Raw genomic sequence first — 72089 nt, 5'->3', positions numbered from 1 at the left:
GCTCGTGCTCCTGACTCAGAGGCCGTTTCTATGGAAACGTCCTCTCCATCGCCAGCCCCATCTATCAATCTGCCGTCACCCCCCACACAGCAGCAGCGCTTGAGGTGCCCTGCTACAAGGCGGCTTGGAGTTGGTACAAGGGGAAGGGGAAGAGGTGGGGTTCAGATGAGGGAGGGGGGGGGGTAAAGGGCGAGGCGTGGCCGCAGGTAGAGGGGGTGGGCATTCTTATAATTGTTGTTAAAAAATTTGCTGACTGTTGGGTAGGTGGGTGTTATATTATAATTGTTTTTTAAACTATGTTGCTGTTTTTATTGTTATTTGTCATTTAAAACATTTTCACTGTTGGGGTGGGGGTGGGGGGGGTACATGGGTATTAACTGTTAATAACATTTGTTGTTATGGTGGGTTTTTAAAAAATTGTTTAAAGCTTTTCTAAACATTAAAATGTTTTTATTTAACTTAACATTGTTGTGCAGTGTCTTCAAATAGCAGAAACGTTAAGCATATACAAAGTTTGCAAACACTGGTGAGGCCAGGCCAGGAAAGGCAAAGATGAAATGTAATGTAACGCAACTGTAACTGTAACTGTCACCAAATTAACGCAAAGCGTTTATTTATGAACTGCGGACACAACAGTGTTACAGCTGCGTAACTACCACCAATGTTAGTTCAAGCAAAGTGTTATTCATGAGCTGCTGACGCAACAGTTTTGTAGCTACCACAAGGTTTTTCCTGTGGCGTAGGGTGGGGTGGGGGCATGGTTTCAACGCCAGCCTGATTGTCCTCCCCGAGGTCCTCGTCCTCCTCTTCCGCCTCTCCTCTCTCCTGAGGTGGACCGGTGGTCCCATCTGGCAATTCACGTCCCCTCCTGATAGCTAGTTTATGCAACATGCAGCACACCACAATGAATTCAGCAACCTGCTCAGAGTGATATTGTAAGTCGCCTCCTAAGTGGTCCAGGCATCTGAAGCGCTGCTTAAGCATTCCAATTGTCTTTTCGGCGATATTGCATGTGGCTATGTGGCTTTCATTGTAGTGCTTCTCGGCTTCTGTCTGGGGCTTATGCAGGGGGGTCAGCAGTCATCTGGCAAGGCCATATCCTTCATCCCCCAGCATCCAACCGTGACCTTGTGGCTGACTCCTTGTGGAGACAGTGCTCTCGCGCAAGATGTGTGCACCGTGGATGCTCCCCGGAAAATTTGCATTTACTGTCATGATTATTTGCCTGTGGTTGACAATGAGCTGCACATTCAGGGAGTGGAATCCCTTTCGGTTCCGAAACACCTCTGCATCCTGTAAAGGTGCTCGCAGGGCAATGTGCATACAGTCTATTGCTCCCTGCACCTTGGGGAAGTTTGCTATTCTCGAGAACCCCAAAGCCCTCTCATTCTGTGCCTCCCTGGTCATAGGGAAGTTTATAAAGTCCCTCCTGCGTGCGTAAAGGGCTTCAGTCACTTGTCGAATGCAGCAATGTGTGGCGTGCTGAGAGATACCGCAAATGTCGCCAGCTGAGGCCTGAAGGGAGCCCGATGCATAGAATGAAAGTGCCTCAACGGTCCTGATGGTGCTGTCAGGCTGCAGACCTCCCTTAATGAGTTGGCATATCTCACTGATGACCTTCTTTCGGAAGTGCAGCCCCCTAAGGCATGTGTTATCGGACAAGTCCAGGTATGATCGCTTATCCCTGTAAGTGCATTGGGTGCAAGGTCTCCTCCTCCTCAGTCTGCCATCTCTTTGATTGGGCACATAATGCTCTTCAATATACCTTCTCCTATCTCTAGTTTGCAGCATGTGGATAGTCAGCAATACTGGTTGAGAAATGACAGGCCCCATTACTATTACCAAATGCCCTATTTATATGTATTCAAAATTATGAAATTGTCCTCTAAAAACTCAGTAAAAAAATCAAAATTCACCACAATATGATTAGTTGGTTGTCAAGAGATTTTAAAACCATCTTAAAAGCACTCACGAATTACTTCAATGCTCCCATTGAAGCAGCCTTTTAATAAAAGTCCTCCGAATTACAAAATGGCGTCCATACCGCTGGGTTAAGGTCAGGTGAGTGCAGCTTTTTTTGAGTGTTTTTTTGGCCGAGTGATCATTTGGCCGGTATGTGGGCGAGATGCCGAAAGTAACACTCGGCAATATTCTGGGCGGTATTTGGGCGTTCGTTTCCATTATAAACAGTCTTCTGGGCGGTGCACGTGTGATGACATCATAATTCAAAAAAATATATGGGCAGGCGGTTCAGCTAATTCTCGACGTTAATGTTATGCCGGAACTTACGCCGGCGATAATTGGGCGTTAGTTTCCATTTTTAATCAAATATGGGCGCTAGACTAAATATTAGCGGTTAAATGAGCAGTAACTGGGCGGAGCAAACCCGATGGAAAGTCTAGCCCATAGTTTCACAGTCCAACGTACGGGAACATGTCTTCCAGAGTGTATGTGTATCTGGGATCACATGGGCCTGGACCACCAATCACTATGTAGTAGTCTCATTCATAGTAATGGAAGCGCTGAGCTCCGAGCTCCCATTACTATGCATAAGAATACCCCTAACATCAAATTAAACACAGCCATAAATATAAATTTAAAAAACACTTAATTTAAAAAAAAATTATATAAATTGCATTAAATTAAATGTTTTAGAGAATTTTTTTTTCTATGTTTTAAAACTCTTACGCTGTTAAAAGTAGGCTATACGCTTGCTTTTACCAGGCGTAAGAGTTTGAAGAACATTCGTTGGGCAAGAGTTGAGCAAATAGCCAAATCTCCGCCCGTGAATGTCCTTCTCCCGGGGATCCGTGCGATCTGTCAAAAGACATTTAGACAGATCGCAAAAGCTGGTTCTTGGTACATGCGCATTGCGTGCTGAGAACTGGCATTTGCGAGGCACCTTCGGGTGTTGTACACACCTGGAGAGGCCGCAATTTTGGGGCCAATATCTCCTTATATGGCTCGGTGTCAAATTTTGTTTGATAATTGGGCCTGAAATTCCGATCGAGGTCTTCCCGCGGGCAATTGACTGAAAAAGCTAAAAAAGGTGCTCGCCTACTTAGTCCTGCTGCGTCCGTTCGAACTTCCGAACCTGAGGCCTTCACTCCTATGCATCGGAGCGCGTGCACGTTAGGGCGTAGTCAAATGGCTCTGGGCAGCTAATCAAAGTACTGTATTTTCTCATTCATAATAATGGGAACTCCGTAAGCTGGAATTCCCATTATTATAAATGAGAACCCCCCCCCCTAAACACACAAAACATTAATAAAAAATAGAAAAATACACTACATATTTAAGAATCATTTAAATTAAAGTTCTTCTAAAAAAATTTCCCCGACTTTTTTTAAAGATGCCTTAAAATAAACTTACCATAGTGGGGAGGGTTTTTAACATTGAAATGTGTTTTTATAATTTTATTTTAAAATGTTTCTGTGTATTTTTAAACACTTGCATCTGTAAAAGAAGGCTATATGCCTGCTTTTTCAGACGTAAGATTTTTGAGGACATTTGTTGGGCATTATATGTGTAAATATCGGAAATCTTGCCCTGCAAGTGTCCTCGCTCCCGATATGCACGAGATCTGTCAAGCCAGAAACTTGACAGATCGGAAAAGCTGCTTTTCAGCGCATTGCGCGCTGAAACCCGGCTTTTCCGATGCCTTCCCGGGTCCGTAGAAACTTCGTATGGACCCGGGACATCGGAATTTCAGGGCCAATGTTCCTGTGGAGTGCCTCAAGTCATTTTACTACGTTAAAGGCGCTATATAAATGCAAGTTGTTATTGTTTCTGCTGGCGCCCCGTGGAAGGGCTGGACCAGTTCTTGTTCCCCTAACTGCCTTTAGGGATTATGGAATCTGCGAACCACACACACGGATTTTACCCTCTGTGCGTTTGATCATATGGAAGCAAGTCATCCTCGTTCGAGGGACCGTTTATGATGATGATTTACTATTTAAATCTGCAAAAAAAGACAACGCCCGATTCTATATGGATACAAACCATAGATTTAAATTGACGTTTTCTCATACAATGCAGCAACTGGAAGTGAATGCATGTAAAATCGAAGCGGTTGTGTCACATTTCTTTAATAATTATAACAGGATTGGAAACAGATTTCTAGGAGCAGCGAATAAGTGGATTTGAACAGAATTTCAATTTGCTGATCAGTTTATTATTCCATTTAGTGAAAGGTTATTTTCCAATTAGACTCCGGTATTGCAGTGTCGTAGATGTCTAAATTCAATTAGATATTGCTTTAATAGGTCAGCTTATTACGGGGCTCGGTTGACGCCTCTTGCACAAGAAAAAGACAATCTGTGGCTTGGCTATTGCGGGTATTTCAATTGCAATAAGCGTCAGATACTGTGATTTCTGGGTGGCAATGCGTGTGGTTCTCGGCTGTCAATCCGTGGCTTGGACAGTCATGTAATACCAGATTGTGGCCGGAAACTAACCTCACTAAGTCTCCATCATTGATCGGCCGGCGGGTATCCCATCACAGACTGGGGAACTGATTTTTTGTTGTTCAGTCAGATCAGTGTATTTTTTGCACCATATAATTGCTATAAAAGTTATAAATTGTAAGTAATATAATAATTGCTCGAACAGTTATACATTGGAAGTAATATGCTTATATATTCACTTTTCACGATTAGTGTATGGATTGTACTGTTGGTGATGAATAAAGCAAATAGGCTCACAGTAAATTCGCTAGAACAGAGATACAAGCGGGAAGGAGAAGGAAAGTATAAAAGGGACATGAGGCAAACCCCAGCTCCATCCATTGTCTACAATGCACATAACTACAACAACTTGTATTTATATAGCGCCTTTAACGTAGTGAAATGTCCCAAAGCGCTTCACAGGAGTGTTATGAGACAAACATAAAATTGACACTGAGCCACATAAGGAGCAATTAGGACAGGTGACCAAAAGCTTGGTCAAAGAGGTAGGGTTTAAGGAGTGTCTTGAAGGAGGAAAGAGAGTTAGAGGGACGGGGAGGTTTAGGAAGGGAGTTCCAGAGCTTGGGGCCCAGGCAACAGGAGGCATAGCCATCAATTATTATAATCAGGGATGCTCAAGAGGGCAGAATTATAGGAGCGCAGATATCTCGGGGGGGTTGTGGGGCTGGAGGAGATTAGAGAGATGGGGAGCGGTGAGGCCATGGAGGGATTTGAAAACAAGGATAAGAATTTTGAAGTCGAGGTGATGCTTAACCGGGAGCCAATGTAGGTCAGCGAGCACAGGGGTGACGGATGAACGGGACTTGGTGCGAGTTAGGACACGGGCAGCCGGGCTTTGGATCATCTCTAGTTTACGTAGGGTAGAATGTGGGAGGGCAGCAAGTGTGCATTGAAATAGTGTCAATAGCCTTCATTCTAAGCTATTCTGTTCTTGTGAGCACTTTCTTGTTATTCTTTGTAACACAAACAGTGATTTAAGATACAATAGTCTTTTTTTTGGTAAATTGGATAACTATTCTCCAAGTCATAAAGATGGAACATGACGAGGAACTGTCGAACAGGATTCGGATCTGTAGGAGGGTGAGAAAAATACCGACAGATTGTATGTAAAACTTGCTTATAAATGATAAGAAATGGCCGTATAACATAAAATGAAACTTTAGATATTCAAGATTTTGAGGGAACACAAAGATCTTTTAAAGAATGCAGAACAAGCTGAAAAGGCCAGGGCAAGGTTAAACCTGTAGATACAAACATATTCCAAGAGGCTGAGAGTGGTTCCATATGCTATGGAGGGTGAAGAGATCACAGGCCACTACTCAGCAGGCAGTCTGATAAGGGTTAACAAATGCTTTGACTGAATCCCCTCTTTGTATCTATTGTCCCATTTGTGTTATCAGTGGCAGTTAGATAACTTTTCTTAGCGTTTCAATATCACTGGCAGTGTTTTCCATCACTGTCACTTCAATGATTAATTGTAGGCCAGCCTACTCAAAATCTGTATAATAATGTGCGAACCATTTGGGTTTTTTGAAGATTTTGACTTAGGCTGCTAAGATAGAGCTTCCCCTGCATATGCCGGAATAAAGATCATTTCGAACCTATCTCTGGAGTCTGTCATCAATCGGGCGTTGATCCTCTATTTCAGCGGGTCCGTTCTGGATAAAGGAAGATTTCTCCACAACAATTGGCATAGTCTTGGCAGGATCCTGTGGCATCTGACTGTGGCCAGCAAAGGCGAGCCAAAAGGGGTGAGAATTTTAAGTTACCACCCAATAGTTAGGGTTCAACCCAATGCTAGTCGCCTGGTAAGACAGAGGTATCAAACAAATTTGAGACAAACCCAGGAGAAGGTGCAATCGGGTCGGAACGTACTTGTAAAGCTGCATAACTATAGAGTGAACCACAGAGTCAGATCTATTACAGAGCAGAAAAGCAAGTCGCGCAAGAACCACCCGAAAGCAGTGGTAGGGAGAAACCTGCTTACGATTTTAAAGGGATGGCCTAAACAACCAGGGATTGGGGACCCGGGGGGGGGGGGGGGGGTCGATTACTAAGTTCTTAGCCGAGAGAGATAAGAAAAAAGAGAAAAATATGAAAGTGTGTGTTTGCGTGGAAGTTTTCCTGACTGTGGAATGTTTGGGGTGGGAGTTAATGAATTTTTCCATTTGTTTTAGTCCCCCCACTTTTCGGATATGGAGCTGAAAGCCTTTTTAACCCTTTGTAATGTTGTACTGGATCTGGGAAAATTGTGTAGCTAGAATTGAACTAGATTTTAAGTTAGAAACGTAGGTGTGGATTTATTTTGATTATGATTTACGGAGCCATGAAACGCACAAAAGACGGGTTGTTTAACAAAAGATAAAAACTTCAGCCTTGAAGTTACAGTTGCTAAAAGAAAAACAAATTGAACATTTTAATTGAATTACCAAAAAAAAATTGTGTGGTCTTGTTTTAAATCAATTTGAATTGTAACAAAGCACTGTCTTTTCAATTTAGTTGTTGCAAGCAAATCAATTTGTACGTTTAAAAAGCACCGTCTTCTTTAGTGTTCCTTTTTTAAAAAAAAACTTGCATAAATTTCTCAGAGCTACTAGCTAAGGGTAGCTCTGCCCCCTTTTCCCTTTTGCTAAATACAAAAACTGATTCAGTATTTTTACAGTTCATTGGAAAGGCATCCGAAGAAAGAAGAATACGGAAACTGAAGTCAAATTTTAGCTGCTCTGTATTGTGTTTAGCTAATAACATATTGGCTACAGGAAAAAAAACATATTGGTCTGAATTTAATTAAGGTTAATTAACCAATGTAAACCGAACTTTCATTGTGGTCACGGTAAAATTCTGGTGATTTCAAAGTGTTCCAGATATGACATTTTCACCACATTGGAAAAAGAGATAAAATACACTCTATGTTGATAAAAGTTGCCTCTTGGTTGTTTGGGAAATTTTATTCTAAATTATGGGAAAGTTTCTAGTTCAGTAAAAGAAATTTAAATTTCGGATTTGGAAACCTTTTTAAAATGGATGATACTGGACAGTTTGGAAATAATACTAGAAAGTTTAGAGGCAATCTAAAATGCCGTATTCTCTGATGAGAGACCGGCGTGCTCGAGGTGGGGAGATCGAGATGAATTGCGAATACTTGTCTCTCAGATCAGGGAAGGTTTTTAAAAAAAAGAATTACACAAAGTCACATAATGACATCAGGCCTTACAAACCTGCAAAGAAGTTAATCCTTTCCGCTGACAGCTGTTTTATTTAGTTCACCAAACAACTTTAGCATCGCTGCATGAAAATTTTAAAATATTGGATATTATTAATTTAAGTTTCTTAATTGGAAGTGAATGTTTTCCCACGTGCCAGAGGAAAATAAATAGTAACAGTTATAAAGAATTTAAAAAAAAATTGTAATGACTAGGACCAAGTTAGAAGGTTTGATCTATGTCTTCTATTTTTAATGGGATGTGTAAAATGGAGAGAGGAAGTAAACATGCTTAAGGTACAGGGAAAAGCCACTCCATGGGGAATTATAGACCGGTCAGCCTGACATCGGTAGTGGGTAAAATGATGGAATCAATTATTAAGGATTTCATAGCAGCGCATTTGGAAAGAGGTGACATGATAGGTCCAAGTCAGCATGGATTTGTGAAAGGGAAATCATGCTTGACAAATCTTCTGGAGTTTTTTGAGGATGTTTCCAGTAGAGTGGACAAGGGAGAACCAGTTGATGTGGTATATTTGGACTTTCAGAAGGCTTTCGACAAGGTCCCACACAAGAGATTAATGTGAAAAGTTAAAGCACATGGGATTGGGGGCAGTGTGCTGACATGGATTGAGAACTGGTTGTCAGACAGGAAGCAAAGAGCAGCAGTAAATGGGTACTTTTCAGAATGGCAGGCAGTGACTAGTGGGGTACCGCAAGGTTTTGTGCTGGGGCCCCAGCTGTTTACATTGTACATTAATGATTTGGACGAGGGAATTAAATGTAGTATCTCCAAATTTGCGGATGACACTAAGTTGGGTGGCAGTGTGAGCTGCGAGGTGGATGCTATGAGGCTGCAGAGTGACTTGGATAGGTTAGGTGAGTGGGCAAATGCATGGCAGATGAAGTATAATGTGGATAAATGTGAGGTTATCCACTTTGGTGGTAAAAACAGAGAGACAGACTATTATCTGAATGGTGACAGATTAGGGAAAGGGGAGGTGCAACGAGACCTGGGTGTCATGGTACATCAGTCATTGAAGGTTGGCATGCAAGTACAGTAGGCGGTTAAGAAAGCAAATGGCATGTTGGCCTTCATAGCGAGGGGATTTGAGTACAGGGGCAGGGAGGTGTTGCTACAGTTGTACAGGGCCTTGGTGAGGCCACACCTGGAGTATTGTGTACAGTTTTCATCTCCTAACTTGAGGAAGGACATTCTTGCTATTGAGGGAGTGCAGCGAAGGTTCACCAGACTGATTCCCGGGATGGCGGGACTGACATATCAAGAAAGACTGGATCAACTGGGCTTGTATTCATTTGCGTTCAGAAGAATGAGAGGGGATCTCTTAGAAACGTTTAAAATTCTGACGGGTTTAGACAGGTTAGATGCAGGAAGAATGTTCCCAATGTTGGGGAAGTCCAGAACCAGGGGACATAGTCTAAGGATAAGGGGTAAGCCATTTAGGACCGAGATGAGGAGAAACTTCTTCACCTAGAGAGAGTGGTGAACCTGTGGAATTCTCTACCACAGAAAGTTGTTGAGGCCAATTCACTAAATATATTCAAAAAGGAGTTAGATGTGGTCCTTACTACTAGGGGGATCAAGGGGTATGGCGAGAAAGCAGGAATGGGGTACTGAAGTTGCATGTTCAGCCATGAACTCATTGAATGGTGGTGCAGGCTCGAAGGGCCGAATGGCCTACTCCTGCATCTATTTTCTATATTTCTATGTTTCTATGAAAGGAGGGGTGGAAGCAAAAGGGATTGGTAGAGGCCGCAGGGCTCCCCACAGAGGCCGCAGTAATTGGCAGCTGAATCAGAGGGGTTAGAAGGAACAGTTCCCATAGCCAGTTGTGCCATTGGGCCGGAGGAAGTAAATATAATAGAATTACACAAAGGAACACCCAGGGAAGAAGTAAAGGAATGGGAATATAAAGGTGCAACAAAGGGAACAGACAATCTCTGGTGATGGGGAGACCGGGTGGCTTCCCCGAAATGTATATAAACTGCCTGCTAGGAATACATCACAGCCAAGCACATACTGGCTGATCCAACATGATAGAGAATATGGGAAGATGCTGGTGGCGGCCAGGAATAGGGAAAGATGTAGCCAAGCATTGCCAGAGATGTGTTATATGCGCCCAGCATAATGCCGGAAGCCCATAAAGGTACGAATGGGACATCAGTTAAGGCCCACAGGACTGTGGGAAAACCTACAGATAGATTTTACCGGATTCCTCCTGAATTCTAAGGGAAAAACATATTGTCTAGTGGTAATTGATGAATTTACACGATGGGTGGAAGCCTTTGCCACAAGGGATCACACCGCTACCACCATAGCAAGAATATTTGCAGAAGAAATAATCCCTCGCTGGGGTATTCCCCTCCAGTTAGACTCAGATCAGGGGACACACTTCACCGGGAAGGTTATCCAACGTACATGCGCCTTGCTAGGGATTAAGCAACGATTCCAAATCCCATATCACCTGCAAAGCTCAGGGATGATGGAAAGAATGAACCGAACTCTTAAATTGTCCTTAGCTAAAGCTATAGAGGAGACCAGGAAGGGATGGGCAGATTTGCTCCCCGGTATTCTAATGAGACTTAGGTCCACCCTGAATAGAACGACAGGACTGACCCCCTTCGAATTGATGATGGGTAGAGCTATGAGACTACCGGAAGGAATAATGACAGGAGGGGAGGATGTAGGACCGCCAAGGGATAGAGTCAGGAGGTTAAAGCAAGAAGCGCAGGATCAACAAATAATTAAGGATATCACACAGGTTGCAGATAAGCAACAGGGAAACACCCCTGGGGTGGGGGAGAAGGTGATGATTAAGATAACCCCCGATAAACCAGGATTTGCACCAAAGTGGCAGGGCCCATATGAGGTGCTAATGACCAGTGACACCTGCAGACATGAGAGGAAAGGGAAGCTAAAACTGTACAAATAATTAACCGGTGACGACTGGATTATCTTTTCTTACAGATAAGTGGCGATCCTGCTATCATTCCATATGATGAAACTGAGGAGTACTATATAAGACACCGGGACTGGGAAAATGAACTCATTGAAGGAACTATATGGTCAATAGTAGGGACCATAGCGGTAGCTGTAACAATTGTGCTGTTTTGGAACGTCTGGATAGAAAGACGATAGAGGCGGGTCATCAACCAGCGACAGGAGTTAGAGCTGGTGCGAGTATAAAATGCAGTTACTAAGTCAAGTCAATTTCTCTTGCTTGGGATCACAGGATATTATCAGTGTTTTGGGGATTATATTCCACGAATCATCCATTTCTCCATAGAAATTGCAAATCAGTGACTTTGTCATGTTACTTTCCACAGATTGACTTAGTAACTAAATCAGTGAGCCTGAAAGTGACAGTTGAATTGAGTTAGGTTACAGATTGTTAGTGTTGTGTTCAGAATAACTCCACAAGACTGTGTACTGTAAGCTCAAACTGTTGTGACCTTGGTCTCTTTATTGTAACACCAGAGTGTGGAAGCAGCATGGTAGACTGCCTTTTATACCTACTTGCCCGGGTTGTGCAGGTGACCCTTGGGTCTCCCACAGGTGCGCCCTCTGGTGGCAAGTCTTACGCACCAGTAAAGTTTACATACATAACATCACTCCCCTCCAAAGTCTTAGATACAAGTTATTTACAAGTTGAGGCAATCCGGGGCTCTACGTTCCCGGGTTGATCGCCTGAGTTGAAGTCCTGGTATGGGTGAGTCGGTCGGATCATAGCTGCACTGCAGTGTGGCTGGTCTGATCGGACTGTCGGGCATGGTGGGTTCATCCTTGTGGTTGACGGCGAGGTCGATTGCTGGTTGGGTGTGTGTTGGTGAATCAGTGATGGTAATGTCCTCTTCAAACTGTTCTTGATTGTCAGTGAATCGCAGTTTGGTCTGATCCAAGTGCTTTCTGCACGTTTATCCATTCAAAAGTTTGACAACAAACACTCTATTACCCTCCTTGGCTAAGACAGTGCCAGCAGCCATTTGGGACCATGACCATAATTAAGAACAAACACAGGGTCACTAACCTCAATGTCACGCGATACAGCCGCGCGATCGTGGTACATGTTTTGCCGGTGACGCCGGGTTTCTACATGATCATTGAGATCCGGGTGGACTAAGGAGAGCCTGGTTTTGAGTGCTCTCTTCATTAACAATTCTGCAGGGGGAACCCCGGTAAGTGAGTGGGGTCGCGTCCGGTAGCTGAGCAGAACCCGAGATAACCGGGTCTGCAGGGAACCGTCTGTCACGCGTTTCAAGCTCTGCTTGATATTTTGGACTGCCCTTTCCGCTTGACCATTGGATGCGGGCTTAAACAGGGCAGATCTGACATGCTTGATGTCATGAACTCGTTGAATTCTGAGCTGGTGAAACATGGTCCACTGTCACTAACAAGGATGTCGGGCAAACCATGGATGGCAAACATGGCCCTGAGACTTTCAATGGTGGCAGTGGATGTACATGATGACATTATTATACATTCAATCCATTTAGAGTAAGCGTCCACTGCCACTAGGAACATCTTTCCTAGAAAGGGGCCAGCGAAATCTACGTGGACCCTGGTCCACAGTTTGGAGGGCCATGACCACAGACTCAGTGGAGCCTCCCTTGGTGCATTGCTCAATTGTGAACAAGTGTTACAGTGGTGTACGCATGACTCCAATTCCAAGTCAATGCCGGGCCACCAAACGTGTGACCTGGCGATAGCTTTCATCATGACTATGCCTGGATGGATACTGTGTAGGTCGTGTATAAATGTTTCCCTGCCTTCTTTTGACAACACTACGCGATTCCCCCATAGGAGACATCCTTGCGTCGGTAAAACGGCTCAATTTCATCTTGCATTTCCACGGGAACCGTCGACCAGCTCCCATTAAGGACGCAGCTTTTTACTAGTGATAGCACAAGATCCTGGCTAGTCCAGGTCCTGATCAGGCGAGCCATGACGGGTGACCCCTCGCTCTCAAAAACATCCATTACAAGAAGCAAGTCTGCGGGTTGTGCTATTTCCACCCCGGTGGTGGGCAATGGTAGCCGACTGAGGGCATCAGCACAGTTCTCAGTGCCTGGTCTGTGGCGGATTACATAGTCATATGCAGATAACGTTAGTGCCCATCTTTGGATGCGGGACGAAGCATTGGTGTTAATACCTTTGCTTTCTGAGAACAGCGAAATGAGCGGTTTATGGTCGGTTTCGAGTTCGAACCGGAGTCCAAATAGGTATTGGTGCATTTTCTTAACGCATGCCAATGCTTCTTTTTCAACCATACTGTAGGCTCTTTCAGCCTTAGATAAACTTCTGGACACATAAGCAACCGGTTGCAGTTTGCCTGACACATTGGCTTGCTGTAACGCACAACCGACCCCGTACGAAGATGCATCACAAGCTAGTACTAAACATTTAGATGGGTCATACAATACAAGTAACTTGTTAGAACATAGCAGGTTTCTGGCCTTATTAAAGGCTGTCTCTTGAGATTTACCCCAAACCCAGTCGTCACCCTTGCGTAGCAATAAATGCAAGGGTTCCAGCAAAGTGCTCAACCCCGGTAGAAAGTTACCAAAATAGTTGAGGAGTCCCAGGAATGAACGCAGCTCCATCACATTCTGTGGTCTGGGTGCATTCTTGATGGCCTCTGTCTTGGAGTTCGTGGGTCTGATGCTGTCCGCCGCAATCTTTCTCCCCAAAAATTCGACCTCTGGCGCCAGGAAAACACACTTGGGGCGTTTCAGCCTGAGCCCCACTCTGTCCAGTCGCTTTAGAACCTCTTCCAAGTTGTGCAAGTGTTCGGTGGTATTGTGACCAGTGATCAGGATGTCGTCTTGAAACACCATGGTGCGCGGAACTGATTTCAGCAGACTCTCCATGTTCCTCTGGAAAATGGCCACAGCCGAGCGAATCCCAAAAGGGCATCTGTGGTATATCAACAGTCCTTTGTGCGTGTTGATGCACGTCAATTTTTTTGAAGGTTCAGCCAGCTCCTGTGTCATGTAAGCAGAGGTTAGATCCAGCTTGGTGAACGATTTCCCCCTGCTAGCGTTGCAAACAGGTCATGCGCTTTGGGTACTGGGTATTGGTCCTGTGACGAAACTCGGTTGATCATTACCTTGTAGTTATGGTATATTCTGACCGTCCCTTCGCTTTTCAACACCGGAACAATTGGACTGGCCCACTCGTTGAACTCGACCGGCAATATAATCCCCTCTTGCTGAAGTCTGTCCAGCTCGATCTCGACCCGTTTCTATCGCATCTTATATGGAACTGTTTCGGCTTTGTGATGAACGGGTCATGCATCAGGGACTAGATGGATCTGCACTTTGGCGCCTGTGAAGTTGCCGATGCTTGGTGTTGTGTATCTGTAAAGCATGCACTCCCATGTTCCGCCACCAGGGAGCTCATCCCCTGAAGTCCCAAGGGATACCAGCATCCCTTGGGAGCACTGGCCCCTAAGTCCTGTTCCTCACTCTGGAGTGTCTTATTAAAGACTGAGGTCACTGTTACTTTAACCTCCCTGTGTGCAGCCTCATCTGTGTTAGGAACACAATAACTGGCGACGAGAATATGAATCCAACGCAAAGATGCAGAAAACTGTGGGCATCCTGGAGAAGTTCTCTGAGGGTGAGGACTGGGAAGCCTATGTTGAACGGCTAGACCAGTACTTTGTAGCCAACGAGCTGGATGGAGAAGGAAGCGCTGCAAAAAGGAGAGCGGTCCTCCTCATGGTCTGCGGTGCACTGACCTACAGCCTCATGAAGAATCTTCTGGCTCCGGTGAAACTCACAGATAAGTCATATGAGGAGCTGTGTACACTGGTTCGGGAGCATCTTAACCTGAAGGAGAGCGTGCTGATGGCGAGGTATCGGTTCTACACGTGCCAACAATCTGAAGGTCAGGAAGTGGCGAGCTACGTCGCCGAGCTAAGGCGACTTGCAGGACAATGTGAGTTTGATGGCTACCTGGAGCAGATGCTCAGAGACTTTTTTTGTACTGGGCATTGGCCACGAGACCATCCTACGAAAACTTTTGACTATAGAGACACCGACCCTCAGTAAGGCCATTGCAATAGCACAGGTGTTTATGTCCACCAGTGATAACACCAAACAAATCTCTCAGCACACAAGTGCTAGCAATGTTCATAAATTAACTGGAACTGTGTTTGCAAGCAGAAACGTACAGGGCAGAACCCACGAGTCTGCAACTGCCAGCAGGCCTCAGGTGATCCAGATGACTCACAGTCCCCAACAAAGGATGAATGCAAGGCAATTCACACCTTGTCGGCATTGTGGAGGCTTCCATTCAGCCTATTCATGCCGCTTCAAAGGAGATGTTTGCAAGAGCTGTGGAACAATGGGGCACCTCCAATGAGCTTGCAAACAAGCTGCAAGCTCTGCAAAACCTGCTAACCACCACGTGGCAGAGGAAGATCGGTCCATGGTGGATCAAAGCAATTTCGAGCCTCAGAGAGAGGAGGCAGATGCTGAAGTACACGGGGTGCACACATCTTCGACGAAATGTCCACCTATAATGTTAAACGTAAAATTGAATGGCTTACCCATAGCCATGGAACTGGACACTGGCGCTAGCCAATCCACCATGAGTAAAAAGATGTTTGAGAGATTGTGGTGCAACAAGGCATTCAGACCAGCCCTGAGCCCCATCCACACAAAACTGAGAACATACAGCAAAGAGCTTATCACTGTCCTGGCTAGCGCCATGGTCAAGGTCACCTACAAGGGCACGGTGCACGAACTGCCACTCTGGATTGTCCCAGGCGATGGCCCCACACTGCTTGGAAGGAGCTGGCTGAGCAAAATCCGCTGGAACTGGGATGACATCCGAGCGCTATCACATGTCGATGAGGCCTCATGTACCCAGGTTCTTAACAAATTTCCTTCCCTTTTTGAGCCAGGTATTGGAAACTTTTCCAGGGCGAAGGTGCGGATCCACTTGATCCCAGAGGCACGACCCATTCACCACAAGGCGCGAGCGGTACCTCACATGATGAGGGAGAGAACAGAAATTGAGCTGGACAGGCTGCAACGCGAGGGCATCATCTCCCCAGTGGAATTCAGCGAGTGGGCCAGCCCGATTGTTCCAGTACTCAAAAGTGATGGCACGGTCAGGATTTGCGGCGATTATAAAGTAACTATTAATCGTTTCTTGCTACAACCTACTTGCAACGCAGGCAGGAGACAAGACATTCACCAAGCTCGACCTGACTTTGGCCTACATGACGCAGGAGCTGGAGGAGTCTTTGAAGGGCCTCACCTGCATCAACATGCACAAGGGACTGTTCATCTACAACAGATGCCCGTTTGGAATTCGGTCGGCTGCAGCGATCTTCCAGAGAAACATGGAGAGCCTACTCAAGCTGGTACCACACATGGTGGTCTTTCAGGACGACATATTGGTCACGGGTCGGGACACCGCCGAGCACCTACAAAACCTGGAGGAGGTCCTCCAGTGACTGGATCGCGTAGGGCTGCGGCTGAAGTGGTCGAAATGCATCTTCATTGCAACAGAAGTGGAGTTTTTGGGGAGAAAGTTTTCAGCGGACCGCATTTGGCCCACAGATGCCGAGACAGAGGCTATCAGGAACACGCCCAGGCCACAGAATGTCACGGAGCTGCGGTCGTTCCTGGGACTCCTCAACTATTTTGGTAACTCCCTACCGGGGTTAAGCACCCTTTTAGAGCCCCTACATGTGTTATTGTGCAAAGGTGAGAACTGGGTATGGGGAAAAATTGACGTGCATCAACACGCACAAAGGACTGTTCATATCCCACAGATGCCCTTTTGGGATTCGCTCGGCTGTGGCCATTTTCCAGAGGAACATGGAGTGTCTGCTGAGATCGGTTCCGCGCACCGTGGTGTTTCAAGACGACATCCTGATCACTGGTCGCAACACCAGGCCTGCAGCATGATTGAGAAAGAGGCATTAGCATGTGTGTTCGGGGTAAAGAAAATGCATCAGTACCTGTTTGGCTTCAAATTTGAGCTGGAAATCGATCACAAGCCCCTCATATCCCTTTTCTTTGAAAACAAGGAGATAAATACTAATGCCTCAGCCCGCATACAAAGGTGGGCACTCGCGCTATCAGCGTATAACTAGACCATCCGCCACAGGCCAGGCACCGAGAACTGTGCGGATGCTCTCAGTCAACTACCATTGCCCACCACGGGGGTGGAAATGGCGCAGCCTGTCAACTTGTTGATGGTGGCGCAGCCCGCAGACTTGTTGATGGTCATGGAAGCGTTTGAAAATGATAAATCACCTGTCATAGCCCGCCAGATTAGGACTTGGACCAGCCAAGATCCTCTGCTGTCCCTAGTAAAAAAACTGTGTACTGCATGGGAGCTGAGCCAGCATCCCAGTTGAAATGCAAGAGCCAATCAAGCCGTTCCAGCGGCGAAAGGACGAGCTGTCCATTCAGGCAGACTGCCTGTTGTGGGGTAACTGCGTAGTGCTATCTTAGCCTTGAATATACTCAATTATTCAGCATCCACAGCATTTTGTAGAGAATTTCAAATATTCACAACCCTCTGAGTGAAGAAATTCCTCCTCATCTCTGTCTTAAATGGCCGACACTTTATCGTGAGACTTTGCCCTCTAGTTCTGGACTCTCCAGCCATGGGAAACAACCTCTCAGCATCTACCCAGTCAATCCTCTTCAGGATCTTGTATATTTTAATGAGAATGGGCTGTGCTCCATGCCCACTCTGCCAACCCCCCCCCCCCCACCTTGCTCAGTGAAGAATGGGAGGAGCCATCCAACAAAGTTAAATATAATTCATTCCAGTGAAATTATTTTGCTACTCGTGACTTGGCACGAACAGGGCAGGGAGTACCCAAGGCCTCAGGAATGTAGGCAAGGATTATGCTGTGCTTTAACAGAAACACACTAAGTTGTACTTATTCCTAAAACATAATTAGAAAGCATCCTCAACAACTGATCATAGAAGGATACAGCACAGAACTTATAGCTCTTTCTCACAAATGAATCACAGCCTGCCACATTAATGGGGAAATTCTGATAAAAGTGTTACAAAACAGCTTTCACCAGATGTGGACACAATTCACATCGGAAAACGCCCTATAGAGCTCGACTTTCGCCTTCATTTTCGGTGGTTTTCTCGGTGGTACAGCTGTTTTTTGATGAGAAACCGCCCGGCGAAAGTTTACCCCTAGTTTTTTTAAAGACTTCCGTCCACATTTCGAAAAGACCGCCGGGGAGCAAACCGCCCACGTGTACCGCCGAGAAAACTGCCGGGATCTAAGTTTGGCCTCAACGGGGGCCCGTACACACCGCCGAGGAACCCACCCACGAAAAGCTGCCTGAAACAGGGCAGTAGATACCCTGCAAAGAAAGGCAATTTAGAGGGTTTTTATTATTTTATAAAATTCTAAAACGCCGATGACCGTAAAAACTGTCTTGAGAATGTTTTACAACTTTTTTTTTTTAAGTGAAAAATCATTTTTTAAGTTTTCCCCCTTCCCTAGGCCCAACCGCAGCCTCGGACTAAATTTTAAATACTTACTGTCCATTCCGGTACGAACCGCCCGTTTTCCCTGGTTTCAGCTTTAACCGCCGAGAAACTGCCGAGAATCCTGGTGCAAGATCCATTTTCTCGCCGGGCGATACTTCTTACCTTTATTATGGAAATTTTCACCAGCGTTAGTTGTAGAACCTTTGCGGTGTTTCTGGGTGGCAATTGGGCGGTGAGGGGCTTCGGGAAAAGTCTAGCCCAGTAGGGCTTTTGAATGTATTGATGTCATGACATAATACAGATGCATAATAATGCACTCAGGAATATTGCAATAACACTTCCTGGCATTGAGATGATGTTTTGAAACGTCTTCTGCTGTTACAGTTGATTCCAAATATTCACAATCCTCTGAGTGAAGAAATTGCTCACTATTCCAGAATCATTCTGCAATGCAAAGATAAACGCCGGCTTGTATTCTGCACTGTTAACTGTTTTCTTAAACGCCTCTCCACAGTCTTCACCCTCACCTCCAACAATAATTGTGAGGAGCTCATGGACTTATCCGTTCAGCCGCCTCTGCCACTTCCTTCCCCGAGCACACTGGGCCAAACTTCCTCTCAGCATCCCCCCTGCTCTAGCCCTGAACTCACATCTTTCTCCAGTTTCTCTCCGATCTCCTCTCATGACCTCTCCGAGCTCATCCTGTCCATGAGATCCACGTCCTGCTCCCTTGACCCTATTCCCACCAAACTGCTGACCACCCAACTCCCTTTTCTGGCTCCCATGTTAGCCGACATTGTTAACGGTTCTCTCTCCCCAGGTACTGTCCCCCTCTCCCTCAAATCTGCCGTCATCGCCCCTCTCCTCAAAAACCCAACCCTTGAGCCCTTCATCCTTGCAAACTCCCGCCCCATCTCCAACCTCCTTTTCCTCTCCAAAGTCCTTGAACGTGTTGTCGCCTCCCAAAGCTGCGCCCACCTTTCCCGCAACTCCATGTTTGAATCCCTTCAATCTGGTTTCCACGCCTGCCACAGGACCGAAACGATTCTTATCAAAGTCGCAAATTACATCCTTTGTGACTGTGACGGAGGCAAACTATCCCGCCTCATTCTTCTTGACTCGTCTGCAGCCTTTGACACGGTTGACCACTCTATCCTTCTCCAACGCCTCTCCGCTGTCGTCCAGCTGGGAAGGACTGCACTCGCCTGGTTCCATTCTTATCTATGTAATCGTAGCCAGAGAATCACCTGCAACGGCTTCTCTTCCCGCTCCCGCATCGTTACCTCTGGTGTCCCCCAAGGATCTATCCTTGGCCCCCTCCGATTTCTCATCTGTCATGTATCTCACATTACTGTATATAACTGTATCTTACCATGCTATACATGACTGTAACTGGATATGACTGATAACAATAAGCATACCTTACTACCAGGGGTGCACTTGCAGGAGACACTCCATACCTGTCCCACTGAGGTATATAAAGGGAGGTCTCAGGCAAGTGCAGCACTGGAGAGCTGTGAATTAAAGGTACAGGTCCTGAGTGACCTTGACTTCAGCATGTGTCTCGTGTAAATCAGTACATTAGAGTCAGGACTTAACATCATCTACATGTTGCCGCTTGGCGATATCATCCGAAAACACAGTGTCAGTTTCCACATATATGCTGAAGACACCCAACTCTACCTCACCACCACTTTTCACAGCCCCTCCACGCTCTCTAAATTGTCAGATAGCTCGATCGACATTTAGCTTTGGATGAGCAGAAATGTTCTTAAATTAAATATTGGGAAGACCGAAGCCATTGTTTTCGGTCCCCGCCATAAACTCCATTCTCTAGCCACTGACTCCATCCCTCTCCCCAACTTCCGTCTGAGGCTGAACCACACTGTTTGCAACCTTGGTATCATATTTGACCCTGAAATGAGCTTTCGACCACATATCCACAGCATAACTATAGACCGCCTATTTCCACCTCAGTAACATCACCCGTCTCCACCCTTGCCTCAGCTCATCTGCTGCTGAAACCCTCATCCATGGCTTTGTTACCTCTAGACTTGACTATTCAAATGCACTCTTGACTGGCCTCCCACATTCTAGCCTACGTAAACTAGAGCTGATCTGAAACTCGGCTGCCCGTTTTCTAACTCGCACCAAGTCCTGCTCACCCATCACCCCTGTGCTCGCCGACCTACATTGACTCCCAATTAAGCAATGCCCCCTTTTCAAAATTCTTATCCTTGTTTTCAAATTCCTCCATGGCTTCGCCTATCTCTGTAATCTCCTTCAGCCCCACAAACCCCCAAGATATCTGCGCTCCTCTAATTCTGCCCTCTTAAGCATCCCTGATTATAATCACTCAACCATTGGTGGCCTTGCCTTCTGTTGCCTGGGACCTAACCTCTGAAATTCCCTGTCTAGATCTCTCCGCCTCTCTACCTCTCTTCCCTCCTTTCAGACGCTCCTTAAAACCTACCTCTTTGGCCAAGCTTTTGAACACCTGACCTAATTTCTCCTTCTGTGGTTCGGTGTCAAATTTATTGTCCCATAATACTCCTGTGAAGCGCCTTGGGACATTTCACTACATTAAAGGCGCTATATAAATACAAGTTGTTGTTGTGGTTTCTGGTATCATTCTGCATATATAAAGTATTGGCCCATGGGATTTATAATTGAGCAAGTGGGCATTATATAAAGCAATAACGTGCTGAGTTCTGACCAAGGTCAACAGCTGCCTTCGCCTTTCAAATGGTCAAGGACCTGTTGTGCTTTTTTGTGATATTTTCTGCTCTAATGCCAGGCAGTGATACCTTTGATTCTGTTTACAAGCTTTCTGACATGACAATTAACATGACATGTTTTCCCGTATCTTCAAAACATGTTGGTTCTGGGTATAGGTATCCAATTTTCCCGTCTTGGCAGGGATATCCCATGGCTTCTGTCCAGCGTTTCTCTGCCAAGTTCAGATCAATAACTGAAGAGAGAGGGTTTGAAATGACACCTTCCAAATCTATGTACACCAATGCTGCAATGCTAATTTCCATCTCCCCAGGTAAGCATTGCAATAGAGCACACTTTAGCATGTTTAATTCTCATCCTTGTTTTCAAATCCCTCCATGGCCTCGCCCCTCCCTATCTCTATAATCTCCTCCTGTTTATAATTGCTCAACCGTTGGTGGCCGTGCCTTCTGTGGTCTAGGCCCCAAGCTCTGGAACTCGCTGGCTGAACCTCTCCGCCTCTCTATCCTCCTTGAAGACATTCCTTAAAACCTACCTTTTTGACCAAGTTTTTGGTCACCTGCCCTACTTTCTCCTTATGCAGATTGGTGTCAAATTTTTTTATCTTATAATACTCCTGTGGGAGTAATACGCCGTGGGACGTTTCAGTATGTTAAAGGCGCTAGATAAATACAAGTTGTTGTTGTTAAACCACATTTCCAACTGGATGTTTTTGGCTCCTAGTGACTTTGGGCACCATGACACAGAATGTACAGAGCCGTCACTTTCAAAAGTATATGCAACTTAAATTGCACATTAAATCACTCAAAAGCAATGGCCCGGATTTTGTGGTCAGTGACGAAGAATGCTGCCCACAAAGTTTTAGCGAGCTCTGTGGCGTCAATTTCCCGTTTTCTGACATGACTTTCTATCTGGTGCCATCTATAGGGGATCTGTGGCATCCAGCAACTCTTTTTTTTGGGGAGAAAAAGTAAAGATTAAATCATGTGCCCCCCCGATCTGGGTGACACGCCAAACATTTTTCAAGGCCCTTTTTTGTTTTTTTTTGTATTTTTTTTTGTTTTTTGGGCACTAAAATCATATTTTTTCAAGTGCCCCCTATAAAAGGGGAGGGGGGCACTAAAACCGGCATTTAAAATAAATTAGACTTTAAAACATATAAAATCAAATTAAAATTTGGTTGCCGGGGGTAACGATGCACTCCAGTCCCTCCGGCGCCCACCTCTCGTGGAAGGCCGCGAGCGTACCGGTGGACACCACGTGGGCATCCAGCAACAATGATGCCATCAAGCAGGCTGAGCAGCCAATCACCTCGACAAATTCTCACAGACAGCAAACCAGGAAGTAAAACGCAGGTTTTTGTCATTCACTTATTCATTTTACACAGAGCGAAATGAAGATTGGAATGTACACATGGGATTAAGGTAGAAGCTGAAATATCATAAACAAATTTAAAAGGAAAAGAAAAAATAATTTTTATTATTTAAAAGAATTATGACATTTCAATTATGGAATTGAGGGAATGACACACCACTCGGTATAAAATTAGTTTTTTGGGGCCAGAATGGTTTTACGAGCAGTAATTACGACTTTGTACACCATCAAAAACTCAGTTACATCTCATTCAACAAGGCTAAGCTTTTTCAATTATTTTTATAGCGAGAATAGTACATAAAAAGTTGAAGTTCAGATCAAATCAGTGATTTCTAATTGATTCCATCTGCGAGGACTGCATCAGTGCACTCTGTGGAGGAGTAGCTTATCTCTGACTGCAACTTCTGTATTTCCGCATTTAACTGCGCATGTGTGAACTCCAGAAGTTGCTGTCAGTTTTACATGGTAACGGAGTATTGTGTACAGTTTTGGTCACCTTACCTAAGAAAGGATATACTTGCCTTAGAAGGAGTGCAACAAAGATTCACCAGACTGATTCCTGGGATGGGGGGATTGTCCTATGAGGAGAGGTTGAGTAGACTGGGCCTATATTCTCTAGAGTTTAGAAGAATGAGAGATGATCTCATTGAAACATATAAAATACTTACAAGGCTTGACAGGGTAGATGCAGGGAGGATGTTTCCCCTGTCTGGAGAGTCTAGAACCAGGGGTCACAGTCTCAGAATAAGGGGTCGGCCATTTAGGACTGAGATGAGAAGAAATGTCTTCATATGAGAAGAAATGAGAGGGTGGTGAATCTTTGGAATTCTCTACCCCAGAGGGCTGTGGATGCTCAGTCTTTGAGTATATTCAAGACAGAGATCGATAGATTTTTGGAAATTATGGGAATCAAGAGATATGGGGATAGTGCAGGAAGGAGGAGTTGAGGTAGAAGATCAGTCATGATCTCATTGAATGGTGGAGCAGGCTCGAGGGGCCGAATGGCCTACTCCTCCTAATTCTTATGTTCTTATGATGGTAAATGCTGTCCGTTTCACTGTCATTACAACCACAATATACATAGATGACCTGGAAGAGGGGACAGAGTGTAGTGACACAAAGATTAGTGGGAAAGCGGGTTGTGTAGAGGACACAGAGAGGCTGCAAAGAGATTTAGATAGGTTAAGCGAATGGGCTAAGGTTTGGCAGATGGAATACAATGTCGGAAAGTGTGAGGTCATCCACCTTGGGAAAAAAAACAGTAAAAGGGAATATTATTTGAATGGGGAGAAATTACAACATGCTGAGGTGCATGAATCCCAAAAAGTTAATTTGCAGGTGCAGCAGGTAATCAGGAAGGCGAATGGAATGTTGGCCTTCATTGCGAGAGGGATGGAGTACAAAAGCAGGGAGATCCTGCTGCAACTGTATAGGATATTGGTGAGGCCGCACCTGGAGTACTGCGTGCAGTTTTGGTCACCTTACTTAAGGAAGGATATACTGGCTTTGGAGGGGGTACAGAGACGATTCACTAGGCTGATTCCGGAGATGAGAGGGTTACATTATGATGATAGATTGAGTAGACTGGGTCTTTACTCGTTGGAGTTCAGAAGGATGAGGGGTGATCTTATAGAAACATTTAAAATAATGAAAGGGATAAACAAGATAGAGGCAGAGAGGTTGTTTCCACTGGTTGGGGAGACTAGAACTAGGGGGCACAGCCTCAAAATACGGGGGAGCCAATTTAAAACCGAGTTGAGAAAGAATTTCTTCTCCCAGAGGGTTGTGAATCTGTGGAATTCTCTGCCCAAGGAAGCAGTTGAGGCTGGCTCATTGAATGTTTTCAAGTCACAGATAGATAGATTTTTAACCAATAAGGGAATTAAGGGTTACGGGGAGCGGGCGGGTAAGTGGAACTGAGTCCACGGCCAGATCAGCCATGATCTTGTTGAATGGCGGTGCAGGCTCGAGGGGCTAGATGGCCTACTCCTGTTCCTAATTCTTATGTTCTTATTATTGTGGATGATAAGGACAGTGTAAATCCCACGTAATGTTCAGTAACCTACAGACTTCTTGGCAGACAGCAGCTGTGAAGTGTGTTCCCTGATCTGAGTCAATGCTACTCGGGACTCCCCATCGTGGAATGTAATCCTTACACAAGACCTTTGCAGTGTGATCGGTTGTGGCTCTTTTAGTTGGGACTACTTCTACCCATCTAGAGAATCTGTCGACCATGACAAGAATGTTAGTGTATCCTTGGCATGAAGGAAGAGATATATAATCAAGCTGCAGATGCTGGAATAGTCCGACAGGGGCAGGGGCCCTCAGTTGGGGCATTACCGTGATGAGTCCAGAATTATTTTTCTGGCAGACCACACAGCGGTCTGCTACCAGCTGGGCATGTTTTTTAAATCCCCGACCCCACCAGCTTTTCTGGAACCATGCCATCATCTGTTGTGAGGCCAAGTGTCCCCACGAGTGGATCTGTTGGGCTAAAAAAGGCATAAGCATTTGTGGCGCGACTGGCTTGTCGGTAACTCTTTGTCTCCAGACACCATCTTCGCATAGCTTAATTCCTGCCTCAATCCATGTCCATTTATCCTCTCGGGAGCACTCGCCTTGCATTGTTTGAAGGTCTCGTGTCAGAGTCCTGAGTGCTTTCAATCTGCACATCTGTGTTGGTTCTTCTGGGGGAACGCCTTGTGAGGCGGCATCTTTAGCTGCCTGGTCGGCTAGGGCATTTCCCTGTGCTTCTGTGGTATTTTCCTTGATATGGGCCTTACACTTCAGGATGGACACTTCCTGAGGTAATTGTATGGCCTCTAGTAAGTCTCGGACTTCTTTTCCATTTCGGATAGGTGTACCAGCAGCAGTGAGGGATCCTCTTTTCCGCCATAACAGACCAAAGTCGTGAGCGACTCCAAAAGCATAACACGAATCTGTGTAGACATTAGCTGTCTGTCCTTCTGCTATTCGACATGCTTCTGACAGGGCCCATAACTCGGCCTGTTGTGCTGACATTCCTGAGGGTAAACATCCTTTTGCCACTACCTCATATAAGGTTGTAACTGCCCATCCTGCTTTTCTGATACCATTGTCAACAAAGGAGGAACCATTTGTAAACAGGATGAGGTCTGGGTTGTGCAGAGGCTCCTCTGCTGCTAAGGCTGCTTCTTCTGTTTCTTTTAAAATCTCCACGCAGTCATGCTCTTCACATTCTCCCTCCTCTTGCTCCCTCGATTCTGACATTGGGAGCATCGTTGCGGGATTAACCGGGCTGGCCCAGACGTTATGGAGATTAGGAGCTTCCAAAACTGCTGTCCAGTGGGTCCATCTCGCTGCTGTCACCTGAGACATTCTATTCATAGACAGCAAAGCGTGTACGGTGTGGGGACACTTGACAATCAGCTTTTGGTCGAGGACTAGACCCGCAGTGATCATTACCGCTCGACATGTAGCTTCCATGGCCCTTTGGCAACTTCCCCATCCGAGGGCTACCGCATCCAGTTTTGCCGAATAATAGCCAATAGGTCATTGCCGATCCCCATGTTCTTGTGTCTGTATAGCTGTCATATATCCTTCTTTCTCATGGACAAACAGGGTAAATGGCTTACCACTGTCGGGGATTCCCAGAGCCGGTGCCGAACACAAGGCCTTTTTCAAACTCAGAAAGGCCTCTTGCTGTTCCTTAGTGAGGGTGATGGCTTCTTTAGAGGCACGTTTCCCCTTTAAGATATCATTCAATGGCTGAGCAAGCTGTGTGAAGGAGTCAATCCAATTTCTGTTAAAGTTACACAATCCCAAAAAAGACCTTAGTTCCTGAATAGTGGTGGGTTTTTTAGCAGCCCAAATGGCTGCAGTTCTATCCTGGGTAAGTTCTCTCTTTCTTTGTGAAATCTTTTGTCCCAGGTATACAACCTCTTCTTGGGATATTTGTGCTTTGTCGATGCTGGCTTTATGTCCTTTCAACCAAAGGTGATCCAGTAAAGCTCGTAAATCTTATTCATGCTGTTCTTCCGTGTTTGAAGCTAGCAGGATATCGTCTACATATTGGATGACTGTGGATGACAGGGGAGATAATTCTCGCAAATAGCTTTAATAATGCCATGTGGAATACCGTAGGGCTGTTGTGGAAACCCTGCGGTAACCGGGTCGAAGTATACTGTTGTCCTTGGACAGTGAAAGCAAACCACTGTCGAACCTCCGGTGCCAGAGGCACCGACCAAAATCCGTTGGCCATATCTATAACCGAGAAATATTTATGTTCCGGTTTGAGGGCATTAAAAATGGTGGAGGGATCTGCGACCAAAGGAGCTTTTTGATCAATACACTGGTTAGCTTTCCTATAATCGACAGTCAAACACCAAGTTTCATTAGATTTCTGTACCGGCCACACGGGGCTATTGGAGGAGCTATGCGTTTTAATAAGCACCCCTTGTTTCTCCAATTGCTGAATAACCGGTAAGATTCCCGCGATGGCAGTTGGACTGATGGGATACTGTTTAGTGCATGGAGGCTTGGTCCTGATAAATGACGCAGGCTCCATCTGGAGTAGGCCACAATCGTTCTTATCTTTAGCCCATATCGGGTGTTTCTTCAATTCTTCTTTCTTCAAAGTTCTAATTGACCATGTCACCCGACCATCCTCAAAATGCATCTACTTGGATTAGAACGTCCATTCCCAAAAGGGGTTGATCTACTGGGCCAATCCAGACCAGCGTGGTTAGTTCATGTGGATCCATCCCTATAAGTACCGGTGTTGTCCTTTTAATTTCCATTTTATGACCCCCAACTCCATAGGTTGTACGTGCCCTACCATCCAACGGCAAAAAGTCTCCATATTGTAGGGGTAAGCATGTTAATTCCGTCCCTGTGTCTAAAAGACAGTCTACATCCTTATCGCCCACCCTCACAGTTATATATAGCCCATCTCCCCTCTGTTGTATTAGTGCGGGGAGGGGGGCCAGGGTGGGCTCTAATCGTCTTTTGCTATCCCAAGTAACTCCTTCTGTTGTTGTATTGTCAGTCGCTTAAATGTTTCTATGAGGTCGTTATCTTGTGACAAGCCTGGTTTGTTGGCTGACTTGTATCCCTGGCTGCGTCCTCTTCCCCAGCCACGACCTTTCTGTTTTGCCCTGCACGTCTTGGCCCAGTGACCTTCTTTCCCACAATAATGACATTTTCCGGGTAATTTTCCTAATAACTGTTTATCGGAATCCTGGGATTTCCATCCCACAGCCTGCAGGGCTCGGACTTTAGCTCCCATATCCCGATCTAATTGGTGACATCGATCCGCCAATGCTGCAAAGGTAGTTCCTCTGCCTTCCCAGTCCGGTAACACTACCTTAAGCATTTTGGACAGTTCTGACTTTAGACCTGCCACGAAAGCTGCTTTCAGGGGTCCAAACACTTGTTCATCCATTTCCTCATCCGTATTATTCATACCCGAATGTTCCAGCCACGTGCATCTAAACCGCTCGTCATACTCCAGGACCTCCTCTGTTCCTTTCTGTTGGCAGGCTGCAATTTTTCCCCAGTCTGTCTTAGCTGGACTGAAGGCTTGCAGCCAGTGTTTAATCGCATTTAATTCTTGCTCATCCTGCCCCAGAGCTTCTTCTACTTTGTCGTGCAATTTTCTTCCTTGTGTTTTTGGCACCATTATGGTCAAAATTTGCACTCCGTCCCAGGGATGAAGTTGATATATATTTCTTAAGCGGTCCAATTGGTCCCACGTTTTTACTCCCCCTTTCTTTGGATTGGGCAATTCCTTGGACCATTTATCAATTTTCTCTGGGTCTGCCGGACCATGAACTAAGTATTCTGCACATACCCTTTTCCTCGTTTTTTTGGTTCCGCCCTCATCCACAGTCTCTTCTGATTTGACTACAACTCGTCTTTTTTTAAACGGGGCAAAGCGCACCCCTAATTCTTCATCCTCCGACCCTGTATTGTCAGAGGATTCAGAATCCGTATCTATTCCTCGGTCGTGTCTTCGGGTTTGCGTTTTTAATTTATCCAAACATGGGTACCCTGGGAATTGACCGATACATTTTCCTTTTCCGATTACTGTCTCTTGACCTAATGATTTTTTCCATTCTTTAATTTCACCTTTAAGACCTTTAACTTCCATTTCCGGCTTTTCAAGTTCAAGTCTTTTCTGTTGCAGCTGTGCACAAACAGCTTGCAATTGGTCCTTTGTACTGGTCAGTTCTCGATCATGTTGGGAACGCATTATAATTTCATTCCGCTTTCGGATCTGTCCCATAATGGCTAGGGACCAAATAGTTCGCTCTTTATTTTTCATACGGGTCGTTTTTCCCCAGACCCTTTTAATCTCGTCCAAGGACCATTGTCCTTTTGTTCGATCTTAATACAGGTTTTAGATAAATTAAATTGTTGCTCTATGTATTCTTTCAACTGTTCGAGGATTTCATCTATCAAAACCTCAGGTGGTGCCTGCCCACCTTTAACAGTTGTAGACAATTCTTTGCTCTTATCTCCTGCTGCCATAATACTGATTTCTTTACTGGGGTCTCGAGTCGTAGGCTTTCCAGCCGATCAGTGGGTCAGTGATTAATTAACTAACACACCGCCGAAGTTAGACGTCTATGGGACCTCGAGCCGACTACCAACCGGAGGGTTCGCAAACCGGAGGCTTTCGGAATCGCGTAGAAGGAGAGGCGAATTTAGACTTTTGACCGAGGACTTTTATAAAGAGGAGTCCTTACCTCAGTATGTAGGTCCGATGTCCAAAATTCAGTTTCTTCCCTCAGCGATCGTGTTCGTGACGCCAAAATTGTTAGATCTCTTAATTTCCAATGAAATACGAACTCCGATTGTAGTTTTAATGTAACTTTATTCTGGCAGCAGCAACAAGCTCTTGGCTTTAAGCCAGGCCTTTGTCCTTCTGAGACCACATGGCCAAAATGGCTGTTTATATACCTGATCAGTTTACAGAAAAGAACTCGCCTTCTTTGACCTTATTGGCTCAATTAATAGTCTGTTAACCCAAAGGTCCTAAAATGTCAAGTTGATTGATGACTTAATGCAATGTGGTCTGTGTTTTCTCAAAACTGCAGCCAGGCTGGAGAGCTTGAATTCTCTATCAGGGAAATAATGGAGAAAGTGAGTTATGCCATTAGTTGCGTTGCCTCATCATTTGCTGGGACAGTTGTGCCGTGACATCGATACCTTCACCTAAACCAAGAAACAGTTTTTGTAAATCCACCCACCATTATAGCTAACAGCGATCGCAAATTTCCTGGATTTACGCCCGTTTTAACTCTTCAGTCGCCCACTGAAAAGTAATGGCGCAGGAGAGCTGATTTATGGGCCTGACATGTCTCTCATCCTGAGAGGCCGACATAGGGACAATTAAAGTTGTGGAACCTCACCCCTGCAGTCTGCTAATTGCTTTCAAATTTGTCTTTTCTAATTCGCTCAAGCCTGCAGCTGGACATTTTGCACCAATTTTGCCGATGTGAAGTCATGCCCAAGTTTCTGCAAAAAAATCCATCTGCATAGGCCCGAAATCTCCCATGATTCAGAGCAATACTGCAGCGCAATTGATCATAATCTATTGACTGGCACAAGGCTCATGGGACCTCAAGATTACAGAATTAAACTGAAAATGTGTTCAAGTAATGGCTACAGCTGAAGACACAGACCAATCAGTGGTTTCAATCGACTACTGCTCACTGGTCTTGCTTACCAAGGGCAGATCGACCGACTATATATCGAACTCATTGGAGACTCATGTAACACCAGCCAGGGAGCTGTGACAGGTGCCAGATAGCCTCTTCCGCAGGGCATCAGAATTCATTAAATACGACATGTCTTCTGCGCAGGTTTGTCAATTTCCACAGGCTTTCTGGCTGTGCAGGGGGCTTCTGAGAGAATCCACATGCTGCTGAAAGCACCACTTTAGCAACCTGTCACCTTTATCACCAACCACTAAATGCGCTCACTGTCTGCGATGCTCAACTGAGGATCCTGCATGTTAACTCAGATCGTTGGGGAAGCGATCACAATGCCTTTGTCCTTTGCCATCCCAACATAAGAACATAAGAATTAAGAGCAGGAGTATTTGGCCCCTCGAGCCTGCTCCACCATTCAATAAGACAATTTAAGGAGCGCCTGAAAGAAGAGAGAGGGGGAGAGGTTTAGGGAGCGAATTTCAGAGCTTAGAGCCTAGGCAGCCGAAGGCACGGCTACCAATGGTGGAGCGATGAAAATCGAGGATACGCAAGAGGCCAGAATTGGTGGAACGCGGAGATCTCGGGAGGTGACAGAGATGCGATGTGTGTGTCGAGGGGTGAACATAAGAACATAAGAAATTGGAGCAGGAGTAGGCCATTTGCCCCCTTTCGAGCCTGCTCTGCCATTCAATAAGATCATGGCTGATCTGATCCTGGCCTCAACTCCACTTTCCCTGCCTGCTCCCCATAACTCTTGACTCCCTTATCGCTCAAAAATTTGTCTATCTTTGCCTTAAATATATTCAATGACCCAGTCTCTACAGCTCTCTGGGGCAGAGAATTCCAAAGTTTCACGACCCTCTGAGAGAAGAAATTCTTCCTCATTTCTGTTTTAAATGGGCGACCCCTTATTCTGAAACTATGCCCCCTAGTTCTAGATGCCCCCCATGAGGGAAAACATCCTCTCTGCATCTACCCTGTCAAGCCCCCTCAGAATCTTATACTTTTCAATAAGATCTTCTAAACTCCAATGAGTATAGGCCTCAACTTATTCAGCAGGGAGGGAGAAGGAGATGGATGGATCTGAGGGTGACAATGACTACTGCCCGAAGCTTTGACCAATGGCCCCATTCCACATCACCGACACACAGCGCAGGAAAGGTACAACTATGCACAAGCACAATGCGACCCGGCAGGTGATGGAGAGGACTATCGGGGTGTTTAAAGCACGTTTTAGGTGCCTGGAAGGATCTTGGGGTGTCCTAAAGTAATCCCCCTGATAAAGTGGTCTGCTGCTCACTGCATCATTTCAATCTGCAGGGAGGCCTCACCTTGGACTTGGCAGACACGATGCACGTGGAACCGGAAGATGCTGGCCCTCATGTCCCCGGTCCCAGGTGCGGTGGCCTCCCAGAGGAAGGCACGATGGCAGTAACCAGGACAGCCAGAGAGCTGCTGGTGGCTGTGGTGTTTCAACAATGATAAACTACACACACGCCCCCCCCCCCCCGCCCCACCCAGCAAAGTTACACCAGCCAAATGGAGCTGCCTCGGGAAGTCTGGAACAATTTTGCCGTGGACTGATCCCCGAGGGAACGTGAATGCAACAACAACAGCAACCTGCATTTATATAACGTCTTTTACATAGTAAAACATTCCAAGGTGCTTCACTGGAGCATCATCAAACAACATTTTAGCTACCATCTTGAACTGCTGCAGTATTGGTACAACTGAGTGGATTGCTAGGCCATTTCAGAGGGCAGGTAAGAGTCAACCACATTGCTGTGGGTCTGGAGTCACATATCGGCCAGACCGGGTAAGGACGGCAGATTTCCTTCCCTAAAGGACATTAGTGAACCAGATGGGTTTTTACGACAATTCAGTAGTTTCATGGTCAACATTACTGTCACTAGCTTTTATTAAAATTCCAGATTTATTTAATTAATTGAATTTAAATTCCCCAGCTGCTGTGCTGGGATTTGAACTCATGTCCCCGGATCATCAATCCAGGCCTCTGGATTACTTCTTCTTCTTAGGCGGCCCCTCGTATCGAGGATGACTTGCTTCCACACCAAAAAGGGATGCGTTCACAGGTGTTTCAATGAAGGACCCGATGTTCCAGTCCTGAACTACATGTTGAAGGGTGGAAGATGCCTGTGCGTGGATTTTTTTAACGTGTGGTGGCCGTTGCATGCCAGCCACCACACGGGCTTGACGGAGCTAGGTCTTGGTTCAGTGGCAAAGATTAACCAAGACAACTGGAGACCAGCTCTGCTGCACGGACCTAGTGTTATGTCTGTAATGCACTTATGAATGACTCCACGAGGCAATGTGTTGTACTCAAACTGTAGTGACCTTGGTCCTTTAATTGTGACTCCAGAGTGAGGCATAAGCATGGTGGCAGCCTTTTATACTGGGCCCTGCACACCTATTTGGTGACCCTCTGGTCTCCCACCGCAGTGCCCTCTGGTGGACAGCCTCTGCCACAGGGGCAGGAAGCCCCGGTCTCCACCAGTTGCACCCTCTAGTGGTGCCAGCATAGTATCTACACAGTGTAAACCTTATTGACAGTACATCAGGTAACAAGTCTCCATCTTATGCAACTATATAGTGACTACACAGAAAGTATATCTATAGTCTGCATATATAACTTCACTCTCCCCCAAGTCCTTTGTGCCAATTACCTTTGCACTATGTGCTCTGGCTTAGCTCTCCCCAGACTTAAGTGCCAATAGCCCTTGCACCTTGGCTGTGCTTTGGCTTGGCTCTCTCCCTCTTAACCCCCAAGTCCTTTTGCCACAACGTTGTGTAGTGGTTACCAGTTTGGATGGTTCGATGACGCAGTGGAGGTTCCAGTGGGTTCTGAGTGTGATCCATATGTGTGTCCATGGCTACATACATCCATTTCCCCACCCATAGCGAGATCGTGCAGCAGGCCCATTACATCAACGTACAAGATCAGACACAGTGCAAGTACAAAGAAAGGAAGTTACAGTTTGTATCATGACACCTTGGTTCAGTGACTTACATTTGTTACGTTTTGTGGTCGTGTGCCAGGATTGGGTAGGTTGCATTCATGGTTCAGTCATGGTAAGTACTGAGGTAGCAGTACAGGTATGCGAGGACATAGGTTCCAGAGCAACCGGACGGGGTCCGAGTCGTCTGATAGCGGCGCTGCGCCCCCTGCTAGCGGGGTGGGCTTGGTTCGCTCACCTAGCCAGGACTCAGGGCCTTTGCCGTTGCCTAGTGGTGGGCAGAGCCACAGATGTGTGTGGCCTCCCGGTCCTCCTTTGAGGGCTGCAGAATCTTCTGCCTGCTCTCTAATGGTGTTGGGAACCTGGCTGTTCCAGGTCCCGTTTGGAAAACTTGTTGGTTCTGACCTTTCGCTCCCGGACATGGCCGAGGTAGCGACTGGGTCTGGGGGCTGCGCCGTCTCCACCCGGGTGGTGAGCAACGGCGGCTGACTGCACGTATTGGCGGCGTTTTCGTTTCCAGATCCGTGGTGAATAGTGCCATCGGGTGCCTGCAGCGTGGGATAGACCTGGGGCAGGGTATTGGGATCAGTGCCTTCACCCTCCTGAGGTCGCTGGCCTATAACTTGTGGGAACACCTGGGGCAGGGCATCAGGATCAGTGCCTTTACCCTCCCGAATTCACTCGCTTGCTACTTTTGGGGACACTCTATTCCCGACATCTCGCAACAACATTTTGTTCACAATCTTAATCGGTTCATTACATTGATTGCCATGCATACAATGTCTCTTTAAGTTCAGTTGGTTGCAGCTCTCCTTTAAGAGAACCCTGCTGGCTTTACCCCAATCAAATCCTTTGCTAGACACCACATGTTGGTCCCTCAGCGCTGCACATGGTGATATGGCTGCGGCCATCTTTTTTCCAGCCACGCTGCACCTCGCTGCAGCAGGGACACCATCTTGCCTCTGTCCTCGAGGTCGACTGCCTTGATCCTTCTCTCCCACGATTCTGCCACAAAAGCTGGAAGAGTGCCTGTGAATTCGATCTTCCTCCGCAGGAGTCCTGCTACTGGAGCCGGGAAGGTACTTATAGGTCGTTCCGGTCGGATCATTGCCACGCAGTCGTGATGGACGGTCTGTGCCTCAGGTGCTGCGCTGGTCTGTTCTCTGGTGCCTGGCCCAAGCGAAGGTGAGGTTTTGTTCTGCCTCTGAGCACGGCGGACATCGATTGCTGGAGTGAAGAGTTCTTCCCATTTCCACTGGATCTTCCCCATCCACCTTCTTCCGAGTAGCGTTGGACCATCACCGGCAACAATCCACAGGGGTAACTTGTGCGCCACGCCATTATGGATTACACTTACATCCGCACTGCCATGGACTGGGATCAGCTCCTTGGTGTAAGTGCGCAACTTTTCCTGTACTGGAACCAGCTCGGGTCGTTTTTGTTCCACAGCCTCTCAAAGGCATCCTGGCTCATCACTGACTGGCTCGCTCCCATGTGTCTACTTCTATGAAGACTGGAACGCCATTCATCGCAACTTCCATCTTCACTGGAGGACAATCGGTGGTGCTGGTATACACTCCATACACTTCTTCTTGGGGCTGAGCTGCTTCTCTGGCCAAATCATCATACTCCCCGCTGGATTCAAAGTCATCTACCGACTCCTTGCTAGATGGTGAGTCACATTTCTTTTACACATACGCTGGAGGTGGCCCTTCGTGTTACAGGCTTTGCACACGTACTCAATAAACCGACACTGTGAGCCCGGTGGTTTCCTCCGCAACGCCAGCATGGTGCTACTCGATTAGCACCCCTCGGCGGACTCTGAGTCTGGAACCCTGAGGTCTGTGCTCTCTGCCCTGGGCAGAGCCACGTTCTACAGTCTTGCCTGTGAAAGGCACCATTCTGTGTACAGTACTTGCCGGGTTTGAGTGCACAGGATGAATAATTTACTTGGTGCTGCGGGTCGAGGTCATGAACGCTTGACTGATGCTGATAGTCTTCTGCAGGTTGACTGTGGTGTCGGCAGATAATAGTTTGTGAAGGAGGCCCTCGTGGCCAATTCCTATAACAAATGCTTTGTTGAGGTGCGTGCCGAAATCACACGGTGCCGCAAGTCTCCTGAGGTGGGCAACATATTTTGCAATCTCCTGGCCCTCAGGTCTGCAGTGAGTGTAGAATCTGTGCCTGACCGTGAGGATGCTCTCTTTTGGTTTTAGTTGGTCGCGAATTAGTTCAGTCAGCTCATCGTATGTCTTATCCTCGGCCTTCGTGGGTATCAACAAGTCCCTGACGAGGCGGTAGACCTTGGGCCCACAACTGGTCAGCAGTATAGCCTTGCGCTTCTCCGCCAATGTGTCCATCTCCCCTGACAGGTTGTTTGCCATGAAATATTGCTCGAGCCTTTCCGTAAAGGCATCCCAATCATCACCCAATGCGAAGTCTTTTAGTGTGCTAACGGTAGCCACAATCGCGTGAAAGTCCGTATTCTCCTGTTATGTTGTTATGTCTGTAATGCACATGAATGACTCCACAAGGCAATGTGTTGTACTCAAACTGTAGTGACCTTGGTCCTTTATTCGCAACTCCAGAGTGAGGCACAAGCATGGTGGGCAGCTTTTTATACTGGGCCCTGCACCAGTGACCCTATGCAGGTAACCCTCAGGTCTCCCACCATGACAGTGTGGGCTGACCCATGCCTACTCTGGGCCCTCACCACTTCTGGGTCCCGAACTCACGCCTCTCCCGGACCGCTGCCACAGGGGCAGGAAACCCCGGTCTCCACCAGTTGCACCCTCTAGTGGTGCCAGCATAGTATATACACAGTATAAACCTTATTGATAGTACATCAGGTAACAAGTCTCCATCTTTTGCAACTATGTGACTACACAGAGAGTATATCTATAGTCTGCATATATAACAGCTAGTGCACACACATATCGCAGTGTGGGCTGGCCCGTGCTACCCCTGGGCCCTCGCCTCTCCTGGTCCCCGAACTCACACCTCTCCTGGGCCCTGATTACTAATCCAGTAACATAAGCACTATGCTACCATACCTCCTGCTTCATTGGCTGTAAAGCACTTTGAGACGTCCAGTGGTCGTGAAAGACGCGATTATATTTGATTTGGAGGAAGTTCAGAGAAAGTTCACTCGGTTGATTCTGGAGATGAGGGGGTTGACTTATGAGGAAAGGTTGAGTAGGTTGGGCCTATATACATTGGCGTTCAGAAGAATGAGAGGTGATCTTATTGAAACTTATAAGATAATGAGGGGGCTCGACAAGGTGCATGCAGAGAGGATATTTCCACTCATAGGGGAAACTAAAACTAGGGAGCATAGTCTTAGAATAAGGGGATGCCCATTTAAAACTGAGATGAGGAGAAATTTCTTCTCTCAGAGGATTGTAAATCTATGAAATTCTCTGCCCCAGAGAGCTGTGGAGGCTGGGTCATTGAATATATTTAAGGCGGAGATAGACAGATTTTTTAGCGATAAGGGGGTAAAGGGTTATGGGGAGCGGGCAGGGAAGTGGAGCTGAGTCCATAATCAGATCAGCCACGATCTTATTAAATGGCGGAGCAGGCTCGAGGGGCCAAATGGTCTACTCCTGCTCCTCATCATCGTAGGCAGTCCCTCGAACCAAGGATGACTTGCTTCCAGGTCAAAAAGTTCACAGGTGTTTCAATGAAGGACCTAATATTCCAGGTCCAAACTACATATTGAAGGGTGGAAGATGCCAGTGCGTGGATTTTTTTTAACGTGTGGTGACCGTTGAACACCAGCCACCACACGGGCTTGACAGAGCTCGGTCTTGGTCCACTATTTCTTATGTAAATGCAAGTTTTTACCTTTTGAGGAGAACAACCCTAGCTTCTCCAGTCTATCCACATAACTGAAGTCCCTCAAGCCTGTGACCCAATGGACCAATGTGCAACTAGATTGCTTTGGGCCCACAGAGATGCTGCTGCAATGAGCTGATTTCTCGATGGATTCAATCGCTACCTAGTTGCATCGCCCGCTGGCCGCTGCGGGGACTGCTGCTCACCAGATTGAGTGAGTGGGCAAGGTCGCGGGTGACGGCTGCGCTGCGCTGCGCTGCGCTGGCGCTGCGAGGAGGCGGACCCGGAAGCGGCGGCTTTGATGGAGCCGGTCCCTGGGACTGGTGATTGACAGGCCGGCCGATCCCGGGAGGTGCTTGCTCCGGCTCGCAAATCCACGACCGGCCGGATTGCAATGAAGACGATGGCTGCAGGCAAGCCCGGCACCGGGAGCCTGTCCGTGCATAACTTCAGCGAGAAGCTGTCGGAGCAGACGGTGCATTTCCACGTCCTCAGAATGAGGGACAGCTTCTTTTTGTGGGTTGGGATCGCCCCGACTATCTCTAACCTCGCTGTAGCCATGTGCACCAAATTTGTAAGTAACTCGCACCGTGGTTTGTTTTTTTTTTGAAAAGAAGGGCGAACGCTTACATTGCATTTATTCCGAGGAAACCATATTTAGCAACCACGGGGATTGCAGAGGCTGCTACTGCCGCCCTCTGGTCGGCCCTGCAACTCCCCCGAGCGGTGGGTCAGTAACAAAACTCTTTATAATTGAGCTTTCCTGAAGGGGGAAGGGGAACAGTTCAGCTTAACATTGCCAAACTAAAATGCTGTCTCCCTATGCACACGATCCCCATGTTTCCTGATAGAGTATGGTTCTATAAACACTATAATTGTTAGGCTTTATATAAGTTGCTGCTGTTGTTTACAGGGGACAACCCAGGGAGCTGCCAGGCCCTTCCCTTGTATCAGCAACTTGTATTCATATAGCGCCTTCAGACAGTAAAATGACCCAAGGCGCTTTACGGGGGGCCATCAAGCACAATTTGACACTGAGCCACATAAGAAAGATTGCAAAGTGTCGCAGTACAGCGGGACCTGGGGATACTTGTGCATGAAACAGAAAAGGTTAGTATGTAGGTACAGCAAGTGATCAGGAAGGCCAATGGAATCTTGGCCTTGATTGCAAAGGGGATGGAGTATATAAACAGGGAAGTCTTGCTACAGCTATACAAGGTATTGGTGAGGCCACACCTGGAATACTGAGTGCATATTTACGAAAGGATATACTTTCCATATTTACGAAAGGATATACTTGCTTTGGAGGCAGTTCAGAGAAGGTTCACTAGGTTGATTCTGGGGATGAGGGCGTTGACTTATGAGGAAAGGTTGAGTAGGTTGGGCCTCTACTCATTGGAATTCAGAAGAATGAAAGGTGATCTTATCGAAACGTATAAGATTATGAGGGGGCTTGACAAGGTGGATGCAGAGAGGATGTTTCCACTGATGGGGGAGACTAGAACTAGGGGGGCATAATCTTAAGGGGCTGCCCATTTAAAACTGAGATGAGGAGGAATTTCTTCTCTGAGGGTTGCAAATCTGTGGAATTTGCTGCCTCAGAAAGCTGTGGAAGCTGGGACATTAAATAAATTTAAGACAGAGATAGACAGTTTCTTAACCGATAGGGGGATAAGGGGTTATGGGGAGCGGGCGGGGAAGTGGACCCGAGTCCATGATCGGATCAGCCATGATCTTATTGAATGGCGGAGCAGGCTTGAGGGGCCGTATGGCCTACTCCTGTTCCTATTTCTTATGTTCTTATATAAGGAGATCTTGGGACAGGTAGCCAAAAAGTAGCTGGACAATGACAATTTATGGAGCGCCTGAAAGCAGAGAGAGGCAGAGAGGTTTAGGGAGCGAATTCCAGAGCTTAGAGCCTAGGCAGCTGAAAGCATGGCTACCAATGGTGGAGCGATGAAAATCGAGGATGCACAAGAGGACAGATTTGGCGGAACGCAGAAATCTCAGGAGGTTACAGAGATGGGATGTGTGTGGTGAGGGGTGAATATAAGAACGTAAGAAATAGGAGCAGGAGTAGACCATTTGGCCCCTTGAGCCTGCTCCGCCATTCAATAAGATCATGGCTGATCTGATCCAGGCCTCAACTCCACTTCCCTGCCCGCTCCCCATAACCCTTGACTCCCTTACCTTTCAAAAATCTGTCATCTCCACCTTAACTATATTCAATGACTCAGCCTCCACCGCTCTCTAAGGTAGAGAATTCCAAAGATTCACGACCCTCTGAGAGAAGAAATTCTTCCTCATTTCTGTTTTAAATGGGCGACCCCTTATTCTGAAACTATGCCCCCTAAGTTCTAGATTCCCCCCACAAGGGGAAACATCCTCTCTGCATCTACCCTGTCAATCCCCCTCAGAATCTTATACGTTTCAATAAGATCACCCAAACTCCAATGAGTAGAAGCCCAACCTGCTCACCTTTTCTTCATACGACAACCCCTTCATCTCAGGAATCAATCTCGTGAACCTTCTCTGAACTGCTTCCAGTGCAAATATATCTTTCCTTAAATAAGGGGACCAAAACTGTACGCAGTACTCCAGGTGTGGTCTTACCAATGCCCTGTACAGTTGTAGCAGGACTTCCCTACTTTTATACTCCATCCCCCTTGCAATAAAGGCTAACATTCCATTTGCCGCCTTAATTACTTGCTGTACCCGCATGCTAACTTTTTGAGTTTCATGTACAAGGACCCCCAGATCCCTCTGTACTGCCACATTTTGTAATCTCTCCCATTTAAATAATAATTTGCTTTTTTATTTTTCTACCAATGTGGATAACCTCACACTTTTCCACATTATACTCCATTTGCCAAATTTTTGCCCACTCACTTAGCCTATTTATATCTCTTTGTGGATTCTTTGCGTCCTCCTCACAACTTGCTTTCCCATCTAGCTTTGTATCATCAGCAAATTTAGCTACATTACACTCGGTCCCTTCATCCATGTCATTAATATAAATTGCACTGATCCCTGTGGCACTCCACTGGTTGCAGTTTACCAACCTGAAAATGACCCATTCATCCCGACTCTCTGCTTTCTATTAGTTAGCCAATCCTCTATCTACACTTAATATATTACCCTCAACCATGTGAACTCTTATCTTGTGCAGTAACCTTTTATGTCACACCTTATCAAATGCTTTCTGGAAATCCAAATACACGACATCTACTGGTTCCCCTTTATCCACCCTGCTCGTTACTTCTTCAAAGAACTCCAGCAAATTTGTCAAACATGATTGCTTTTCATAAAACCATGCTGACTTTGCTTGACTGCATTATGATTTTCTAAATGTCCTGCTACTACTTCCTTAATGGTGGACTCCAGCATTTTCCCAATGACCGATGTTAGGCTAACTGGTCTATAGTTTTCTGCTTTCTGTCTCCCTCCTTTCTTAAATAGGGGCATTACATTTGCGATTTTCCAGTCTGCTGGGACCACTCCAGAATCCAGGGAATTTTGGTAGATTACAACCAATACACCCACTATCTCTGCAGCCACCTCTTTTAAGACCCTAGGATGCAGGCCATCGGGTCTGGGGGACTTGTCCACCTTTAGTCCCATTAGTTTGCCTAGTACTTTTTCTCTAGTGATTGTTTTAAGTTTCCCCCCCCCCCCCCTCCCACCCGCCAATAGCCCCTTGATTAACAATTATTGGGATGCTTTCAGTGTCTTTACCGTGAAGACCATACAAAATATTTGTTCAAAGTCTCTGCCATTTCTCTGTTTCACATTATTAATTCCCCAGTCTCATCCTCTAAGGGACCAATGTTTACTTTAACTACTTGCTTCCTTTTTATATACCTGTAGAAGCTCTGTCTGTTTTTATATATCTTGCTGCTTTACTCTCATAAGCTATCTTCTCTCTCTTAGGCCAGGGAGAGGGATGGAGTCGGTGGCTAGGGAACAGAGTTGTGGCTGGAACCGATGATAACGAGTTAGGATACGAGCAGCAGAGTTTTAGATGAGCTCAAGTTTACAGAGGGTGCAAGGTGGGAGGCGGCCAGGAGAACATTGGAAGAGTTGAGTTTAGAGGTACCAAAGGCATAGATGAGGATTTCAGCAGTAGATGAGCTGAGGCAGAGGCGGAACAGGCAGTGTTACGGAGGTGGTAGTGGGTGTTCTTGGAGATGGAGAGGACATGGGTCGGAAGCTCAGCTCAGTGTCAAATCGGATGCCAATATTGTAACAGTGGCCAGAGTGAGGGATGGAGTCGATGGCTAGGGAACGGAGTTGTGGCCGGAACTGATGACAATGACTTTGGTCTTTCCAGTATTTAATTGGAAGAACTTTCTGCTCATCCAGACTTGATGTTGGACCAATAGCATGACCAATCAGATGCAGTGGAGGGATCGAGAGAGGTGGTGGTGAGGTAGATCCGGGTGTCGTCAGCGTACATGTTGAACCTGATATTGTGTTTTTGGATGATGTCGCCGAGGGGCAGCATGTAGATGAAAAATAAGAGGAGGTCGAGGATAGATCCTTGGGGGACACCAGAGGTAACGGTGTGGGAGTGGGAAGAGAAGCCAATGCAGGTGGTTCTTTGCCTACAACTGGATAGATAGGAATGGAACCATTTGAAGGCCGTCCCACCCAGCTGGACAACGGAGGAGAGGCATTGGTAGAGGATGGTGTGGTCAACGTGCGAAAGGCTGCAGCCAGATTGAGAAGGATGAGGAGGTAGAGCCTACCACAGTTGCAGTCACAAAGGATGTAATTTGTGACTTGTTCATGAGGGCTGTTTCAGTGCTGTGGCAGGGGTGGAAACCTGATTGGAGAGGTTCAAACGTGGAGTTGTGGGGAAGAATTTGGGAAGCGACAACACGTTCAAGGATTTTGGAGAGAAAAGGGAGATTGGAGATGGCTGGGGGGCGGGGGGAGATAAGTTTACAAGGATAGAGTGGGGTCAAGCTCCCCGAACAGTAGCAACTCTGTTGGTCGGAGCATAAACCAGGAAATAGTGGGGGCTTGTGGAAAGGGAACAGCAATAATCATGGGTGATTTTAACTTCCATGTTGATTGGACAAATCAAATTGGTCAGGGTAGCCTTGAGGAGGAGTTCATAGTGCGTAAGGGACGGGTTCCTTGAGCAGTATGTAACGGAACCAACCAGGGGGCAGGCTATCTTAGATCTGGTCCTGTGTAATGAGACAGGATTAATAAGCAATCCTCTAGTAAAGGATCCCCTCGGAAAGAGTGATCATAGCATGATTGAGTTTCAAATTCAGATGCAGGATGAGAAAGTTGGATCTCTAACCAGCGTACTAAGCTTAAATAAAGGAGACTATGAAGGTATGAGGGCAGAGTTGGGTAAAGTGGACTGGGAAAATAGATTAAAGTGTAGGATGGTTGATGAACAATGATGTACATTTAAGGAGATAGTTAACAACTCTCAAGAAAAATATATTCCAGTGAGGAGGAAAGGGTATAAGAGAAAAGATAGCCAACCGTGGCTAACTAAAGAAATAAAGGACGGTATCCAATTAAAAACAAGGGCATACAAAGTGGCCAAAACTAGTGGGAGGACAGAAGACTGGGAAGTTTTTAAAAGCCAGCAAAGAACGACTAAAAAAATGATTACGAAAGGGAAGATAGACTATGAAAGTAAACTAGCACAAATTTTAAAAGCACAGAAAGCAGGAGTTTCTATAGGTATATAAAAAGGGAAAAGAGTGGCTAAAGTAAATGTTGGTCCCTTAGAGGACGAGACCGGGGAATTAGTAATGGGGAACATGGAGATGGCAGAAACTCTTAACAAATATTTTGTATCAGTCTTTATGGTAGAGGACACTAACAATATTCCAACAGTGGATAGTCTAGGGACTATAGCGGGGGGAGGAACTTAACACAATCACAATCACTAAGGAGGTGGTACTCAGTAAGATAATGGGACTAAAGGTAGATAAATCCCCTGGACCTGATGGCTTGCATCCTAGGGTCTTAAGAGAAGTAACTGCAGGGATTGTGGATGCATTGGTTGTAATTTACCAAAATTCCCTGGATTCTGGGGAGGTCCCAGCAGATTGGAAAACTGCAAATGTAACGCCCCTATTTTAAAAAAGGAGGCAGACAAAAAGCAGGAAACTATAGACCATCTAACATCTGTGGTTGTGAAATTGTTGGAGTCCATTAGTAAAAGAAGCAGTAGCAGGACATTTTTGAAAAACAAAATTCGATCAGGCAGAGTCAGCATGGATTTATGAGGGGAAAGTCATGTTTGACAAATTTGCTGGAGTTCTTTGAGGATGTAACGAACAGGGTGGATAAAGGGGAGCCAGTGGATGTGGTGTATTTGGACTTCCAGAAGGCATTATACAAGGTGCCACATAAAAGGTTACTGCACAAGATAAAAGTTCACGGGGTTGGGGGTAATATATTAGCATGGATAGAGGATTGGCTAACTAACAGAGAACAGAGAGTAGGGATAATGATTCATTCTCTGGTTGGCAACCAGTAACTAGTGGGGTACCGCAGGGATTAGTGCTGGGACCCCAACTATTTACAATCTATATTAACGACTTGGAAGAAGGGACTGAGTGTAATGTAGCCAAGTTTGCTGACGATACAAAGATGGGAGGAAAATAAATGTGTGAGGAGGACACCCAAAATCTGCAAAAGGACATAGACAGGCTAAGTGAGTGGGCAAAAATTTGGCAGATGGAGTATAATGTTGGAAAGTGTGGGGACATGCACTTTGGCAAAAAAAAAATCAAAGAGCAAGTTATTATTTAAATGGAGAAAGATTACAAAGTGCCGCAGTACAGTGGGACCTGGGGGTACTTGTGCATGAAACACAAAAGGATAGTATGCAGATACAGCAAGTGATCAGGAAGGCCAATGGTATCTTGGCCTTTATATCAAAGGGAAGTCTTGCTACAGCTATATAAGGTATTGGTGAGGCCACTCCTGGAATACTGCGTGCAGTTTTGGTTTCCATATTTACAAAATGATATACTTGCTTTGGAGGCAGTTCAGAGAAGGTTCACTAGGTTGATTCCGGGGATGTAGGGGTTGATTTATGAGGAAAGGTTGAGTAGATTGGGCCTCTACTCATTGGAATTAAGAAGAATGAAAGGTGATCTTACAGAAATATATAAGATTATGAGGGGGCTTGACAAGTGGATGCAGAGAGGATGTTTCCACTGATGGGGGAGACTAGAACTAGAGGGCATGATGTTAGAATAAGGGGCTGCCCATTTAAAACCGAGATGAGGAGAAATTTCTTCTCTGAAGGTTGTAAATCTGTGGAATTCGCTGTCTCCGAGAGCTGTGGAAGCTGGGACATTGAATAAATTTAAGACAGAAATAGACAGTTTCTTAAACGATAAGGGGTTATGGGGAGCGGGCGGGGAAGTGGAGCTGAGTCCATGATCACATCAGCTATGATCTTACTGAATGGCGGAGCAGGCTTGAGGGGCCATATGGCCTACTCCTGTTCCTATTTCTAGTTACAGCAAGTAATTGGGAAGGCAAATGGAATGTTGGAAGTCTTGCTACAAATGTACAGGGCGTTGGTGAGACCACACCTAGAGTACTGCACACAGTTTTGGTCTCCTTATTTAAGGAAGGATATACTTGCATTGGAGGCAGTTCAGAGAAGGTTCACTAGGTTGATTCCTGAGATGAAGGGGTTGTCTTATGAAGAAAGGTTGGGCCTGTACTCATTGGAGTTTAGAAGAATGAGAGGTGATCTTATTGAAACATACAAGATTCTGAGGGGGCTCGACAAGGTAGATGCAGAGAGGTTGTTTCCCATTGTGGGGGAATCTAGAAGGAGGGGGCATAGTTTCAGAATAAGGGGTTTCCCATTTAGGATGGCGATGAGGAGAAATTTCTTCTCTGAGGGTCATGAATCTTTGGAATTCTCTGCCCCAGAGAGCTGTGGAGGCTGAGTCGTTGAGCATGTTCAAGGCTGAGATCGACAGATTCTTGAACTATAGGGGAGTTGGGGGTTATGGGGAACAGGCAGAAAAGTGGAGTTGAGGCCAAGGTCAGATCAGCCATGATCTTATTGAATGGTGGAGCAGGCTCGAAGGGCCGTATGGCCTTCTCCTGCTCCTATTTCTTATGTTCTTAAGGTGAGTTTTTTGAGGAGGAAAGGATGATGACAGAAGCCTTGAAGGGGAGGGGAACAGCACTTGAGGAGAAGGAACCATTAAAAATAACAGCTAACATGGGGGCCAGGAAGAGAAGTTGGGTGGTCCGCAGTTTGTTGGGAATACCTTCACACTTTCCATCAGGAATCACTGAATTAGGAGCCAGAGCACAGATAGCCCATGGCTAATTTTACTCTCCCTATCCCAGCGCACAAAGAGCAATAGTATCGTCGCCAAAGCTACTCCAAGTGAGATGAGCTCGGCAGAGACCTGGGATCGAACCTGGATTCAGTATCACGCCAGGAAGTGCACTTACCGACTGATTCATCAGAGGCAGTTCTCTGAATGAAAGTCCTAGTCACAGGCATTTCCATTGGAGCATTCACAATTTGAAAATGACTCATTCGTGGGCTGGGTGGTCGCTAGGCAACAGTTTCATCCAGGGATTCAGATAACATCATACACCGTGAGTGATGCTCAGGTGGTTTGCAGCTGTTCTCTGGATGTCTTCAGGGTAAACTTGTCACAATTATAGTTTATAACGTATACTCGGTAGTTAAGGGGTTTTTGCTCCATTTTGTGGAGGTGGGCAGCAGGCAAGATGTGTCATGGATTATCTTTGCTGAGGAATCGACTATTGTGATGTAATTTATTGTAACTTTATTAAGTGGTAATCTGCAGTTGATTACAAGTAAATAACTGAAGGTGCTGGATGGGCAAGTGTGAATTATAAAGACAAGAGAGTAACTCTCACAGAATTCAGATGAACATTTTAAAGAATTTGAGGTTGAATTGCCTGCAAGTTGGGTCTTTAGTGTAGTTACAACTCATCATCATAGGCAGTCCCTCAGAATCGAGGAAGATTTACTCCCACTCTTAAAATGAGTCCTTCGGTGGCTGAACAGTCCAATACGAGAGCCACAGTCCCCGTCACAGGTGGGTCAGATAGTCGGTGAGGGAAGGGGTGGGTGGGACAGATTTGCCGCACGCTCTTTCCGCTGCCTGCGCCTGATTTCTGCATACTCTCGGCGATGAGACCCGAGGTGCTCAGCGACCTCCCGGATGCACTTCCTCCACTTAGGGCGGTCTTTGGCCAGGGACTCCCCGGTGTCAGTGGGGATGTTGCACTTTATCAGGGGGGTTTTGAGAGTGTCCTTGTAACGTTTCCTCTGCTCACCTTCGGCTCGTTTGCCGTGAAGGAGTTCCAAGTAGAGCGCTTGCTTTGGGAGTCTCGTGTCTGGCATGCGGACATAATGGTTACAACATTACAACAGTGACTACACTCCAAAAAATACTTTATTGGCTGTAAAGCGCTTTGAGACGTCTGGCGGTCGTGAAAGGCGCTATATAAATGCAAGACTTTTTAGTTTCCATTGGAGCAGAATTTGCTGTCATACCGCCTTTGAAATGGACAGCAAGTTTGAGATTTTCGCATACGCTAAATCCTGAACTTGCGATCGGACAAGTTCCTATTCGGCAGATTGTCTGCTCTGGCATTGAAATCCAAATTGCTGCCGCACAGTTGGGCCCAGCAATTATGCCTGAAAATTTTACAGATGGTGCAAACAGGCGCACAGCGTAAGGGGATACCCGTCAATAAAAACATCTTCATCTGATGCTTTTCTATTTAAATACATATGAAAAGGAAAGTAAATCCAGACCTGGTAGATTGAGAGAGGGTTCGGGGAATTGACAGCTGTGCAAATTTAAAAAAAAATCAAGGATACACCTCCCTTACTCCCCTCACCGTATCTTCAGGTGACCTTTCATGGTACAAAATACATCAAAACTTTTATCAACATTAGCTGCTATATCCTCCCTAGAAAAGACCACAATGTCTAGTGGGGGAGAATGAGTACATCACAATAAGAAGACAACGCCTTTTATGACTGGGAGAGAATTACTCTGCGGAATTTTCATTTTTTTTGCTCAAGTCACCTGTATGTAAAAGCTGTTCAGAATTTCTCTTCCCATGCTGTTCATTGAACCTTCCATTGATGAGCACAAAGCCATTCATCCCTAAATTTCAGTTTTGACCCACATGAGTGAGATCCTGTTGGAGGAGACACTTACTGATTGTCCCGATGGCATCAAGTTGCCCTGAATCTTAACACACATTGACCTGTTCAAAATGTGAGGGTGGTATAGTTGGTTCAGGGATCACGAGTCTACCTGGTTAGCTTGAGAGAGAGAGAGAGAGAGAGCGAGGTAGTGTGGAAGATAGCTGGAACTGAGGTAGAAGATTAGCCGGGATCTTCTTGAATGGTGAAGCAGGCTCGAAGGGCTGAATGGCCTACTCCTGCACCTATTACTTATGTAATGTGTCTTTTCTTTTATGATTTATGTGTTGGCAAATTTGTGATGAAGATCTGCAGCAATAATTGAGTCACCAGGCAGTGCTGCAGTGAGTGAGGGAATCCTCTCGGGTTAGATTTTTGAAGGATCAAATTCAGAATCATTTGAAGAATGTGAATAAGCTGGTTTTGTCTCAAGTCAATGAAAGCGATAATTTCCCCGAAGAACATTAATCCACTTATAATTGTTCCAGTGGGCTCGATCACGGACAGAGAGCTGCGTTTGCTAAGGGCCTGTGTGAATGATTGAGCTTCTCTTTAATTTTCAGCACCTCTCAACAAACCGAGGCATTTCGCACAGCATTGCGCTGTGATACCCCACGATTATTCACTTGCAAAAAGCGCAGGGCATTTCTGAACCTAAAACAACAACCCAACTCAGGAGCAGCAAAGCAACTTTACAGACGGCTTAAGGCCGAGGACCTACAAAAAACCCGCGACCTAAAGAATAGATGGTGGGTGAAGAAAGCACAGGAGATTCAGCAACTGGCCGACGGCCATGATGTGCGAGGATTCTTCACCGCAGTCAAGTCCATCTACGGCCCAAGGCCCCACCCCACTGCCGGCCAAGAACGGGGAGACACTCATCAAGGACACCGAGGCAGTCAGGACCCGCTGGAAGGAGCACTTCGAAGATCTCCCTAACCGAGACTCTGCCTTTGACACGAGTGTCCTCGACTCCAACCCGTAGCATGCTACCCGCCACCATCTCAGCAAAACCCCAGCCCTGCATGAGGTAGAAACATAGAAACATAGAAAATAGGTGCAGGAGTAGGCCATTCGGCCCTTCTAGCCTGCACCGCCATTCAATGAGTTCATGGCTGAACATTCAACTTCAGTACCCCATTCCTGCTTTCTCGCCATACCCCTTGATCCCCCTAGCAGTAAGGACCTCATCTAACTCCTTTTTGAATATATTTAGTGAATTGGCCTCAACAACTTTCTGTGGTAGAGAATTCCACAGGTTCACCACTCTCTGGGTGAAGAAGTTCCTCCGCATCTCGGTCCTAAATGGCTTACCCCTTATCCTTAGACTGTGACCCCTGGTTCTGGACTTCCCCAACATTGGGAACATTCTTCCTGCATCTAACCTGTCTAACCCCGTCAGAATTTTATATGTTTCTATGAGGTCCCCTCTCATTCTTCTGAACTCCAGTGAATACAAGCCCAGTTGATCCAGTCTTTCTTGATAGGTCAGTCCCGCCATCCCGGGAATCAGTCTGGTGAACCTTCGCTGCACTCCCTCAATAGCAAGAATGTCCTTCCTCAGGTTAGGAGACCAAAACTGTACACAATACTCCAGGTGTGGCCTCACCAATGCCCTGTACAACTGTAGCAACACCTCCCTGCCCCTGTACTCAAATCCCCTTGCTATGAAGGCCAACATGCCATTTGCTTTCTTAACCGCCTGCTGCACCTGCATGCCAACCTTCAATGACTGATGTACGATGACACCCAGGTCTCTTTGCACCTCCCCTTTTCCTAATCTGTCACCATTCAGATAATAGTCTGTCTCTCTGTTTTTACCACCAAAGTGGATAACCTCACATTTATCCACATTATACTTCATCTGCCATGCATTTGCCCACTCACCTAACCTATCCAAGTCGCTCTGCAGCCTCACAGCATCCTCCTCGCAGCTCACACTGCCACCCAACTTAGTGTCATCCGCAAACTTGGAGATACTACACTCAATCCCCTCATCTAAATCATTAATGTACAGTGTAAACAGCTGGGGCCCCAGCACAGAACCCTGCGGTACCCCACTAGTCACTGCCTGCCATTCTGAAAAGTACCCATTTACTCCTACTCTTTGCTTCCTGTCTGACAACCAGTTCTCAATCCATGTCAGTACACTACCCCCAATCCCATGTGCTCTAACTTTGCACATCAATCTCTTGTGTGGGACCTTGTCGAACGCCTTCTGAAAGTCCAAATATACCACATCAACTGGTTCTCCCTTATCCACTCTACTGGAAACATCCTCAAAAAATTCCAGAAGATTTGTCAAGCATGATTTCCCTTTCACAAATCCATGCTGACTTGGACCTATCATGTCACCTCTTTCCAAATGCACTGCTATGACATCCTTAATAATTGATTCCATCATTTTACCCACTACCGATGTCAGGCTGACCGGTCTATAATTCCCTGTTTTCTCTCTCCCTCCTTTTTTAAAAAGTGGGGTTACATTGGCTACCCTCCACTCCATAGGAACTGATCCAGAGTCAATGGAATGTTGGAAAATGACTGTCAACGCATCCACTATTTCCAAGGCCACCTCCTTAAGTACTCTGGGATGCAGTCCATCAGGCCCTGGGGATTTATCGGCCTTCAATCCCATCAATTTCCCCAACACAATTTCCCGGCTAATAAGGATTTCCCTCAGTTCCTCCTCCTTACTAGACCCCCCGACCCCTTTTATAACCGGAAGGTTGTTCGTGTCCTCCTTCGTGAATACCGAACCAAAGTACTTGTTCAATTGGTCCGCCATTTCTTTGTTCCCCGTTATGACTTCCCCTGATTCTGACTGCAGGGGACCTACGTTTGTCTTTACTAACCTTTTTCTCTTTACATATCTATAGAAACTTTTGCAATCCGTCTTAATGTTCCCTGCAAGCTTCTTCTCATACTCTATTTTCCCTGCCCTAATCAAACCCTTTGTCCTCCTCTGCTGAGTTCTAAATTTCTCCCAGTCCCCAGGTTCGCTGCTATTTCTGGCCAATTTGTATGCCACTTCCTTGGCTTTAATACTATCCCTGATTTCCCTTGATAGCCACGGTTGAGCCACCTTCCCTTTTTTATTTCTATGCCAGACAGGAATGTACAATTGTTGTAGTTCATCCATGCGGTCTCTAAATGTCTGCCATTGCCCATCCACAGTCAACCCCTTAAGTATCATTCGCCAATCCATCTCAGCCAATTCACGCCTCATACCTTCAAAGTTAGCCTTCTTTAAGTTCTGGACCATGGTCTCTGAATTAACTGTTTCATTCTCCATCCTAATGCAGAATTCCACCATATTATGGTCACTCTTCCCCAAGGGGCCTCGCACAACGAGATTGCTAATTAATCCTTTCTCATTACATAACACCCAGTCTAAGATGGCCTCCCCCCTAGTTGGTTCCTCGACATATTGGTCTAAAAAACCATCCCTTATGCACTCCAGAAAATCCTCCTCCACCGTATTGCTTCCAGTTTGGTTAGCCCAATCTATGTGCATATTAAAGTCACCCATTATAACTGCTGCACCTTTATTGCACGCACCCCTAATTTCCTGTTTGATGCCCTCCCCAACATCACTACTACTGTTTGGAGGTCTGTACACAACTCCCACTAACGTTTTTTGCCCTTTGGTGTTCTGCAGCTCTACCCATATAGATTCCACATCATCCAAGCTAATGTCCTTCCTAACTATTGCCTTAATCTCCTCCTTAACCAGCAATGCTACCCCACCTCCTTTTCCTTTTATTCTATCCTTCCTGAATGTTGAATACCCCTGGATGTTGAGTTCCCAGCCCTGCTCATCCTGGAGCCACGTCTCCGTAATCCCAATCACATCATAGAAAAGGCCATCCATCAGCTCAAGAATAACAAGACATTGGGAGCGGATGGAATCCCCGCTGAGGCACTAATATAGGGCGGAGAGGCATTATTGGCACGAATGCATGACCTCATCTCTCTCATCTGGAAGGAGGAGAGCATGCCGGGAGATCATTCACTGGCTTATCTGGCACGAATATATGGAGAATAGGCAAGGTTTTAAATGGAGTTGCTGAATTTTGCTTTCATAGAATGTGACAGCACAGAAACAGGCCATTTGACCGTCATATTCCCTCTACATGAGTTACTTCGACTATTCCCACTCTCTTAATGTATCCCATAAACATTACTTTTTGCAAGCAACTTTCTAATTCACTTGTACAGTAATTTACGGACTCCGCTTAAACAACAGTTTGTGGCTGAGAACTCCACACCTTTTAACCAAACTGAGTTTAAAGTTTTCTAACTCCTTTCATTCTTTTTCTGATTGTCTTCGATTTTCACCCTCTTCACTGGAATTTAGAAGAATGAGAGGGGATCGTATAGAAACATATAAAATTCTGACGGGATTGGACAGGTTAGATGCAGGAAGAATGTTTCCGATGTTGGGGAAGTCCAGAACCAGGGGTCACAGTCTCAGGATAAGGGGTAAGCCATTTAGGACCGAGATGAGGAGAAACTTCTTCACTCAGAGAATTGTGAACCTGTAGAATTCTCTACCACAGAAAGTTGTTGAGGCCAGTTCGTTAGATATATTCAAAAGGGAGTTAGATGTGATCTATCGCTATTTGACCTATTCTAACCCTATGTAGCCTTGCAGCCCACTATTAGATCACTCTTTAACCTTTAGTGACAAAAGCTTTTATCTTCTCAAATCTCTCTTCAAAACTATAACCCCTCACTTCTGGTACCTTTTCCATTGCTTTTGTATTTTTTGTAATGGGGTGTGCGAAACTGTACACCCAACTACAGCCGAACTAAAGTCTTGTACAATTCTTGATTCTGTATTGTATGCCTCTAGCTACAAAACCAAGGTTTCACTTTGCCTTTTCTATGGCCTTATCTATTGTCATCTTTAATGACCTGTGTAGCTATTTTGTAAATGGCCTACTCCTGCTCCTATTTCTTATGTTATGTTTCCGAGGTTCCTCTGCTCCTCAACTCCATTTAAAACCTTGCCATTTAAGGTGTATTTCCTTTCCTTGTTCTTCCAAATATAATTCTGGGTGAGTTCAAAACAAGGGTTATGCCCTTAAAATTAGAGCTGGGCAGTCCAGGGGTAATGAGAAGAATCACTTCTTCACACAAAGGCTAGTGGAAATCTGGAGACACCTCCCCTAAAAAGCGTCTAAGTCAATTGAAAATGTCAAAACTGAGGTTAATTTTTGTTTGGCAAGGGTATTAAGGGATACGGAACCAAGGCGGATTTGTCAAACATAGAAACATAGAAATATAGGAGCAGGTGTAGGACATTCGGCCCTTCGAGCCTGCACCACCATTCAATATGATCATAGCTGGTCATGCAACTTCAGTACCCCATTCCTGCTTTCTCTCCATACCCCTTTAGCTGTAAGGGCCACATCTAATTCCATTTTGAATAGATCTAACGAACTGTCCTCATAACTTTCTGTGGTAGAGAATTCTACAGGTTCACAATTCTCTGAGTGAAGAAGTTTCTCCTCATCTCGGTCCTAAATGGCTTACCCCTTATCCTTAGACTGTGACCCTGGTTCTGGACTTCCCCAACATCGGGAACATTCTTCCTGCATCTAACCTATCCAATCCCGTCAAAATGTTATATGTTTCTATAAGATCCCCTCTCATTCATCTAAATTCCAGTGAATATAAGCCTAGTCGATCCAGTCTTTCTTCATATGTCAGTCTTGCCATCCTGGGAATCAGTCTGGTGAACCTTCGCTGCACTCCCTCAATAGCAAGAATGTCCTTCCTCAGATTAGGAGACCAAAACTGTACACAATATTCAAGGTCTGGCCTCACCAAGGCCCTGTACAACTGCAGTAAGACCTCCCTGCTCCTATACTCAAATCCCCTAGCTATGAAGGCCAACATGCCATTTGCCACCTTCACCACCTGCTGTACCTGCATGCCAGCTTTCAATGACTGATGTACCATGACACGCAGGTCTCATGGCACCTCCCTTTTTCCTAATCTGTCATCATTCAGATAATATTCTGCCTTCCTGTTTCTGCCACCAAAGTGGATAACCTCACATTTATCTACATTATACTGCATCTGCCATGCATTTGCCCACTGTTAGATCTCTTAATTTTCAATGAAATGTGAACTCCGGTTGTAGTTTTAACATAACTTTTATTCTGGCAGCTGCAACAAGCTCTTGGCTTTAAGCCAAGCCTTTGTCCTTCTGAGAACGCATGGCAAAAATGGCTGTTCTTATATCTGGCTCAGTTTACAGAAAAGAACGTGCCTTCTTTGACCTTATTGGCTCAATTGCTATTCTGTTAACCTTTAACTGGCTCGATGCCAAAGGTCCTAAAATGTCAATTTGATTGATGATTTAATGCAACATGCTCCCACTCACGTAGCAACTCTGACTTGGAAGTCTGTGTATTCTCACAGCCTGTCTGAATGCAGCCTGTTTGAATTCTCTATCACCCACTCACCTAACCTGTCCAAGTCACCCTGCAGCCTCTTAGCATCCTCCTCACAACTCACACCGCCACCCAGCTTAGTGTCATCTGCAAACTTAGAGATATTACATTCAATTCCTTCGTCTAAATCATTAATGTATATTGTAAATAGCTGGGGTCCCAGCACTGAACCTTGCGGTACCCCACTAGTCACTGCCTGCCATTCTGAAAAGGACCCGTTTATTCCTACTCTTTGCTTCCTGTCTGCCAAGCAGTTCTCTATCCTCTTCAATACATTACCCCCAATACCATGTGCTTTAATTTTGCACACTAATCTCTTGTGTGCGACCTTGTCAAAAGCCTTTTGAAAGTCCAAATACACCACATCCACTGGTTCTCCCTTGTTCATTCTACTAGTTACATCCATACAAAATTTTATAAGATTTGTCAAGCATGATTTCCCTTTCATAAATCCATGCTGACTTGGACTGATCCTGTCACTGCTTTCCAAATGCGCTATTACATCTTTAATAATTGATTCCAACATTTTCCCCACTACTGATGTCAGGCTAACCGATCTATAATTCCCTGTTTTCTCTCTCCCTCTTTTTTTTTTAAAAAGTGGGGTTATATTAGCTACGCTCCAATCCATAAGAACTGATCCAGAGTCTATGGAATGTTGGAAAATGACCACCAATGCATCCACTATTTCTAGGGCCACTTCCTTAAGTACTCCGGGATGCAGACTATCAGGCCCTGGGGATTTATCGGCCTTCAGTCCCATCAATTTCCCTAACACAATTTCCTAACTAATGATTTCCTTCAGTTTCTCCTTCTCGCTAGACCCTCTGTCCCTTAGTATTTCCGGAAGGTTATTTGTGTCTTCCTTAGTGAAGACAGAACCAAAGTATTTGTTCAATTGGTCTGCCATTTCTTTGTTCCCCATTATAAATTCACCTGAGTCTGACTGCAAAGGACCTATGTTTGTCTTCACTAATCTTTTCCTCTTCACATATCTATATAAGCTTTTACAGTCAGTTTTTATGTTTCCTGCGAGCTTACTCTCATACTCTATTTTCCACCTCCTAATTAAACCCTTTGTCCTCCTCTGCTGAATTCTAAATTTCTCCCAGTCCTCAGGTTTGCTACTTTTTCTGGCCAATTTATATGCCTCTTCCTTGGATTATCCCTAATTTCCCTTGTTATCCACGGTTGAGCCACCTTCCCCGTTTTATTTTTACGCCAGACAGGGATGTACAATTGTTGAAGTTCATCCATGTGATCTTTAAATGTCTGCCATTGCCTATCCACCGTCAACGCTTTAAGTATCATTTGCCAGTCTATTCTAGCCAATTTGCGGCTCATACCATCGAAATTACCTTTCCTTAAGTTCAGGATCCTAGTCTCTGAATTAACTGTGTCACTCTCCATCTTAATAAAGAATTCTACCATATTATGGTCACTCTTCCCCAAGGGGCCTCGCACAACAAGATTGCTAATTAATCCTTTCTCGTTACACAACACCCAGTCTAGGATGGCCAGCTCCCTAGTTGGTTCCTCAACGTATTGGTCTAGAAAATCATCTCATACACTCCAGGAAATCCTCCTCCACCGTATTGCTACCAGTTTGGTTAGCCCAATCTATATGTAGATTAAAGTCACCCATGATAACTGCTGTACCTTTTATAGAAACATAGAAACATAGAAAATAGGTGCAGGAGCAGGCCATTCAGCCCTTCTAGCCTGCACCGCCATTCAATGAGTTCATGGCTGAACATGAAACTTCAGTACCCCCTTCCTGCTTTCTCGCCATAACCCTTGATCCCCCGAGTAGTAAGGACTTCATCTAACTCCCTTTTGAATATATTTAGTGAATTGGCCTCAACTACTTTCTGTGGTAGAGAATTCCACAGGTTCACCACTCTCTGGGTGAAGAAGTTTCTCCTCATCTCGGTCCTAAATGGCTTACCCCTTATCCTCAGACTGTGACCCCTGGTTCTGGACTTCCCCAACATTGGGAACATTCTTCCTGCATCCAACCTGTCTAAACCCGTCAGAATTTTAAACGTTTCTATGAGGTCCCCTCTCATTCTTCTGAACTCCAGTGAATACAAGCCCAGTTGATCCAGTCTTTCTTGATAGGTTAGTCCCGCCATCCCGGGAATCAGTCTGGTGAATCTTCGCTGCACTCCCTCAATAGCAAGAATGTCCTTCCTCAAGTTAGGAGACCAAAACTGTACACAATACTCCAGGTGTGGCCTCACCAAGGCCCTGTACAACTGTAGCAACACCTCCCTGCCCCTGTACTCAAATCCCCTCGCTATGAAGGCCAACATGCCATTTGCTTTCTTAACCGCCTGCTGTACCTGCATGCTAACCTTCAATGACTGATGTACCATGACACCCAGGTCTCGTTGCACCTTCCCTTTTCCTAATCTGTCACCATTCAGATAATAGTCTGTCTCTCTGTTTTTACCACCAAAGTGGATAACCTCACATTTATCCACATTATACTTCATCTGCCATGCATTTGCCCACTCACCTAACCTATCCAAGTCACTCTGCAGCCTAATAGCATCCTCCTCGCAGCTCACACTGCCACCCAACTTAGTGTCATCCGCAAATTTGGAGATACTGCATTTAATCCCCTCGTCTAAATCATTAATGTACAATGTAAACAGCTGGGGCCCCAGCACAGAACCTTGCGGCACCCCACTAGTCACTGCCTGCCATTCTGAAAAGTACCCGTTTACTCCTACTCTTTGCTTCCTGTCTGACAACCAGTTCTCGATCCACGTCAGCACACTACCCCCAATTCCATGTGCTTTAACTTTTCACATTAATCTCTTGTGTGGGACCTTGTCGAAAGCCTTCTGAAAGTCCAAATATACCACATCAACTGGTTCTCCTTTGTCCACTTTACTGGAAACATCCTCAAAAAATTCCAGAAGATTCGTCAAGCATGATCTCCCTTTCACAAATCCATGCTGACTTGGACCTATGATGTCACCATTTTCCAGATGCACTGCTATGACATCCTTAATAATTGATTCCATCATTTTACCCACTACTGAGGTCAGACTGACCGGTCTATAATTCCCTGTTTTCTCTCTCCCTCCTTTTTTTAAAAAGTGGGGTTACATTGGCTCCCCTCCACTCCATAGGAACTGATCCAGAGTCAATGGAATGTTGGAAAATGACTGTCAATGCATCCGCTATTTCCAAGGCCACCTCCTTAAGTACTCTGGGATGCAGTCCATCAGGCCCTGGGGATTTATCGGCCTTCAATCCCATCAATTTCCCCAACACAATTTCCCGACTAATAAAGATTTCCCTCAGTTTCCCCCTCCTTACTAGACCCTCTGACCCCTTTTATATCCGGAAGGTTGTTTGTATCCTCCTTAGTGAATACCGAACCAAAGTACTTGTTCAATTGGTCTGCCATTTCTTTGTTCCCCGTTATGACTTCCCCTAATTCTGACTGCAGGGGACCTACGTTTGTCTTTACTAACCTTTTTCTCTTTACATACCTATAGAAACTTTTGCAATCCACCTTAATGTTCCCTGCAAGCTTCTTCTCGTACTCCATTTTCCCTGCCCTAATCAAACCCTTTGTCCTCCTCTGCTGAGTTCTAAATTTCTCCCAGTCCCCAGGTTCGCTGCTATTTCTGGCCAATTTGTATGCCACTTCCTTGGCTTTAATACTATCCCTGATTTCCCTAGATAGCCACGGTTGAGCCACCTTCCCTTTTTTATTTTTACGCCAGACAGGAATGTACAATTGTTGTAATTCATCCATGAGGTCTCTAAATGTCTGTCATTGCCCATCCACAGTCAACCCCCTAAGTATAATTCGCCAATCTATCCTAGCCAATTCACGCCTCATACCTTCAAAGTTACCCTTCTTTAAGTTCTGGACCATGGTCTCTGAATTTACTGTTTCATTCTCCATCCTAATACAGAAATCCACCATATTATGGTCACTCTTCCCCAAGGGGCCTCGCACAATGAGATTGCTAATTAATCCTCTCTCATTACACAACACCCAGTCTAAGATGGCTTCCCCCCTAGTTGGTTCCTCAACATATTGGTCTAGAAAACCATCCCTTATGCACTCCAGGAAATCCTCCTCCACCGTATTGCTTCCAGTTTGGCTAGCTCAATCTATGTGCATATTAAAGTCACCCATTATAACTGCTACACCTTTATTGCATGCACCCCTAATTTCCTGTTTGATGCCCTCCCCAACATCCCTATTACTGTTTGGAGGTCTGTACACAACTCCTACTAACGTTTTTTGCCCTTTGGTGTTCTGCAGCTCTACCCATATAGATTCCACATCATCCAAGCTAATGTCCTTCCTTACTGTTGCATTAATCTCCTCTTTAACCAGCAATGCTATCCCACCTCCTTTTCCTTTCTGTCTATCCTTCCCGAATATTGCATACCCCTAGATGTTGAGTTCCCAGCCTTGGTCACCCTGGAGCCATGCCTCCGTAATTCCAATTACATCATGTCTGTTAACAGCTATCTGCGCAGTTAATTCATCCACCTTATTACGAACGATCCTCGCATTGAGACACAGAGCCTTCAGGCTTGTTTTTTTAACACTGTTTGTCCTTTTAGAATTATGTTGTAATGTGGCCCTTTTTGATTTTTGCCTTTGATTTCTCTTCCCTCCACTTTTCCTTATCTCCTTTCTACCTTTTGCTTCTGTCTCCATTTTACTTCCCTCTGTCTCCCTGCATAGATTCCCACCCCCCTGCCATATTAGTTTAACTCCTCCCCAACAGCACTAGCAAACACTCCCCCGAGGACATTGGTTCCAGTCCTGCCCAGGTGCAGACGGTCTGGTTTGTACTGGTCCCACCTCCCCCAGAACCGGTTCCAATGTCCCAGGAATTTGAATCCCTCCCCCTTGCACCATTCCTCAAGCCACGTATTTATCTGAGCACTCCTGCAATTCCTACTCCGACTAGCACGTGGCACTGGTAGCAATCCTGATATTACTACCTTTTAAGGTCCTACTTTTTCATTTAACTCCTCGCTCCCTAAATTCAGCTTGTAGGACCTCATCCCGTTTTGCACCGATATCGTTGGTACCTATATGCACCACGACAACTGGCTGTTCACTCTCCCCCTCCAGAATGCCCTGCAGCCACTCCGAGACATCCTTGACCCTTGCACCAGGGAGGCAACATACCATCCTGGAGTCTCGATTGAGGCTGCAGAAATGCCTATCTATTCCCCTTACAATCGAATCCCCTACCACTGTAGCTCTCCCACTCTTTTTCCTACCCTCCTGTGCAGCAGAGCCACTCCTGGTGCCATGAACTTGGCTGCTGCTACCTTCCCCTGATGAGCCATCTCCCCTAACAGTACCTAAAACGGTGTATCTGTTTTGGAGGGGGATGACCGCAGGGGACCCCTGCACTACCTTCCTTCCACTGCTCTGCCTGATGGTCACCCATTCCCTATCTGCCTGTGCAACCTTCACCTGCGGTGTGACCAACCGCACAAGTTGCTGAAGATTGTGCGCCAGTCGAGGTTCACGCTGCAGTACCCGCCGAGTGCCACTGATGTTTTTTTGAAAGCTGAGCAAACGCTTTGCTGGGATCGAGGCTGAAGATTTACAAATGGTGTCGGTCAGCCAGCGCTGCACAAGCCAGAATACCGAGTGGGGGATAAAATCAATATTGCAACTTCAGCAATAGGATCGCAGCACTTGCTTTTAAATTTAAGATCATAAAATCATCAAAATTTGTGGCACAGAAGGAGTCCATTCGGCCCATCGTGTCCATGCCGGGGTGAGGATCGGAGAAACATTATTATGCAGAGCGTTACTGGGATGTGAAGTGTACGTTCAGAAACTGTGCTGAAAGCATAATCCATTGTGACTTTTTATAGTTTAAAGAAAGAAAGACTTGCATTTATATAGCGCCTTTCATGACCACCGGACGTCTCAAAGCACATTACAGCCAATGAAGTACTTTTGGAGTGTAGTCACTGTTATAATGCGGCAGCCAATTTGCGCACAGCAAGCTCCCACAAACAGCAGTGTGATAATGACCAGATAATCTATTTTTTTTGTTATGTTGATTGAGGGATTATCATCATAGGGGGTCCCTCGTATCGAAGATGACTTGCTTCCACGCCAAAAAGGGATGAGTACACGGGTGTTTCAATGAAGGACCTAATATTCCAGGCCCCGAACTACATGTTGAAGGGTGGAAGATGCCTGTGCGTGGATTTCTTTAACATATGGTGGCCGTTGCACACCAGCCACCACATTGAAGAATAAATATTGGCCAGGACACTTACTATGGATTAACGGAATGGTTGTTTAGTATGTTAGATGCAGTTGTTTTTTACACAGCCGTATAGAAAGCAGCATTGTACGTGTCATGTTGGTTCGGTACTGGTGCTTCAGCATGCTGTCACAAACTGATCAGATGTGCTTTTTTTCCCTCGACAGTAAGCTCCCGTCGGAGGAAAGGAAAAGCAGAGAGACCGTCACTCTGTGACTGCTCCTGATTCTTGCTTTCTGGCACCGTGGCAATGGCATAAGGCTAGGAAACTCATTGTTTTATTTAAGAGTGGTCCCAGGCGTAGGAAGATCTATTCAAGAGAAAAATAAAAAAAAAATGGGGCAAATAATGGGTTCTTCATTGAGGGCCTCACTCTCGGGAGTGAAGGAATATCGGGCCGTGAATTGCGGCCTCTCTGGGTGAGTACGATGTGTGCATGCCTGAAGAGGCCTCGCAAGTTCTGGGTTTAGGCCTTCACTGCGCGTGCGTCTAAACCCGGCACTTGCGATCTGTCAAGATTAATTTTCACAGATTGTACGAATGCGAAAGTTAAAGGGCCTCCGCGGGCGGAGAGTTGGGGCTGTTTGCCCGACCCCAGCCCAGCGAATAAGAAATAGGAGCATACGGCCCGTCGAGCCTTCTCCACCATTCAGGAAGATCATGGCTGATCCGATCATGGACTCGGCTCCACTTCCCTGCCCGCTCCCCATAACCCCTTAATTCCTTATCATTTAAGAATGTCCTTAAAACTCTCACGTCTGGTAAAAGCAGGCATCCAGCGTTAGAGTTTTAAAAGATAGAAAAAAATACATTTTATGACTAATTTTTATATTTAAAAAAACCCTGTCCATTAAGGTAAGTTTATTTTTAACACTATTAAAACATATTTAAAATTTTTTCAAAAAGATAGTTTTTGTTCTAAAACATTCAATTTCTAAATTTTAAATAGTGAGGTGTTTTATTTATGTAAAGTGTTTTCTTTGTTTTTGGGGCTATTCCCGTTGATAGTAAAGGCAGCTCTGCAGAAACGGACCTCACCATTACTATCAATGTGATTGGTGGTCCAGGCCTACATGATCCCAGATTGTGAGTACGCTCCTGGAATGTGTGAGCCTCTGTGTATCTTGGCCCTGGAGCGGAGGTATTTGTTCCTCCGGGACCACCAGGTATTTTCATAACTTTTTTTTTTGCGGTCGGAGGCACCTGCCCGCGCGAAGCCTCCGACCGCAATTTCTGGGCCAATGTATTATCTCTTCTGTTGAGAGAGGGAGAAAAAAAACAACTTTGTGAAATTTTCTTGAGTATTTGGTGCTCGTTATATTGTACAGCATATAAGGAGCATTTGTCAGCTTGCTATCTGTGTAACTGAAAATATTCTAATAAATGAATGCAATGTACTCCAATGTCGCTTCAGTTCAGAGCAAGCTCTTGACATGTATAAAATTCTACAATTTCTTTATCAATAAAATTAATCTCTCCATGAATATCTATTACAAGCCGATTTGCAGGTATTTGTACCAGTCTAATAGACTTGTTAAAAAAAACCTGTCATTTTGTGGTATGAAATATCCGATCAGTTTGTGACAGCAGCCTGAAACCCCAGTACCAAACTAACATGACACTCACAATGCTGCTTCATATGTGTGTGGCTGTATAAACGTGTCCCATGTCACTGATTCCCTGATCAGTGGAAATCATGCAGTACATTTTATATGCTGTTCAAGGTGATGGATTTGAGTGCGGGGGAGTGGAACCATTTCAATTTCAGGCACTCAGTGATGCCATCAAGCATTAGTTCCAGAGCAGGTATAGAATAAGCAGAAGCTTCAGATCTTTCTCCTCGGGTAAACAAAACAAGTTTTTAACCAATGATATTTTTCAGGTAATGAAGCATAGAAACATAGAAAATAGGTGCAGGAGCAGGCCATTCAGCCCTTCTAGCCTGCACCGCCATTCAATGAGTTCATGGCTGAACATGAAACTTCAATACCCCCTTCCTGCTTTCTCGCCATACCCCTCGATCCCCCGAGTAGTAAGGACTTCATCTAACTCCCTTTTGAATATATTTAGTGAATTGGCCCCAACCACTTTCTGTGGCAGAGAATTCCACAGGTTCACCACTCTCTGGTGAAGAAGTCTCTCCTCATCTCGGTCCTAAATGGCTTACCACTTATCCTTAGACTGTGACCCCTGGTTCTGGACTTCCCCAACATTGGGAACATTCTTCCTGCATCTAACCTGTCTTAAACCCGTCAGGATTTTAAACGTTTCTATGAGGTCCCCTCTCATTCTTCTGAACTCCAGTGAATACAAGCCCAGTTGATCCAGTCTTTCTTGATAGGTCAGTCCCACCATCCCGGGAATCAGTCTGGTGAATCTTCGCTGCACTCCCTCAATAGCAAGAATGTCCTTCCTCAAGTTAGGAGACCAAAACTGTATACAATACTCCAGGTGTGGCCTCACCAAGGCCCTGTACAACTGTAGCAACACCTCCCTGCCCCTGTACTCAAATCCTCTCGCTATGAAGGCCAACATGCCATTTGCTTTCTTAACCGCCTGCTGTACCTGCGTGCCAACCTTCAATGACTGATGTACCATGACACCCAGGTCTCGTTGCACCTCCGCTTTTCCTAATCTGTCACCAGTCAGATAATAGTCTGTCTCTCTGTTTTTACCACCAAAGTGGATAACCTCACATTTATCCACATTATACTTCATCTGCCATGCACTTGCCCACTCACCTAACCTATCCAAGTCACTCTGCAGCCTCATAGCATCCTCCTCGCAGCTCACACTGCCACTCAACTTAGTGCCATCCGCAAATTTGGAGATACTACATTTAATCCCCTCGTCCAAATTATTAATGTACAATGTAAACAGCTGGGGCCCCAGCATAGAACCTTGCGGTACCCCACTAGTCACTGCCTGCCATTCTGAAAAGTACCCATTTACTCCTACTCTTTGCTTCCTGTCTGACAACCAGTTCTCAATCCACGTCAGCACACTACCCCCAATCCCATGTGCTTTAACTTTGCACATTAATCTCTTGTGTGGGACCTTGTCGAAAGCCTTCTGAAAGTCCAAATATACCACATCAACTGGTTCTCCTTTGTCCACTTTACTGGAAACATCCTCAAAAAATTCCAGAAGATTTGTCAAACATGATTTCCCCTTCACAAATCCATGCTGACTTGGACCTATCATGTCACCATTTTCCAAATGCGCTGCTATGACATCCTTAATAATTGATTCCATCATTTTACCCACTACTGAGGTCAGGCTGACCGGTCTATAATTCCCTGTTTTCTCTCTTCCCTTCTTTTTTAAAAAGTGGGGTTACATTGGCTACCCTCCACTCGATAGGAACTGATGCAGAGTCAATGGAATATTGGAAAATGACTGTCAATGCATCCGCTATTTCCAAGGCCACCTCCTTAAGTACTCTGAGATGCAGTCCATCAGGCCCTGGGGATTTATCGGCCTTCAATCCCATCAATTTCCCCAACACAATTTCCCGACTAATAAAGATTTCCCTCAGTTCCTCCTCCCTACTAGACCCTCTGACTCCTATTATATCCGGAAGGTTGTTTGTGTCCTCCTTAGTGAATACTGAACCAAAGTACTTGTTCAATTGGTCTGCCATTTCTTTGTTCCCTATTATGACTTCCCCTGATTCTGACTGCAGGGGACCTATGTTTGTCTTTACTAACCTTTTCCTCTTTACATACCTATAGAAACTTTTGCAATCCGCCTTAATGTTCCCTGCAAGCTTCTTCTCGTACTCCATTTTCCCTGCCCTAATCAAACCCTTTGTCCTCCTCTGCTGAGTTCTAAATTTCTCCCAGTCCCCGGGTTCGCTGCTATTTCTGGTCAATTTGTATGCCACTTCCTTGGCTTTAATACTATCCCTGATTTCCCTAGATAGCCACGGTTGAGCCACCTTCCCTTTTTTATTTTTACGCCAGACAGGAATGTACAATTGTTGTAATTCATCCATGCGGTCTCTAAATGTCTGCCATTGCCCATCCACAGTCAACCCCTTAAGTATCATTCGCCAATCTATCCTAGCCAATTCACGCCTCATACCTTCAAAGTTACCCTTCTTTAAGTTCTGGACCATGGTCTCTGAATTAACTGTATCATTCTCCATCCTAATGCAGAATTCCACCATATTATGGTCACTCTTCCCCAAGGGGCCTCGCACAATGAGATTGCTAATTAGTCCTCTCTCATTACACAACACCCAGTCTAAGATGGCCTCCCCCTAGTAGGTTCCTCGACATATTGGTCTAGAAAACCATCCCTTATGCACTCCAGGAAATCCTCCTCCACCGTATTGCTTCCAGTTTGGCTAGCCCAATCTATGTGCATATTAAAGCATGAACTACTATCCCTTCCATACCAGCCTCCCTCACCTGCTTGATTACCAGAGCAATTGTTCTGAGCAATTTTACTTTTTGTAAAATAAAGGTTACCTTTTGATAATGGCCGTTTGTCAGAAAAGCTCATTTGTCTGATGGGAATTTACAAATGTTAACATCCGCTATTCTGTACAGAATCTAAAATTTGGTCAGTAAAGTTCTAAGGATGCTGGGGTGACAATCCATGCAACACGTGTATTTACACAACCCCAAACACGCAAAGGCACAAGGATCTCCTTCCAGAAAGCACTGAACGGAAATCAGTTTGAATTTGCCAATATTGGCCTAGCTAAAATCTAATATAAAAAAGATGTAGAAACATAGAAACATAGAAAATAGGTGCAGGAGTAGGCCATTCGGCCCTTCTAGCCTGCACCGCCATTCAATGAGTTCATGGCTGAACATTCAACTTCAGTACCCCATTCCTGCTTTCTCGCCATACCCCTTGATCCCCCTAGTAGTAAGGACCTCATCTATAGAAGCATAGAAAATAGGTGCAGGAGTAGGCCATTCGGCCTAGTGGCAGAAATGTTCATGATTTGGAACAGGTTGGATCCTACTTTCTGTCTCGGGTTATTTGTTGTCCATGCAGTTCAATAATACACACACACACACACACACACACACACACCCGCACACATTGCAAAATGAAGTGTGTGGAGAGCACGTCTTCAAATACATGCACGCACATTCCAGATTTTTAAAAATGTATTCGTTCTGGGATGTGGGCATCGCTGGCAAGGCCAGCATTTATTGCCCATCCCTAGTTGTCCTTGAGAAGGTGGTGGTGAGCCCCCTTCTTGAACTACTGCAGTCCGCATGGTGAAGGTGCTCCCACAGAGCTGACTTTGTCGTAGTGGTTTGGTACAGCTGAGTAGCTCGATAGGCCATTTCAGAGGGCAGTTAGGAGTCAAACACATTGCTGTGGGTCTAGAGTCACCTATTGGCCAGACCGGGAACATTCCTTCCCTAAAGGACATTGGGGAACCAGTTGGGTTTTTCCGACAGTCCAATAGTTTCAACAGATTCCATTTATCTGTTGATGACCATGGGTTAGAATTTGCAATGGCCTAGCGCCCGGTTTCTGGGCGGTATTGGCCATTGTGGGCGATAACCAGGTGAGCGAGAAATCCCCTACCGGAGTTACTCCGATGGTTTCGAGGTACCGCTGGGGATTGCCCAGGCCCGCGATATTTGGCTCCGCGGTGACCCGCAGGTAAGTATGGAAAAAAAACGCCCCTGAGGATCAGCAGAGCTGGGCGGGAGTTGAGTAACTCTGCAAGAAAAAAGGTTAGTAATTAGTTTTTTTTACTCATTATTTTTTTAAATTCTGTTGTGATTCAGGTTAAAAGGGTCTTGAGAATGTTTTAATTTTGTTTTATCCGATGTTTTTTGAAAAAATATTTTGTGTTTTTCTGCTGCTAGGCCCAACTCGCAGCCTTGGGCTAAATTTTGTGATTTAAAAAAATTTAGCGCACGTTTTCTTTAGGAACCGTCCAATGAACCCTTAATTTCACTTTTTTGCCCAGAATCGGTACAATGCCCACTTTTTTTGCTAGGCGGATTTTTTCTTTTTTGGGGGTAAGTTTTCGCAGGCGATAACCTTGGGAATCTTAGCAGTTTTTTGGGCGGAATCGGGGGGCTGGTGGGCTGATGGGAAATTCTAGCCCTTGGTCACCAACAGATAAAGCAAACTGTTCTGCATTCTGAAAAGATTCCTGTGTAAAATATTCACTGCTGGCCAATGCTGTTACGGATCACGGCTTGTCTGTCGTCGTGGAGCAGGCGAAGGATGGCGACAAACCTTTGGGGGCAGCCGAAACGGAGGAGGACGCTCCATAGTCCCTCGAGGTTGATGATGTCAAAGGCCTTTGTGAGGTCAAAGAAGGCCATGTACAAGGGTTGGTGCTGTTCCCTGCATCTCTCTCGCAGTTGTCGCGCCGTGAAGATCATGTCCGTTGTACCCCGTAGTGGACAGAATCCGCACTGTGACTCCGGGAGGAGCTCCTCAGCCACAGGGAGAAGATGTTTAAGGAGGATTCTAGCGATGACTTTCGCAGTGGCCAACAACAGGGCGATTCCTCTGTAGTTGCCGCAGTTGGACTTGTCCCCTTTTTTTTTAAAAGATGGCCCAAGACCGCCCTAAATGGAGGAAGAGCACCTCAAGTCTCGTCGCCAAGAGCATGTGGAAAGCAAGCGCAGGCCACCAGACTCCCCACCCATCCTTTCCTTCAACGACTGTCTGTCCCACCTGTGACAGAGACTAATTCCCGTATTGGACTGTACAGTCACCTGAGAACGCACTTTTAGAGTGGAAGCAAGTCTTCCTCTATTCCGAGGGGCTGCCAATGAATGAATGTTACGGAGGGAGCCTTTGCCAATGTTTGCTGCATCCAATGCCGTATTTTATTGAGAATTAGAATGAAGGCCTATGTACTTAGTTATATTTGGGACGTGACCGAGTATAGACAGTGAGGAGCAGCAAATCCCAATTCAATCCTCTGCTTACCTGACATGCACACTTTAGCGGGATATTTATCAGGATTGGGAACTTTGGCCGATGTTTTTCCTTTCCTGAACTCGGGAGCTCCAGCTGCTGTGCCTCCGTTGCTATGCCAGCTGAGATCAGTTTCCAGAATATCCTTGCTGTTGCCCAGGGAAAAGGTTCTTCGTCCAGTCATCATGGACTCCATTTTCTGTTGGCATGTCACAATATTCCTTGAAATAGGAATTCAATATCGCCTGATCCTACAATATCCCACGTGCAGAGGAGATTTACGAGGATGTTGCCTGGTCTGGAGAACTTTAGCTATGAAGAAAGATTGGATAGGCTGCGGTTGTTTTCTTTGGAACAGAGGAGGCTGAGGGGAGACCTTATTGAGATGTATAAAATTATATGGGACCTAGATACAGTGGGTAGGACGGACCTATTTCCCTTAGCGGAGGGGTCAATGACCAGCGGGCATAGATTTAAAGTAATTGGTAGGAGGTTTAGAGGGGAACTTTCTTCACCCAGAGGATGGTGGGGGTCTGGAACTCGCTGCCTGAAAGGGTAGTGGAGGCAGAAGCCTTAATTTAAAAAGCACCTGGATGTGCACTTGAAGTGCCGTAACCTACAGGGTTACGGACCAAGAGCTGGAAAGTAGGATTAGGCTGGATAGCTCTTTGTCGGCAGGCGTGGACACGATGGGCCGAAATGGCCTCCTTCCGTGCTGTAAATTTCTATGATTCTATGCCTGTGCACTTTTCAACAGCGGTAACCTCTTTTATGTTGTGCTTTTGTGCTGGGCATTGTGATTCTCCGATGTGTTGAATTTTTAGGTGATTGGTGGCATTACATATTGCGGGGTCAGTGCTGTGAGCCAGTTAGAGCGGGTTCCTTGTGCACTGTAATCAGTTCCAGCTAATCCCGGCGTGCTGCATCCGCAGTTTGTTTCATTGGTTGCTAGCTTGCAACACCATACCTCTTGAAAATAATGGTTTGGATGGAAACAGAAAATTGAGTATTGTAGTGAAAGCCAGAATAAAGTATAGGACAATTAAGGATTTGGTTAATTTAAGTGTGTTGCCCGCCTCCGCCCCTGCCTCAGCTCATCTGCTGAAACCCTCATCCATGTCTTTGTTACCTCGAGACTTGACTATTCCAATGCACTCCTGGCTGGCCTCCCACATTATACCCGACGTAAACGAGAGGTGATCCAAAACTTGGCAGCCCGTGGTCCTAATTCACACCAAGTCCCGCTCACCCATTGTTCCTGTGCTCACTGACCTACATTGTCTCCTGGTTAAGCAACGCCTCGATTTCAAAATTCTCATCCTTGTTTACAAATCCCGCCATGGTCTCGCCCCCCCCCCCCCCCATCTCTGTAATCTCTTTCAGCCTCACAATCCCCCGAGATGTCTGCGCTCCTCAATTCTGCCCTCTTGAGCATCCCTGATTATAATCGCTCAACCACAGGTGGCCGTGCCTTCAGCTGCCTGGGCCCCAAGCTCTGGAACTCCCTGCCTAAACCTCTCCACCTCTTTTTCCTCCTTTAGGACGCTCCTTAAAACCTACTTCTCTGCCGTAATTTCTTATGTGGCTCGGTATCAAAATGATTTGTTTTGCCTTATAACACTGCTGTGAAGCGCCGTGGGACGTTTTATTACATTAAAGGCACTGATATAAATACAAGTTGTTGTATAAAACTTTAAGGTGCCACATCTAAGTATGTGATTAGATTTCTTTAATGTAATAGGAAATTCTGATGGCGTACAGTACTAATTGGGTTTAATGTAACTTGCTATGGTTTGCAGGACCCTATGCCAGTGTCCACATTAGTCCTTGGGGATGCCTCTGATACCACACCCAACTCTGTAGCACAAAGACTAGGTAAGATGGTTTCTTCATTTTAAAGAATTTTATTTGCAGTTTGTTTACATTTTTTCTAGCTTGTTCCCTTCATGCTATCATCATCCCTGTACCACCGCAACCGCCCCCCCGCCCCCCCCCAAAATACCATTGGTGGAATGACTGGATCTCACAATGCCTTGCTCACAGCTTTGAGTTTTGTGATTTACTTAAAGGGAACTCTCATATCCACCAGGCCAAGACGGAAAACACATTTACGTTCATGATACTACATTCGGGAGGCTTCCATAAAACCCCTCGAGCTCCTCTGGCCAGTTTAGAAGAAAAGCTTGCCATCTGAACGGCAATCACATCATGCCTTGAGCCTCCAACTCCTCGCTCTCGCAATGTTCTTGTCCCTCTTTTGTTTGTCACTATCACCAAAGATGGGAATTTCCCAGCCTTGTAGCGGATTTCTCGGCGATTTTTGGGCGGAACATTCCCTGAAGTCTTGCGTCGGCGGTTTTGAAATAACCGCTGGGGAGCGGACCGCCGGCGTGCAAGACTGGAAAGAGCGCTTTTGCCCGATATTTGGCTCAGCGGTGACCGGTACATAGGACCAGGACAAACCTGCGTTGTAGCCCTTGGAACGGCAGTATTTATGAAGACCTGCAAAAAAAGGTAAGTTCAAGTTTTTATTTTAAAATTCTTTTGCAGCAATTCACTAGAAAAGGGTCTCGTGAATGTTTTGTGATTTAAAAAAAAAATGTTTTGTTTTTTGGAAAAACGTTGTGGTTTCACCCCCCCCCTCTGAAAAGTTGCAGAAAACTCGTGGTTTGTGCCGCAAATCCTTGTGCAACGCCAATTTATTTTCTCGCTGGGCGCATTTTTCCTGAATGTTCGGCCTCGAAATCATAGCGGAGTCATAGCGCTATTTTTGGCGGAAAAACCCCAGTATGACCAAAGATCAAATTTGTAACCAGTGTTCCTCAGAACCTTTTGTTTCCTTCTAAGCTTCAATTACGGTGCCTTGTGTGCTCTCAGTCCACCCTATATCTCAACTATGCTGCAATTGCAACTTACTGTGTCTCACCACCCATCACCCCTGTGCTCGCTGACCTACATTGGCTTCCGGTTAAGCAACTCCTCGATTTAAAAATTCTCATCCTTGTTTTCAGCTCTCTCCGTGGCCTTGTCCCTCCCGACCTCTGTAATCTCCTCCAGCCCCTCCCCCCGAGATGTCTGCGCTCCTCTAATTCTGCCCTCCTGAGCGTCCCTGATTATAATCGCTCAACCATTGGTGGCCGTGCCTTCTGTTGCCTAGGCCCCAAGCTCTGGAACTCCCTGCCTAAACCCCTCTACCTCTCTTTCCTCCTTCAACACGCTCCTTAAAACCTACCTCTTTGACCAAGCTTTTGGTCATCTGCGCTATTTTCTACTTCTGCGGCTTGGTGTCAAATTTTGTAATCTCCTAATACTCCTGTGAAGCGGCTTGGGATGTTTCACTGTTAAAGGTGCTATATAAATGCAAGTTGTTGTCGTCTCCTATTCTAGCTCATTCGTTTCCAAGACCTCAACACTCTGCAACTCCTTATCTCCCTCGGTATTTTCCCCTTTCAAGCTTTTAAAACCAAGCTTGAAGTCACTAGAAGCCTTCATTGTTCCCCTTAGTTTTGCAACTCAAAGAACAAGTTTTTCTCTTTCTGCCCTTGCACCACAAAACAAATGAGTGCAATCCCATGGCGATTGAGAGAAAGCGAAGACCATTCCCTCAGTGAAATTAAAGGGTCTGTTGCTCTCTGCTCATTTATTAATGAACTGGGAAGCTACATGAAGTAGAGATATAATGACAGCAACCTATCAGTATTGTGGAATTTTATTAATTCTTTTATTTTTTTGTCAAGTTTACAGACCTTGTTTATAGCTGTCATAAGCCACTCCCTATATTATCACAGTTACCTTGACGTGTTGCAATGGGTGATTACCCTCTTCGTATCCTGGTCGGTTTTAATTTGTCATTTGTTTCAATGGGGTGAATTCCAGGTGTGTGCGGGTGCCCAAGAAATGGGAGCTCACCCACTCGCCTACCTACCTGGCCCTCTAATATATCCATAGACTATCCGAGGCATACAAGATACTCCATGAACAGTGATAGCCACTGCGTTGGGAAGAGTAGGCTTCAGTGGTAGATTAAAGAGCAACCTCACAGGATTTGTAGCACAAAGCAAGGTGACGGAGATGCAGATTAACCAACAAACTTGCATATTCTAAAACAAGGCTGTGGCATTTCCGAGCAGGTAATATTATGCAAAGAACAGAACAAAGTACCTTCTGATTTATATTTGCAATGAGTAGGCAGGGTGTCTTCCTGTTCCTCATTCATAAATGTATCCCGTGCAATGTATTCTAGAGACCGTGTCTTTCAGGATCACACAGGATATACGGCACAGAAACAGGCCATTCGGCCCAACCAGCCTATGCTGGCGTTCATGCTCCACTTGAGTCTCCTGATTTTCCTCATCTAACCCTATCAGCATAACCCTCTATTCCCTTCTCCCTCATATGCTTGTCTAGCCTCCCCTTAAATACATCGATACTATTCGCTTCAACCACTCCCTGTGGTAGCCAGTTCCACATTCTCACCACGCTCTAGGTAAAGACGTTCCTTCTGAATTCCCTGTTGGATTTCTTGGTGACGATCTTATATTGATGGCCTCAAGTTATGCTCTTCCCCACAAGTGGAGACACCCTCATCTCCTTCTGGAAAGGGAAGCAGTATCCCAGTTATATTTAGGACCGAGATGAGGAGAAATTTTTTCACTGAGGGTGGTGAACCTGTGGAATTCTCTACCACAGAAGGCTCTGGAGGCCAAGTCACTGAATATATTTAAGAGGGAGATAGATTTCTAGAAACAAGGCATCAAGGGGTATGGGAAAAAAGCGGAAATATGGTGTTGAGAGAGAGGATCAGCCATGATCGTATTGAATGGCGGTGCAGACTCGAAGGGCCGAATGGCCTAACACTGCTCCTATTTTCTCTGTTTCTATATATAAATAAATGGCAAATATTAAGCTGTTGAATTGTACTGAGAACCTGTGATCCACAATAGGTTTTAACTCTGCTTTAATTTGTTCCCTTGCATGAAATCTCCCACCCAGCCAAGAAGACGGGGAAACAGGTTTTCATCAGTTATAACCTGCCCAACACCAACACCAGCCTATCACTACAGGTGGAAAACCGAATCAAACAAGAAATGGACGCTCACCCGGACAAATTCTAAATGCAATTTTCTTTTTTACTTTTTAAGATATTCTGTTGGCTTGTTTAATAAAAGGTTCTAAAAGTCACTCTCTTTTTCTTTGTGCAGCCGACAAATCTGGGGATCAAACCCTGAAGTGAGGGTTGTTGTGGAGGTTTCCGAAATTACTGCAGAGAAATATGAAATAGTATAATTGGGGGGGGGGAGGGGAGGAAAGAATTGTGGAAGAAATTGCACCTTAAATGGTAAGTGAAGGAACAGATATTTAAAGATGGGAAGGTAAATGGGGAATGTGTTTTATACACAGTGCCATT

General features: G+C 45.7%; 1 protein-coding gene across 1 annotated transcript; it reads left to right on the top strand.

Annotated features, from left to right (window-relative positions):
- Nucleotides 1-37062: 37062 nt before the first annotated feature.
- On the top strand, nucleotides 37063-71863 carry psmg4 (proteasome (prosome, macropain) assembly chaperone 4). The gene is made up of 3 exons (XM_070879805.1): nucleotides 37063-37371; nucleotides 68482-68557; nucleotides 71675-71863. Exons 1-3 carry the CDS (start codon nucleotides 37192-37194, stop codon nucleotides 71794-71796), a joined length of 378 nt encoding a protein of 125 aa, XP_070735906.1. The 5' UTR covers nucleotides 37063-37191; the 3' UTR covers nucleotides 71797-71863.
- Nucleotides 71864-72089: the final 226 nt, after the last annotated feature.

Source organism: Pristiophorus japonicus, chromosome 5 (genome assembly GCF_044704955.1).
Source record: "Pristiophorus japonicus isolate sPriJap1 chromosome 5, sPriJap1.hap1, whole genome shotgun sequence".
In the NCBI taxonomy this organism is placed as follows: domain Eukaryota; kingdom Metazoa; phylum Chordata; class Chondrichthyes; family Pristiophoridae; genus Pristiophorus; species Pristiophorus japonicus.
The sequence above is the reverse complement of the archived record's forward strand: the minus strand, read 5'-3'. Positions and strand labels throughout refer to the sequence as shown.

Bases quoted from the DNA above. Each gene is read 5' to 3' on its own strand.
- psmg4 (XM_070879805.1), top strand. From the start codon at position 37,192: ATGAAGACGATGGCTGCAGGCAAGCCCGGCACCGGGAGCCTGTCCGTG. The intron at 37,372-68,481 runs GTAAGTAACTCG...TATGGTTTGCAG, and splicing joins TAGCCATGTGCACCAAATTT to GACCCTATGCCAGTGTCCAC. The intron at 68,558-71,674 runs GTAAGATGGTTT...TCTCCCACCCAG, and splicing joins CTCTGTAGCACAAAGACTAG to CCAAGAAGACGGGGAAACAG.